This window comes from Mesoplodon bidens (assembly GCF_964165515.1).
Source record: "Mesoplodon bidens genome assembly, chromosome: 8".
Classification (NCBI taxonomy): Eukaryota; Metazoa; Chordata; class Mammalia; order Artiodactyla; family Ziphiidae; genus Mesoplodon; species Mesoplodon bidens.
The window spans coordinates 34,145,454-34,217,542 of record NC_138165.1 but is presented as its reverse complement, the minus strand read 5'-3'; positions in this window follow the sequence as shown (position 1 = coordinate 34,217,542).

Sequence of the window (72,089 nt, the reverse complement as noted above, 5' to 3'; positions counted from 1 at the left end):
TTAAGTAATGCAAAAAAAAAACAAAAAACAAAAAAAACACTTGGAGGCAGTAATGCTGCATTACACTGTTTTGCAGGCCCTAGTAGCACATACCACAGTGGTTTGTACATCCTAGGTACTAAGGTATATAAGAACTTTTTGCTGTTGAGATAAAACTATCCTCCAGAATTTCCTCCTTTTGTTGAATCAACAGGTAATAGTGAACTACTTTGTATGTGTCAGATGTGGGAGATACAATTATGACATGACAGGAGAGGATCCTGCCATCATGGGACTTAGATGCTTTGTGACAAAGCAGCACTAAAAATAATGTTGAGGTTTGGGCTATGAGAAAGAAATGGGATCTTTATTTCCTCAGAGAATCTTAGCTATAGGAAGTGCCCGGGGGGAAAGAAACTAAATAAAATAAGGATGAAACTCATTGTCTAAAGAACAATTTATAATGAGAAAATGAGGCAATATTAAATATTGAGAGAAATAGCTTGGCAATATGGAAAGCATAAGTATATTCTACCTAATCTCATTCAGATTCCTTAATTAATCTTGGATCTTCTGCATTATCAAAAACATTACATAATTACATAGTGTCCAGGAATAGATTATATACTTTATGGACAATCAATCAAGAGTTATGATGAGAATGTTATCAGCAGTGAATAAGTATTAACGATAAGGAAGAATAAACTAATGAGATGAAAAATATTCTATTCCCCACTTTCTCCATTTTATAAGCTAACTTCATATATGATTTAAATTGAAATAAATTCCACATATTTAGAAAAGTGCTAAAGATGTCTTTTTCCTTCTAACAATATTCTATTATTTTCCTACAAATAGGTAGATCCAAAAAATCTAAATATCTCCACAATACAAAATACAGTATTGACACATTCAAATTTTCAAACTTATAAACAGTAGAAAAGTGCCAGTCTTGTTCTCACCAAGCCATATTCCCAGCTCCAGAAAGCAGTGACAATTCAATCACCGGGCTACTTCAATGACATTGAAAGGAAGCAATGAAATCATTCTACTTCATAATTTAATGATATAATTCATACCAGAGAATTTGAAATGGATTTTACACATTTAAAGATACATTTTTATTTTTATTAAATGTATTTTATATATTACCAGAGGGAAAAGCTAAACAGCTCTGATAGCATTGTAACTGACTAAAAGCCTGGACTCAGGCAAAAAAAAAAAAAAATCAAATTTCAAACTCTATTTTGTATGTTAATAGGATCAGTTAGCAAGTTTAAATTCCCTCTGCTCATTGTGCTTTCAAGTTACAAATGAGATCTGAAACCATAAAGTAAAAGCAGGAAGAAAATTATTTTCAGATTCTCCGATGCTGGAGAAAATATATACAATGGGTTATATGAAGAAATGAACTTTATCTGAAAAAGTAATCTGAATAGATTTCATACATATTTTTGAATAGTCTACAAGAAAGCAAATTATGTGAGATAAAGTTGTTAAAATAAAAGTTAAATGAGACAAAATGTCACTTCCTTTAAAATGTAATGCTACAGAAATAAATTAGTACAATGGAACCAGTTATAAATATGCAGAAAGGATCCCTTTTATATTTATCTATTTCTCTGGCTTAGTAAGAAGCACACAGTACTGCTTGCTGTACCATAAGATACCCCAGTATCATCATATATAAGACCTTCAGATTTAACCTGACCTCCTCAGAATGGATAGGCACACTACAGTAACTTAGGAGACCTTTTTGATATCACTTTGATAATTCTTTGCAAACCTCCATTAGAAAGAGAGAAAACCACTTCAAGAGTGTGCACTTACAGCTTACTGTTTACCTATACACTCATAAGATCAAAACCCCTGGTCTTACTGTTTTTGTTAACAAGGAGCAGTAAAAGTCTTCCCACATACTGAGTTTTGGTTTCCATTTTACAATCTGAGATGACAGACGCACAAAAATGATGAGAAAACTGTGGGGAGGCTTCCAGAAGATTGATTCTCTCATCAGCTGATTCTTTTCTAGTTAGTCTTTTATTGACTACAAAGGTATAGCCAATGCAGAAAAGGAAAACCAGACTGCCCTGTTTAATCCTGAGGGCATTGGCAAAAGGTGATCACTTTTTGAGAAAACAGAGGCCTACAAGGAAATCAGCACACTGTATGAGCCGTTAAGCTGATTTAAGCACACAAGGGATGCCTGGGGTTGAGCGCAAGATCTCTGAGGTGTGAGATGAGAATGAAACCATTCCACAGACTAATATTACTGAGCTTTAGTAGCAGGTGGTACAGTTGATCAGTCAGGAACCTGTCATTTGGAGAATAGGCCAATATATCTGAGAGACAAGAAAAATCCTTCATTTTTTTCCCCTCCTTCACGCCAAGAGTAAAAATATTGCGGTTTTGAACTTTTGGCAATTATCAACTACAAGTTATCATGATTTAGGCACCCTTAAGAAGTGAGTAAAATCAAAGCGTAGCTAGATTTTCTAATGTTTGCCTAAGATTGCAAACTATAAAAAAACTCACAGTAGCTGAACCAAATATTTAGTTCTCATTGAAATCCATCTGAAATGAAACCTTTATATACTATCAGCATAACCTGCAATCCGGACAGCCAGAAAAATCCACATGGAATTTTCATAGCTAGAGAGAGAAGTAAAGATTAACATTTCCCTTTTTGTTTTGCTGATTTTGTGGTTTGCATGGTCAGTTTTCTTCCTGGCAGTTATTATTTCAACAATTGCAGAGAAAAATATGCAATTTGACAATTCCCACTTCCTGATTGGAGTCTTAGAGAGAGGGTGAAATGTTAAAGTGTGTTATTAACTTATATTTGTAATGCCACATATGATCCTGTCATTCTCCATTTGCTAATTCCTACAGACAATTCAGCACCAATCTAAAACTGAAGCGGCAAATTAAAGAATAATAAATGGAATACTTCATGTTTTAAAAGAGTATTTTTACTACAACTAATTCTGCACCATGAACATTTAAATTTACAATATAAGTTAATAAGGATGTTATTAACATATTTTATTAAAACTAAGATAACATCAATTTCAAATGCACCTAGTTTCAAACATGTGATGTCCTGAATTGAGAAAATATAATATTTGACTTCGCTTTTATTTACAGTGGGTTAACCATAGAATTCCTAGATAGAGCAGTTATCTCTTCCAGCAATCTTTTATGACAGCACATATCATTAATGATTATACCAACAATTATGTTTTAAATGTTCACCAGATGTCTTGTAATTTCCTTAATTCTAGGAGATGATGTAGTAGTGTGTGTGTGGGGGGGTTGTTTTTGTAGTTTACAGTCAAAAATCAGAGTTGAAGGAAATTTGCTTCATCAGGTCATCTATTTACCTCTTTACTAGAACCTTTTCAATCACACAGCCCAGAAATAATATACCAAAAATATCAGAAAGACATATATACCAGAAATAACTTTGCAGGGGATAAATTCTTCCTAGAACTTTAACCTATTAAGTTTTATAGATTTTTCTAAAAGATTTGCAATATACTGCCTTCTCATTACTTCACCAGCTCTTCAGTCCGAACCTTAACATAATGCGTTAATGCTTACATGCATGAGCTCAAATCATGAAATTATCTTCTCTGACCGCAATCCTCTGTCTTTATGCCTTTCTCACCCCCTTATATCTACTGATTTCATACCGTCCCTCGTCCACTGAAACCTGCCTATTGCAAAAACCAATCACCTCCCTTCTGCCCTCATATATCTCCTGTCTCTGGATAGCCATAACCAAGATCTGTCTATCTTCATGCTAGAGATGATGTCTCCAGACTTTCTGATTGTAAATGTCCAAGCAGCACACACATATACACCGGAATGATAGTATTCAGAAGGGCAAACTCAAGGAGGAAGCATCATGGCCAGTGCTTAGGCTCTCTTGTCTTATCACATACTGTACAGAGCACAAGAAATCTGTCAAAACCAGACCTCAGACTCTTGGTGAGTATCATAGACCCTTGGTCTGTGGAACCTTTAAACTGCAAGATCCGGGAAGCACTGCCCCTCCACTGGCACGAGCAGGAGTCAGGATACCACAATAATATGATGTGCCAGATACCAACTCCAACCTTAAGCTTGCAGTACCAGCCCCTCCCCTAACATAATCATGGGGTAAGTGAATAGCCACACTGTCAAAGTTGTGTCATATGACAAGCACGGTATATCAGCCTTCACAACAGTCCCTTCACTGGTGGGGTAATGAAGCTGGGGTCCAAGTCTTGTAAAGGAATCGTAACCATGTACCAAGTGCAGTGTGGCAGCCTTCAAGACTGATGAAGCACCTAGTCCCTTCCCAGGCACAATGTGGGTCTGGGATCCAAGCCTTGTCATTGACCAGGATCAGTTGTCTGAAGCATTGGGTCATAGCTGGTTTCCATGTAGTAAACCAGTGCCTTCTCTGGGTAGCCAGGCTGCTGGGGTTAAGTCTTAAAAATGTTAACCTTTACCTCTCAGGGATTAAACGATCAAAATGAAATAGGGCTTCTAATAGTTTATTTTCAAATCCTGATTCTTCCTTTTTCTGGAGTTCACATTTTCTACAATCTTGGTAAATTGTAACCTTTGCCATCTCAGCTCCTGCTTCCTCTTTGCCAGGCATTTCTGGGAAAGTAAATAGACTGTGTTCACTTATTCCAATATCAGTTGGGTGCTTAACTGTCCTTTTAAAGAGTTTTATCCTTTTGTTCAATTCCTTTAATATCAATTTCCTTCAATATCAAGTACAAACTTTCCCTCTCTCTGTAGGCTCTCATTTTCAGGAGAAACTTTGCAGTTTTCATTATAGAATCTTAGAAAATGAACACCTTTAATGTTTCTATTCCAACCCAAAAATCTTTTCCATGTTCATCTATTCTTTTTCCTGTTTTACTCTTTCTGTATTAGAACACACAGTCCTTTTTCCCTCTAGCTCTGTATGCTATTCGTTGTCCATTAGTAATCTATTAGTTATCCTATTAGAACTTTCATGACTTCAATTTCTTATTTATACATTTCCCCTCCACATGTTTCAATGAATCAAAATATAATTTAATATATCTATTTTTCCTCCAGTCATCTTTGCTCCATGGAATTTCTTTCATTGAAATTTTTCTAAAAGTCTTTCTCTTTGCCTTGATATTTTATCCATTTACTCATCTTTTAATTCCTATAAGGGTTCCACCACCAAAAATGCTTCATCTGAGATCTACAATATTAGCAGTTACTAATGAGGGAGGAACCTGTTAAGTGCTTTATAAATATGAGAGATCATTGTTACCAAATATCCTCAAATTTTCAATCCTCTTCTTGTCTCTGATTTCTCCTGGTTTATTAGCTAAACCTCAGATCAGAGCAATTCTTCCATCTTTAAAAATCTTTTTTTTTTTTTTTTTTTTAAGTTTATTTATTTATTTTTTTAATTAGTTTCTGCTTTATAACAAAGTGAATCAGTCATACATATACATCTGTTCCCACATCCCTTCCCTCATGCATCTCCCTCCCTCCCACCCTCCCCATCCCACCCCTCCAGGCGGTCACAAAGCACCGAGCTGATCTCCCTGTGCTCTGCGGCTGCTTCCCACTATCTATCTACCTTACGTTTGGTAGTGTATACACGTCCATGCCTCTCTTTCGCCTTGTCACAGCCCACCCTTCCCCCTCCCCATATCCTCAAGTCCATTCTCAAGTAGGTCTGCGTCTTCATTCCCGTTTTGCCCCTAGGTTCTTCATGACATTTTTTTTTTTATTTATTTTTTTTATTTTTTTTTTATTTTTTTTATTTTTTTTTTTTGCTAACACATATATACGGAATTTAAAAAAAATAAAAAAAATAAAAAAAATAAAAAAAAATAAAAATCTTTTTATTTCCTATTTTATCATATTTAGTCTGACCAATGCTGAATAAAGTTATTGAAAGAATTAACAAGGATATAAGCAAATTAAAGTGACAAAACCAATGCATTCAATTGCAATAATATGAAAATTACATGTATACATGTATGTATTTAGTTTTCTTCTCCTCTCACACATTATGTGCTTATTAAGAGTCACATGAATCTGTCAAAAATGTATATATATTTATATATATTTAAAGTGAGGCCTTTAAAACTAAGTTTTGCTAACTGCATATTTGTGTTGCTTTAATTAATTCTTTATGGTGTTTTAGGTGTTTTGTTAAATAAAGTCTTTTAATGATTTCTCTCTAACACTGGCAGTTTTTGATTTTAGCTATGCATATATTGTATATGACATGTATATTTAATGTAAATATCTCACACATAGATGAAAAAGTATGATTGTACAATTTACTACTTACATTCAGGAGTAGGGGTTAAGAGACATTTTATTTTTAAAAGAAATTGCTTGGATTAAAGATAGATATGTCTTCTCACTACCAAAACAAATGTAATAGTAAAAAAGGAAACTCCTAGGAAATGTAGACATACAATGGAAATAATGGATAAAATAATAGCCTGTTTATCTACAGTGCCAAAATATATATTTAAATATTTCCCTTTCCAAATAGGAAAAAAAAAGTGGCAGGGAAGAAATTTTATTTCTCATTCTCTAAAGATAGAAAGGAAAATTCTGTGTAAGAATACATAAATGGTAAATGACATTTAACAGATATCGTATGTGAAAGTGCCTTCAATGCACTATTTCCAATTTGCTTAGACAACCTGAAAGTAAAACATCAAGATAAGTGCACATAACTTGCCCCAGAATGGCCAAGCTTTAAAGAGAAACAGCATTTTCTGATTTAACTTATTACTATTGATTCATAAGGGAGAAGTTGCATTCAAATATGTATTTTCAAAATAACAAATCATACACTAAAAACATCAAAATACATTGAAACAGTGTTTAAATAAAGAAAGAAAAATGAGAATAAAACTATCATAATTCACTTGCAAGCATATCCATTTCACCTCACCCTGGCAGTCTAAAATATATATAATTTGTTTCTTTTAATATACACTTGTTAGAAATCCAATTAAAGTCAATTGTCAGAAGAAAAAGAATTTACCAAATATTTATTTTTACACTATATTCAAGGTTCTTTTGTCTCTCATTCCAAGTTGTAACCTTCTCAGTTAAACAGCTCAATCACCTAGCATACCATACAAGCATAATTACTGGCTTATCTCATTCAGTTTTGCTTTTCATGCCCCGCCTCAGTGCAGCTGGCAATGAACCATAGTTAGACGCTGGGAAAACTACCAGCTGGAAGGACTCTGTCGTATATCTCATAGGGGAGTTTTTAATAGAGCTCTTATTTTAAAGTTACACAAGCATTGCTACGCAAGGGGTTCAAAGAAGCCTGGGTTCTCACTCATTTTTGCATATTTCTTCTCCCAAAATATATACTATTATATATATATATATATATATACATATATTTATATATATATAATAGTATATATTATAAATATATACTATTTATAAATATATACTATTATATATATATATATATAGTATATATATATATATACATATATATATATACTATATACATACTAGTATATAGTATATACTAATATATACTATAAACCAGACTGGAATTTAGTCTCCTGTAGTGTGAAACCAAGTGAAATTTGGGACATTCATTGAATAATTCACTGTATGAAGCTACAAACCTAGACTATTAACTATCTCTGTAATGGTCTGGTCCTTCTATTTCAAAATAGACTACTTTTACCTACTTATATATTGAGCTGACTGGATACATATTTTACAGAATGTTTACATTATTTTTATAAGAAAAGATATGAGCTCATTAAAAAGGTTTCAGCAATATAAAAGCCCTGAATAAAGTTTTTTAAAAAACACACTAAATCCAAAGCCACACAATGAAGATGTTTAAATGTAATAAAGATGGAAAAAACTGTATCAGACCAATATGAACAAAAATATGTAAGTAGCAACCATAACATCTGATGAAATCAAGCTTAAAGCAAAACAATATAAAAGAAAGAGAAAAGATCCTGTATTCTGACAAAAGGAAAAACAACAACAAAAATACAACATTATAAACATACTCACGTATATAGAGTTAACTATATAGCCTCATAATATACCGAGGAACTTAAAAGAAATATAGAAAGAAACTACTGTAGCTGGTGATATTAACATACTGCATGCAAATACAAAGAAAGCAACCAGACAACACTATATGCAGAGACATGGAAGGTTTGAAAAAACAATTAATAAGCTTGAGTTAACAGATTATATATAGAACTTTACACCCACAGGCAAAGAATGCATATTGCTTTTGAAGACACACAGAACATTCACAAAAATAAATCATACATTCAGTCATGAGGGCAGTGGCAATAAATCCCCAAAGATGATATGATGCACTTGTTCTCTGTCCTAAATGTAACAAAATTCTAAATTAATAACAGAAAGATAATTTAAATTTCCTGTATACTTGGAAATTAATTAACATACCATTGATTTTGGGTTTGAAAGAAAACAATAAGGGATTTTAAGAAATATTGTAAACTTCATGACAATGAAATCAGAGCATATCAAAATGTGTGGAATAGAGTTGAAGTTGTACTTAGAGTGAAATTTATGGTTTAAATGTGTATATCCGGAAACAAAGAAGATTAAATACAAACAAACTGAATGTTTAATGAGAGAGGTTGTAGAATATTAATACCTAAAGAAACAAAGAAAATAATTAACAAAGGTAAGGGAAGAAGTCAATGAAATTGAGAATAAAAATAGAGATAATAACCAAAATAGCTATTCTTTAAAAAGATTAATAAAAATTTAGAAAAATTGATCAAAAAAAAGAACATATTAGTAATTATTCTAACCTGTAACATTTCAGTAATTCAAACTCTTGGAATGTCTCTAAAGGCAACCATTTAAAATGAAATCTTCTTTTAGGCTTTGTTTTTTTATACTAGTGAGTAATTAGAAACAACCTAACAGCTCATACAGCTTAATATCAAAAAAACAAACAACCCAATCAAAAAATGGGAAAAAGACTTAAATAGACATTTCTCCAAAAAAGACAGGCAGATGGCCAAAAGGCACATGAAAAGATGCTCCACATTGCTAATTATCAGAGAAATGCAAATCAAAACTACAATGAGGTATGACCTCACACTGGTTAGAATGGCCATTATCAAAAAGTCTACAAATAATAAGTGCTGGAGAGGGTTTGGAGAAAAAGGATGCTCCTACACTGTAAACTGGTGTGGCCACTATGGAAAACAGTATGGAGGTTCCTTAAAAAACTAAAAATAGAGCTACCACAAGATCATGCAATCCCACTGCTGGGCATATATCTGGAGAAAACCATAATTTGAAAAGATACATGCACCCCAATGTTTATTGAAGCACTATTTACAATAGCCAAGACATGGAAGCAACATAAAGGTCCATCAGCAGATGAACAGATAAAGAAGATGTGGTACATATATACAATGGAATATTACTCAGCCATAAAAAGAATGAAATAATACCATTTGAGGCAACATGGATAGACTTAGAGATTATCATAATCTAAGTGAAGTAAGCCAGACAGAGAAAGACAAATATCATAAGATATCCCTTATATGTGGAATCTTAAAAAAATAAAAAAGATACAAATGAATTTATTTATAATATAGAAATAGACCCACAGACATGGTAAACAAACTTATGTTTACCAGAGGGTAAAAGGGTAGAGGGATAAATTAAGAGTTTGGGATTAACATATACACACTACTATATATAAAATAAATAACCAACAAGGACCTACTGAATAGCACAGGGAACTATACTTAATATTTTATAATAACATTTAAGGGAAAAGAATCTGAAAAAGAATGGATATATATATATATATATATATAACTGACTCACTGTGCTGTATACCTGAAACTAACACAACACTGTAAATTAACTATACTTCAATTAAAAAAAAAAAAGAAGAGTAAAAAAATGTGATTTTTTTCAAGTGAAGATTTAGAAAATCTTTAGCAAACTTGAAAGAGTAGGAAATTTTCTTAAAGAGTAGATAAACGTGTGTTAGTTGCCTCTGACGCATAACATATTATCTCAAAACTTGGTAGCTTAAAACAAAAACATTTATCATCTCATATTTTCTGTGAATCAAGATAGTAGATACAGATGAGCTGGGAAGTTGTGCCTCAGAATCTCTCATAAAGCTGCTGTCAAGATGTTGGCCAGGGCTGAAGTCATCTCAACGTTCCACTGAAGGAGGATCTGCTTTCAAACGCACTCATATGGTGTTGACAGGCCTCAGAAGAACTCCTTCCGAGCTCATTCACCTGACTTGACTGACCACAGAAGATCCACTTCCCACCTCACTTATGTGGGCCTCTCCATAGAGCTGCCTCATGACATGGCACCTAACTTTCCCTCAGGGCAAGCAAAAGAGGGTACCCCAGACAAAAGCAACAGTATCTTTTATAATCTAATATTGGAAGTGTCATCCTATCACTTCTGCTACATTTTGTTCATTAAAAGTGAATGAATAAGCTCATTCCACACTCAAGGCAAGAGGGTTACACCAGAGTATAAATACCAGAAGGCAGGGATCACTGAGGGCCATCTTAGAGGCTATCTACCAAAATGAGATATACCAGTGGATGAACTTTCAAAGGGAAACTACACCAGTGGAGGAACTTTCACAGGGAAAGGAACCAGTGGAGGAACCTTCCCACTGGAGGAACACCAGTGGAGGAACTTTCACAGGGAAACTAGAAAATGAATGCAGTCAATTTGAGATTGGGAATAAGACAGATTCCTACTGTCTTTATGCACACTATTTTTAATGATTAATATACTGTGGTAGTATAGGCCAACATGATACGAAAATAAAAAGGAATGAGGTGTAAGAATTGGGAGGGAAGACACAAACTATCAAGACATGAACATCTACCTTAAAACAATCAATAACTATAAAAAGCTAGGCAAGTTTACCAACTAAAAATTCAACTGACAACATTAAAAGCATATCTCGAAATCAGCAATAACAATAAAATAAGACAAAAATAAGATACTCTTTATAATAGCACATAAATAATAAAATTTTTAAGAATCAGTGAAAGCAAGAATATTCCCTCTTTAGAGGAAACAACAAAATTATAATAAATAACTATATTAGTCAGTTCCAAGTATTGTAACAAAATACCATTGACTGGTAGCTTAAAAAACAGACATTCATTCCTCACAGTTCTGGAGACTAGGCTGTCCAAGATCAAGGTGCTGGAATATTTGGTTCCTGGTGAAGGCCCTCTTCCTGGCTTACAAATGACTGCCTTCTTGCATATCCTCACGTGGCAGAGAGAAAGATCTGGTCTCTCCTCCTCTTCTTGTAAAGACACTACTCCTGTCATGGGAGTCCCGATCTCATCACTTTATTTAAACCTAATTACCTCCTAAAGGCCTTGCCTCCAAATATCATTACATTAGGGGTTAGGGATTCAGTATATGAGTGGGGGTGGGGGTGGGGTGAACACAAACATTCAGTCCATAGCAAGGACATAACTATTTATCTGAACAAATGAAGAGACATCCAAAGTCTGGGAGAGATGATTCCATATTATTAAAGATCAATTAAAATTCCAGTTGGATATTTTTTGAGTAACTTAAAAAACTTACTCTAAAATTTCATGGATGTGTAAAGGTCTGTAGAAACTAAGTCAACTTTATAAATAAGTGATAGGAAATTACCTGTCCTCCCAGATATTAATTCATATAATAAATTCAAAGCCATAAGAAAGTATGGTATTGACACATTATTGACAAATAAAACAGTAAAAAAGAAAGCTCAGAGACAAACTCTGGTATATGTGGGAACATTTTAGACTCACAATTAGTGAAAGAATGGGCTTTTTGAACCTTATACCAATTGCATTCCTGGGATAAACAGTACTTGGTGATGATGTATTAGTCTTTCAATGTATGGTTGGATTCAATTTTCTAGAATTTTGTTCAGAATTTTTCTATGTGTGTTCATGAGTGATGTAGGTTTTAATGTAATATCTTTGTGTAGTTTTGTAATATCTTTGTGTAGCTTAATGCTGGCTTCATAGAATGAGTAGGGAAGTGTTCTCTCATTTTTCCATTTACTGGAAGACTTTCTGGATAATTGACATATTTTTTTCCATAAATATTACCAGATTTCACCAGGGAGGCCATATGAGCTTGCAGTTTTCTTCAGGAGAAGATATTAAACTACAAATTCAATGTATTTCATGGATGTTGGACCAGTTATGTTATTTATTTGTTCTTGTATAAGCTTTAAAAGTTTATCCCTTTCTAGAACTTTCTCTGTCTTACCTAAATAGTCAAATTTATTGGCAGAAAATTATTCATAAATTCCCTAATTATCTTTAATATCTATAGTGATGTCATTTCTCTCATTCCTGATGTTAGTATTTCATCTGTGTCCTTTCTTTTCTCTTATTCATTCTGTTAATTCAGAGGTTTATCAATTTTCTTGATCTTCTCAAAATACCAGATCTTGTTTTTACTGATTTTTCTTTATTGTTCTGTTTTCTATTTTATTGATTTTCACTCTGATACTTATTTTTTCTTCCTTATCCTTATTTAGTATTTAATTTTTCTTAATTTTCTAATTACTTACAGTTGAAGCTGAGATCTTTCCTGTTTTTTAATATAGTCATTTGCTGCTATAAATTTCCTCCTAAGTACAACTTTAGCACCATCCCATAAATTTTGCTATGTTCTCATTATCATTGACCTCAAAATTCTTTCTAATTTTTCTTTTAATTTCTTCTTTGACCCATGGGTTATTTAGAAGTGTGTTCTTTAGTTTCCAAATATTTGGCTACTTTCCAGATACCTTTTATTGATTTCTAAATTAATTCCACTGTAGTCAGAGAATATATATCCCATGACTTAAATTCTTACATATTGATTGAGACTTGCTTTATGGTTTAGAATATAGTCTATATTTATAAATGTTAATGTACTCTTGAAATAAATGTGTTATTTTGCTGTTGTTGCACAGTATGTTCTATAAATATCAATTATTTCAAATTGGTTGGTTGTTTTGTTCAAATCTTTTATACCCTTATTGATTTTCTCTCTACTCCTTCCATCAGTTATTGAGAGAGAGAGATGGTGAAATTTCCAACTATAATTGTAAATTTATCTGTTTCTCCAAGAACTCCTCTCATTTTTTGCATTATATATTTTGGGGTTCTACTATTTGATGCATATACATTTAAGATTATGTCCTCTTAATAAATTGATCCTTTTGTCAATATGAAATAATCTTTATCTCTAGGGATATTTTTGGCTCTGAAATCTAGTTTGTCTGATATTAATATAGGCTTTCTGGTTTCTTTTGATCAGTATTAGCATAGGATATTGTTTTTCATCCTTTTATTTTTAATGTATTTTTGTACTAAAATTTAAAGTCTATTTTGTGTAGGCAGCAGTTACTGCATTTTTGTCCAGTCAATCTCTGCCTTTCAAATGGTATATTTAGACCATTTGCATTTAATTTAATTTATTAATATGGTTAGGTTTAAATCAAACATCTTGCTATGTTTTCCACTTGTCATAGCCTTTGCTTCTTTCTTGTTCCTTTCGCTGCCTTCTCAAGACTGGATATAATCACGTGAAAGGGGAGAATGATGAAAAAGTAGACAAACAGGTGAGAGTTCTTAAGTGTCAAATTGGAGAGTTTCAGTAGAATATGAGTGTGAAGTTCAGGACAGAGATAATGATTTGAGAGTCATCTGAATATTCTTGGTATTTAAAGACTTGAGACTTTAAATGTGATCACTTGGATTGGGAGTATGTAGGATAAATATAAGGAGATCAAAGAAAAGCCTAGGGTACCCCAAATTATAGAAGAGAGAAAGAGTTAAGGAGGAATGGGCAAATGAAACTTATAAGAAATCACATGAGAAGCTGGAGGAAAACTGTATTAGTGTGTTGTCTTGAGGAAAACTGTATTAGTGTGTTGTCTTGACAGCTAGGTGAAGAAAACCTTTAAAGTATAGAGAGGGATCAATTGTTTAAAATATTGCTTTAGGTCAATAGAATGAAGACTGAATAGTGACTAAGAATTAGCAATGTAATGACTAAGAATTAGACTTTGATGACTTCAGTAAGAGAAGATTTTGTACAATAAAGAGGGCAAAGCCAGATTTGAGTAGGTTCAAAAGACAATACGAAGGAAAATATTGGAGACAGTGATTACAGATAATTTTTTTTCAGATAGTTCCCTTATAAAGGGGCTTATTTAAGTCAACTAAATAACAGCTTATTTGTTGTATAATGAGAATGATATAGTAGAGAAGAAAAATTACCAGGAAATAGAGGAGAATGTTTCATTGCTCAACTCATTTTATGATGCCAGCATAATCCAAAACCCAAACCTGAGAAAATATTATGGAAATATATATATAGAATACACCTATCATGAATATAGACTAAAAGTTCTTTAAAATATCAGCAAATTGAATATAACATATAAAAAGTGATAATACATCATGACAAAGTAAGTATCTTTTATTCCTAGAATGGAAAGTTGGTTTAGCATCCAAATTTCAGTCAGTGTAATCTACAGTATTAACTGAATAAAGACAAACATTACATGATTTCACAAAATTTAATGTCCATTCATGATAAACACTCTCAGAAAAATAGAAGTATTAAGGAATTTCCTCAAACTGATAAAGGTTCTTCGAAAAATACAGTAAATTGTGAAAAACTAAATTGGTTCCATAGGAGATTGGGAACAAAGTAAGGAATGCTCACTTTAACCACTTCTGTTTATTCTTTCACAGAATAAATTCCTAGCCAATGCAATACAACCAGGAAAAGAAATATAAGGCATGAATATCTAAAACGAACAAGTAAAACTGTTCATATTAGTAGGTGAGATAATATTCTGTCAAAAAATACCAGTAGAAGTACAAAATAACTACTAAAGTCAATATATTTTTATTAGCAAGAATTTATGATGCAAAATTAATGCTTAAAAATTAATTTTATTCTTATATTGTAAAAGAAAACTATTAGAAATAAAATTTTTATATCCCATTAAACACCATTTACAGTAGCACCAAAAATCATGAAATACCTTGTAAAAATAGTTCAAGACATCTACACTGAATACAACAACAACAAAAATGCTGAGGGAGAAGACAGCGGAGTAGGAGGACGTGGAGCTCACATCTCCTCACAACTAGGGCACCTACCAGGTGCTGGTGGGGTACCTCAGACACCTAAGAGGATGAGAGGAACCCTTGTATGACCAGGTATGATGTTGGGGGAGGAGAGGGGAAGGGGAAGCGGAGGCAGGACCGGACGAGCGCCCCTGAGGGGTGGGTGGGGGAGGCGAGGGGTTCCCACGCCTGGAGGGGCCCACTCATGGTGAGGGTATCAGCAGGGACAATGAGAGATCTTCAGGGGATTGGAAGGGAATGAAGCCAGCATTTCCCCTGCCCACTCAGGCCCTGGGAAGCCTGAGGTGGTCCCAGGCCAGAACCTCTGCCCTCCGGGGCCCCCGCTGGCTGTGCTAAGCCTAAGCCTCACGTACCCACCACCCCCAAGGCGTTTTCTGCCCTTATTTTTTTTTTGCTATTGTTGTTCTGTTTCGCCTTGTTGTTTCATTTATATTTTTATTTTTTCTAATATATTTTAATTTTTCTAATTTTAGTGTATTTTTTGTTCTTTTTTATTGTTCTGCTCCTTTTTGTTTGTTGCTTTTTTTTTTTTTTTTTTTTTGCTGTGCTGTGCAGCTTGCGGGATCTTGGTTCCCAGGCTGGGGGTCAGGCCTGAGCTCCTGTGGTGGGAGCACTGAGTCCAAACCACTGGACTAACAGAGAACCTCAGACCCCAGGGAATATTCATCTGTGTGAGGTCTCCCAGAGGTCCTCTTCACGGCACCAAGACCTGGCTGTACCCAATTGCCTGAAAACTCCAGTGTTGCATGACTCAGGCCAAACAACCAGACAGGAATGCAGTGCCACTCATCAAAAAAATATGAGACAACAAAAAAATATGTTACAGATGAAGAAGCAAGGTAAAAACTTACAAGACCAAATAAACGAAGAGAAAATAGGCAACCTACCTGAAAAATAATTCAGAGTAATGATAGTAAAGATGATGCAAAATCCTGGAAATAGATTGGAGGCACAGATCGAGAAAATACAAGAAATGTTTAACAAGGACCTAGAAGAACTAAAGAATAAAGAGTGATGAACAACAAAATAACTGAAAGGAAAAATACACTAGAAGGAATCAATAGCAGAATAACTGAAGCAGAAGAACGAATAAGTGAGCTGGAAGATAGTATGGTGAAAATAATTCTCCCAAACTCGTTCTACGAGGCTACCATCAAGCTGATACCAAAATCAGACAAAGATATCACAAAAAAGGAAATTACAGACCAATAACACTGATGAACATAGGCACAAAAAAATCCTCAACAGAATACTATCAAACAGAATCCAACAACACATTGAAAGGATCATACACCACGATCAAGCAGGATTTATCCCAGGGATGCGAGGGTTCTTTAACATACGCAAATCAATCAACATGATGCACCATATTAACACATTAAAGAATAAAAACCATATGATCATCTCAATAGATGCAGAAAAAGCTTTTGACAACATTCAACACCCATTTATGATAAAAACTCTCCAGAAAGTGGGCATAGAGGGAACCTACCTCTACACAATAAAGGCCATATATGACAAACCCACAGCAAACATCATTCTCAATAGTGAAAAACTGAAAGGATTTCCTTTAAGATCAGGAACAAGACAAGGATGTCCACTCTCACCACTATTATTCAATATAGCTTTGGAAGTCCTAGTCATGGCAATCAGAGAAGAAAAAGAAATAAAAGGAATATAAATTGGAAAAGAAGAAGTAAAACTGTCACTATTTGCAGATGACATGACACTGTACATAGAGAATCCTAAAGATGCCACCAGAAAACTACTAGAGCTATCAATGAATTCAGTAAGGATACAAAATTAATGCACAGAAATCTCTTGCATTCCTATACACTATCAATGAAAGATCAGAAAGAGAAATTAAGGAAACAATCCCATTTACCATTGCAACAAAATGAATAAAATAACTAGGAGTAAACCTACCTAAGGAGGCAAAAGACCTGTACTCAGAAAACTATAAAACACCGATGAAAGAAATCAAAGATGACACAAATAGATGGAGAGATATACCATGTTCTTGCATTGGAAGAATCAATATTGTGAAAATGACTACACTATCCAAAGCAATCTACAGATTCAAGGCAATCCCTATCAAATTACCAATGGCATTTTTCACAGAACTAGAACAAAAATTTTACAATTTGTATGGAAACAAAAAGGATCCCAAATAGGCAAAGCAATCCTGAGAAAGAAAAATGGAGCTGGAGGAATCAAGCTCCCTGATTTCAGACTATACTACAAAGCTACAGTAATCAAGACAGTATGGTACTGGCACAAAAACAGAAATATAGATCAATGGAGCAGGATAGAATGTCAAGAGATAAACCCACACACCTATGATCACCTAATCTATGACAAGGGAGGCAAGAATATACACTGGAGAAAAGACAGTCTCTTCAATAAGTGGTGCTGAGAAAACTGAGCACCTACATGTAAAAAAATGAAATTAGAACACTACCTATAAACTCAAAATGGATTAAAGACCCAAATATAACGCTGGATGCTATAAAACATTTAGAGATAAACACAGGGAAAACACTCTTTGACATAAATTACAGCAAATCTTTTTTGACCCACTTCCTAGAGAAATGGAAATAAAAACAAAAATAAACAAATGGGACCTAATTAAACTTAAAAGCTTTTGCACAGCAAAGGAAACCATAAATAAGATGAAAAGACAAGCCTCAGAATGGGAGATAATATTTGCAAATGAAGCAAGGGATAAAGGATTAATCTCCAAAATATACAAACAGCTCATGCAGCTCAATATCAAAAAACAACCTAGTGATAAAATGGACGGAAGACCTAAATAGACATTTTTCCACAGAAGACATACAGATTGCCAAGAGGCACATGAAAAGATCCTCAACATTGCTAATTACTAGAGAAATGCAAATCAAAACTACAATGAGGTATCACTTCACACAGGTTAGAATGGCCATCATCAGAAAATCTACAAAAAACAAATGCTGGAGAGGGTGTCGAGAAAAGGGAACCCTCTTGCACTGTTGGTGGGAATGTAAGTTGATACAGCCACTATGGAGAACAGTATGGAGGTTCCTTTAAAAACTAGAAATAGAACTACCATATGACACAGCAATCCCACTACTGGGCATATACCCTGAGAAAACCATAATTCAAAATGACACATGTACCCCAATGTTCATTGCAGCACTATTTACAATAGCCAGGACATGGAAACAACCTAAATGTTCATCAACAGATGAATGGATAAAAAAGATGTGGTACTTATAAACATGAAATGTTACTCAGCCATAAAAAAGGAACGAAATTGGGTCATTTGCAGAGATGTGGATGGACCTGGAGTCTGTCATACAGAGTGAAGTAAGTCAGAAAGAGAAAAACAAATATCGTCTATTAATGAATATACATGGAATCTAGAAAAATGGTACAGATGAACCAGTTTGCAGGGCAGGAATAGAGATTCAGATATAGAGAACAGATGTGTGGACACAGTGTGGGAAGGGAAGGGTGGGATGAAGTGGGAGATTAGGTTTGACATAAATACACTACTTGTGTAAAATAGATAGCTAGTGGCTACCTGTGGTATAGCAGAGGGAGCTCAGCTCAGTGCCTGTAACGACCTAGATGGGGGGGATGGGGGGATGGGGGTGGGAGGGAGTTCCAAGAGGGAGGGGATATATGTATATGTATAGCTGATTCACTTTGTTGTACAGCAGAAACTAACACAACATTGTAAAGCAATTATACTCCAATTTTAAAAAGTACTGAGGGAAATTAAAGACTTACATAAATCAGAAGATACACCATGTTCCTGAATTTGAAGACTCAGTGTTAAGATGGCAGTTTGTCTATAGATTCAAAGCAATTCCAAAAAAATTCCAAGTCTTTTTTTTCCAGAATTTGACAAATTGATTCTAAAATTTGTTTGGAAATGCAAGAGCCCTAATTAACCAATTACTTTTTTTTATAAAAAGAACAAAGTATGAGAACGAACTTACTTGATTTCAAGTCTTACTATAAAGCTAAAGTAATGAAGACAATTTAATTTTTCAAAGGCCAAAAATCAAACAAAAAACCTAGATATTTAGCTCAATGGAACAGAGTAGTCCAGATATAGACTTCTATGATATGGTCAATTGATTTTTCACAAAGGTGACAAGGCAATTCAATGGGGAAAAGAAAGTGTTTGCAAGGTTATAGCAATAACTGGATATCTCTATGGATAAAAGTGAACATTGACCTCACATCAAACACAAAATTAACTCAAAATGGATCATGGACCTAAATATAAGACCTAAAAAAATAAAATCTAGAAGAAAGGCAGAGTCAAAGTTTTCTTAATCAGAACATAGAAAGCTTAAGTCAAAAAAGAGAAAATCATAACTGGACCTCATCAATATAATAGATTTTGCTCTTTGAAAAATGTAATTTAAAAAATGAAAAGTTAAACCACAGACTGGAAGAAAACGTTGGAAACACTTACATTAGAAAAAAATCTTATATCTAGAAAATATGAAAAATTCTTACAATCCAATAATAAGAAAAACACAATTCAATAAAAATTAATGCAAAAGAATATATATGAGTGTTCAGTAAGTACATGAAAAGATATTCAACACTGTTATTCACCAGAGAAATGCAAATTAAAACTGAAATAAAATACCATTACATAACCATGAAAATGGATCAAAATAAACAATCTTACCACATCCAGTGTTAGTGAGGACGTGGAGCAACTGGAACTCTCATACAGTGCTGAAAAGAATGTAAAATGGTATAATCACTTTGGAAAATAGCTTGACAGTTTCTTAACAAAGTTAAACGTTCACCTGCCATGTGACTTAGTCATATTATTTCTCAGTATTGACCACAGAGAATTGAAATATATGTCTGTTCAAAGATTTGTTTGTGAGTGTTCACTGAAATTTTATTAACTACAAGGAATTGAAAATATATGTCTGCACAGAGACTTGCATATGAATATTCATTCAAAGGGAGTTGCAATAGCCCCAAACCGGAATCAATTTATATGCTCATCATCAGATAAGTGAATAAACAATTTGGGATATATTTGCTCAGTGGAATACTTCCTAGTCATTAAAATTAACTGATGTTATATATAACAACATAAATGAACCTCAAAATCATTGTGTTGAAGGAAAGAAGCCAGGCCAAAAAAAAAATAGTATGTGTATTAATATGAAGTTCTAGAAAATTCAAAGTGAGCTATAAGAGATAACAGTTTACTGGTTATTTGAAGATGGGGGTCATGGGAGGAATGGATTATAAACGGACACAAGGAGACTTTTGTGGTTGATGGAAACGTTTATTATTTTGATACTGGTGATGATCTCATGGTTACATAAATGTATTGAAACTGATCAAATTAAGCACTTTATATATTTTCAGTTTATTTTTCTTCATTTTAATTCAAAGTTAAAAAGCATAGCTCTCATTTAAATTTCTATTAAGTTTCCAGATATAATTGAAAGTTATTAAAGCCTCAGCAGAGAAGGGGTGGGAACAATCAGTGGGGAACTTACAGTTTAAAGACAAATACCTTTTGTAAAATATCTTAGCATATACAGGAAAACTTAGAATCTTATTCAGCAAGGTAACTTATAAGCAGCAGATACCATTAAAGCAATCAATAATTAGAGTACCACTACCACCAAACAGTCTCTTTTGGATATTCTACCACTCTGGTATTAGAAAAGAATTCCTAGTACTTACAATGCTCAGGGAAAAAAGCAGTAGGGATTATGAGCCATGGGAGTAGAAGAGAAATCTTTAAATTAAAAAAAAAGGGATTTTATGCTATATATAACCAAATATATGATAAACATTCCAAAGGTATTACTCTCTCTGAAGTGCACATGATCGGTCCACTCTCCCTCCTCCCTGCTCCTCTCTCCCCAAGAGCCAGCTTGTTTCATCTGGCTACAGTCAAGAGACTTCTTTCTGGCTCTCACTTTCCTTTTCCTTCTTCAAATGTCAAAGCCGTCACAAGGATATTTTTTAAGCATAAATTCTTCATTTCATTACCCTATCTTCAAAATGGACATAATACCCTAACCTAATGGTGTTTTAAACGATTGGAGGGAGATAGATAGATAGATAGATAGATAGATATAGAGAAATAATGACAGATCGGTAAATAATAGATGATTAATAGATGATAGATAGATAGATGAATATAGATAGATGAAAGATATTCATTAAACGATAGCAATTACTCAACTTAAACTATGTGAACAATGCTTTCATTGCATGGGATTTCAACCACTGTTTCTCAGGCAGGCCATCAGCACACTCATATACAAGTGAGATCAAACTATAGATTTTTGTCTTTCTACTTAGCTGAGACTGTTTGATACCCAAAACGATCTTCCTTTTGAATTCTCTTTTAAATTACTTCGCCAAGGTAGAGTGAGATTTGGAATCAAGTGTTACACACAAAAGCAAACACTTGTAAGAAACAGCATAGCACCCATTCCACTAGAATTGTAGCTGATCTCCCACTGACACTAAAACCTAACATCTCAGGCTCAGCGGCCATGGCTCACGGGCCCAGTCGCTCTGCGGCATGTGGAATCCTCCCGGACCAGGGCACGAACCCATGTCCCCTGCATCGGCAGGCAGACTCTCAACCACTGCCCAACCAGGGACGCCCTCTTAAGCCACTTTTGCAAATACTTTTGAGGTGGAAGTTTGCCACAGAACAGAATTCTGGCAATTAATATGGGCAACAGAAAGGAATAGAGAATGGCTTATGAAGGCACTCTGCTTTGGCACAATTTCACTTAAGCTAGTTGTGATCACTTGCACAGGGTTGTACGTGGGTTCAACCTTTAATTTTAGCTTTCAGCTGTGTTCCACAATTGGGTCATGGCTGGTGCTACTAATTCTATGGGTGATATATATTTAAGGACACTAACACATTATTTGTGCTTGCCATCTTCCATCCCCCCAGATTTATTTGTACAGTATATAATTGATTTTTACCACCAACCACCAAACCCCACAGGATATAACACCCACAATGTTCTTTTTGCTATTTCCCACAGGTGCTGTTGTCACTTTCCTGCTGGCGTTTTCTTAGATGGGTGTTCAGAAATTATCTTTCTTTCAACACACACACACACACACACGCACACACACACACACATGCATGCTAAATCTCTGCAAAAAAATAAGAAAATTCAAATGTAATCAAACCAAGACAACTGCTTCAGTTTGCAGTTTAGTAAAGAAATAAAATTCTTCACATGGCACTTAAAAAAAGGCTTTTTGAAAAAGTTCCTCATCAAAGATTTCCTAAAATGTGACTAAACTATAAAGCTACTATTGCTATTAATTGCTACTATTCCTATTGTTCTTCCCTTCTGAGGCCCGAATACCATGGTTCTAAACAGTTTCATTTGTTTCATGATAAATCTGACACTTCAAATTGTCACTTGTTGGAGGAGACCATCTGCTTCAATGTTGGCGTTTCTCATTGCAGGCTAATAAATTTGTCATATTAGTAACTATTTCAGCCAATAAATTCATGGATAGAAAATCTGACTATGGGATGTGTCATTAACAAACTGTTACTTCAGACTGAAACCAAAGCACCTGCTATCCAATTTTTAAGATCTGTAAGTTCCCCTAAAAAAATTCATGATTCTATTTTGTACTGGAGTCTACATATACACAGTGTTTATTTGCCAAAGACCTTGTCTGCCTAAGGATACTTTGGCTATCTGAAAATGTCATTATCTTATGCTAATGATGTATCACCAGAGTAAGCAATAATTAATTATTCAAGAACATATGACTGCTTGGTAAGACACCCTGTATAATGGGGTCGATACAACTTAGCAGCTAATGGAAGGCACAGTAATTTTGTGGCACAAACTGTTTATTTTATAATTGAATTTCACTGAGTTTTTTGTTTTGTTTTTGCATGTGTTATTTGGGCAGAAAACATTTCACCACAATTTTGTCCTATATAAAAGTTAGAATTTTAGTGATAGAACACTTCATCATGTAGATTTAAGTTAGTTACTGACTTCAGCAAAAAAATTCTTTCACATAGATTAAAATATTAAATAGTTCTATAAGACTTATTACAAAATAATGGTCCTTATAACCCTTTTCTCTGTTTTCATTTCCCAGGGGCAACAACTTTCAATTCTTTGAGTTAGTTCATTATGTCTAGTTCTTCATTTTTTTTTTTTTTTAGTTGTAGCAACTATTAATTGATTTCCCAGCATGGAAGATGACCATTTAGTCATCTGTCAAACATGACAAACACAAACAAATTATCTCCCAAATTATTTCTATATCTGAAATATATCTGGGTCCACCCATCCTCTCAATACTTTTATACCATACTTTTAGTTAGATCAATATTAAATGCTTAGATTATTAAGATTATGTGAAGATTATTCCTAGATGGACTAAGTACTAGATGGAGATTACTTTTGGGGGGGCACAACTTTTACTTTACATTGAAGGTAATATTTATTTTCTTTTTACCTTTTTGTGTTCTCTTTCCCACTAATTCAGCCCCAAGCTTTCCCCAAGTTGTCTACAATCTCTCTCAATACCTTCAAATACCTCATGGGTCCTATCAATTACCTCATCTTGGAGACAGGTCCCCTGGACTTTCTGGACCTGGTTTTTACATCTGGAGCACAGTGCTCACCCTGACATCTTCTTTCACCATCATCCTAGGGCATTATCTTTTTCTTGAGTTGGAGCCATTGTTTCCTGGATCCTATTATTTCTTCTTTCTTGGTTTACCCACTCCTTCACTTACTGAGAAAGGATATGTAAATGAGAATTTTTTTGAGAATTCCCATATACGAAAATATCCTTGTCTACACATAATTACTTCTGTATAAAATTCTACGTTAGATGTCCTTTTTTTTTTGTCAAAATGTAAATGCCTTGCTCTACTGGCTTTGAGTTTCTGGTGTCAAAATAGAGAAATCTACAAACATTTGTACTACAGATTCTTTGTACATGGCTTCTTTTATTGTTTGATTTTTTTTTCAACAAGCTTTTGCAATTGTCCCATTTACTCCATTGTTTTGATAGTTAATAATGATATGTTTAATGTGGGCCAATTTTTTCTCCCTGAATGTTTTTGTTAAACACAGAAACTCATGTCCTTCAATTTCATAAAATCTTGAATCATTTATTTGATGATTTTCATCACTTAATTTTTTATGATCTCTCTAATACACCTGACATTTGGTTTGTGGACTTCCTGATCTAAAATTAAAAGTCCATTTTCCTATATGTGTGTTTCAGTCTCTGTCTTTTGTGTCCAATGATTTCTGGCTATCTGTACTTAGAGATGAAACACCTAAAAGCTGATTCAAAGCTCTGCACTGGTGAATGGTCTTTGTCAACGGGGAGCCTCACTGTAGATCAGCTGGCAGGGCTGTTTCGTTAGGGAAACTTGAATGTGGGAAAATTTAGACTTTTTTCTTTGACTGCTCAGGTTCCCCAGAATGGAATCAGCCTATCTCCTGCATGGACATACAAGCCTGGCTGTCAGCATTTTGGAATCCAAGCTAGGGGAGAAAACTGAGCATTTTAATAATAAGAGAAACAATAGAAAAGAAATACCTATTTGAAATGATTGCAATGTCATAAAGAAGACAGTTCAAAATAAGTATTATAAATCAATAGATTTTTACAGAACAGCAAGAAACATTTAGATTTTTAAAAATCTGTTCATACTTTTTATCTTAGTAAACCTACTTTCACTTAAACCTACTGTTACTTTTAATTAAAGGAAACAGAAATTTGGCAGATTTTTGTACAAGTTACTTAATATTATTTATGATGCAAAAAACTAGAAAGCACCTAAATGCCCCAAAATGGGATTGACTCTATTGCATATTATATATTATGTTCAATACATTATTAGGATATACTATGTAACATACATATTAGATCTTAAGTTTTATCACACATATATGGCACCTTTTGTTATTTTAAACAATAGGCATCAATCAACTTCATTTCTTAGTGCTCTTACTGAACTCTTTGTAACTTAAAGAAAGGAAGAAAGAGGAAGGAAGGAAGGAAGGAAGGGAGGGAGGGAGGGGAGGAGAGAGGGAGAGGAGGAAGAGAAAGAAGGGAAGAAGGAGCGAATAACCTTTTCTAGTTCTTACAATCTTGGCCATAGAACAGAATGCAGGAATTTCAACTTGTGCCTTATTTACTCTCAAAGCTTTCAGCATATTTATTGGCTTAGTGGAAATCTCTTCATGCTGTAAGCAGCCAAGAATGTGGAAGACATTGATGACCAGCTAATCAATTTACACAGAATAGAAAATATTCTAAAGCCCCTTCCTGCCAAAGCTAAGACTGTCTTTTAACAGAATGTTGTAAATGCTGAAGTTCCGAAAATCAGAATCTCAAAACCATAAAAATAATGTAAATTTAGCTCTAAGGCCATCTCGATGCCCTTTTCAAGGCTCTGGTCTTTGAATAAGCAGTCTGAGTCAGAAGTGCTGAACGTTTTTCTGTCTTGTAAAAGGCAGTAGTAACCTGGCACAACCAGAACAGTGCAGTCAGAAACCCTAAGAAGTTTCTTTTGTTACATAGAACAAAGAAGTGAGCTACACAGTTTAAAACCCATCAGGGTTTCAGGAATAAGTGAAACTTTTTTTGTTTGTTTCAGAACTGTTAAAAAAAATTGTTATACTCCAAAGGTTTTACAATCAAAAAAGGCTATGTTCATGGTGTTTCAAGCAAAGGAAATAACTTATTTGAAGAAAACTACCTTAAAAATAAAAAATAATAGCAATCTGACTTATGACCCTTACTGAGCAGTCAGTATCACAAAGTATATACATTATATACACAAGTATAATCAAGGTATGCATGGAGAGCTTTTACAACTTTAAAGGCTAATTTCTTTGGAGGGTCATATGACAAGAAGAAATACATGTTTAAAACAGTGCTCAATCCTTTCCAAGCTCTGCTGAATAACTCCAAGGGAAAAAATAATAATTGGAGGAGTGCATTATATATATTCTCCATACAATTTCAGTGATAATGATCTTTTTTTTTTTCTTGCGGTACGCGGGCCTCTCACTGTTGTGGCTTCTCCCGTTGCGGAGCACAGGCTCCGGACGCGCAGGCTCAGTGGCCATGGCTCACGGGCCCAGCCGCTCCGCGGCATGTGGGATCTTCCCGGACCAGAGCACGAACCCGTGTACCCTGCATCGGCAGGAGGACTCTCAACCACTGCGCCACCAGGGAAGCCCGATAATGATCATTTTTAATTATTATTAACTCTCAACTTCATTCTGTGTATCTTCATTTGTTCAAAAGTTTTTATAAATTATACGAGTTTAGAGGACTTCAATTTTACTCCACTGCCTTCCTTCTGGCAAGTTGATACAATAATTAAATTTACATTTAACTTACAGATTACTAATGTCAGATATGACTAGCTTTTCAAATATTTGATAGATATTTGTGTTTGATGTTGTGTGAATTGGCTTTATATATATACCCTTTGCTCATTTTTTAATTGGGTTTCTTATATCTTTCATACTGACTTACAGGTAATCATTGTATATTCTAGATATTAACCACTGTCAGTTATAGACTTTAAAAATATTTTTTCCTGTTAAATAATCTCCTAGCATTTTTATGGTATCTTTTATTGATCAACAAAATCTGTAAAATATGGGTACAGTTTAATACATCTATTATGCCCCCATATGCCAGCTTATGAGTTCTGCTCTTTGGGGCTTAAGAAGGCCTTCCTCACCCTAAGGTCAAAAATACATAACCCCTCATTTATGAAACTGATTTTTATATATTGATTTTATACTAAAAAGCTCTTAGAAGTTTTTTTTTTTTTTTTTTTTTGCGGTATGTGGGCCTCTCACTGTTGTGGCCTCTCCCGTTGCGGAGCACAGGCTCCGGACGCACAGGCTCAACAGCCATGGCTCACGGGCCCAACCGCTCCGCGGTATGTGGGATCTTCCCAGACCGGGGCACGAACCTGTGTCCCCTGCATCGGCAGGCGGACTCTCAACCACTGCGCCACCAGGGAAGCCCTAGAAGTTTTAATAATTTGTACTGACAAATAATTTTGTGTTGTCCATGTACAAAATTGCATAATCTCAAAAAAAGAAAAATTTTGGTTCTGTCTTTACAATTTTAATATATTTTGTTTTTCTTATCTTAATGTACAAGTTAGGTCTTCTATTTCAATGTTGCATAGAAGTGGTGTTAGTGATCACCTTTATCCTTTTGAAGATCTCAAGAAATATTCAGAGCTTCACCATCAAGTTTGAGTTACTGTATGCTTATACAGAGTGATTTTTCTCAGGTTAAAATGCTTTTCTATTCCTAGATTTCTTCTATTATAAATGATGCTATATTTTATTTTTTTAGTTCTATCTTCTATCATAAATGAATGCTATGTTTTATTTTTTAATTACTGCTTCTTTTATGATTATGATAATATATATTTTCTCTTATAACCTGTTAAGATGTGGATTGCATTCACTGATTTCCTTATGCTAAACACATTTCCCTCCTGGAGTTTGCACAACTAGGTATTAATATATTTTTCTTTCAACAGATTGTTGAATTTGGTTTGCTAATGAATGTTGTAAGATTTTTGAATTCATGATCATCACAGATGTTGGCCTATAGTTTCCATTTTGTTATGTGTTTGCCTCAATTTTGATGTTAAAATTAAGTTATCCAAAGGAAAATAGAAAAGTATTCTGAATATGTTCATGCAACAAATTTGAAAATTTAGATAAAAATATATACATATCTTTCAAAATGCAACTTATCAAAGCTGACACAAGAAGAAATATAGAATATGATTGGCTTGTAGCTGTTAAAAATTGAATTTCTTATCAAAAACCTCTTCACAAAGAAAACTCCAAGCCCAAATGGTTTCACTGATGAGTTTTATCACAAATTTAAAGAAGACATATCACCAGTTTTATGCATTCTTTCAGTAAACAGAAGAGGGAACATTTCTCAACTCTGAGCTAATGTAAGTCAAAACAAAAACTTGATGAAAACATTATCCAAAAATTACTGAACAATATCTCTCAATGAATGTATATGCAAAAAATACTTGCAAATATTGGCAATCAAAGCCAGAAATATGTAAAAAGTATAACACATCATGCTGAAATAGCATTTATTCCAAGAATGCAAGGCTAATTTAACATTCAAATAGTTTACCAATTTAATTCACCATTTAATGGAATAAAAGAAAATATCATTTCAATATATGCAGGAAATAATTTGACAAAATTCAATACTTCACTATAAAAATTTATAAGATTTACATGCTCTCAGAACACTATGAATGAAAGGAAACTATTTCGACTTGACAAAGTTTGTCTACCAAAATTAAACAAGCAAAAAAATAAAACAAAGAAAATAAACCCCTACAACTGTCATTATACTTAATTATGGAATATTAAATACTTTATCACTAAAAACTGAAAAAAAAGGCAAGGATGCCCACTCTCACCTCATCTGTTCAACATTGTTCTGGATATCCTATGCATAGTAATGAGAGAAAAAAATTTTTTTAAGCACAATGTCTCCATTCACAGAAAGCATGACTGATTACATAGAAAATCCTAAGGAATCTGTAAAACAACTATGGCTACTATTAAGTAAATTTAGCAAAGTGACAGGATAAAACACCTAGTAGTTAAAATAGTTTTTAGTTTTGATAAAATCCAATTTACAGTTTTTTTGTTGATGATGCTTTTGTTGTCTAAGAACACTTCACCTAAATCCAGGTCAAGAAGATTTTCTTCTTCCTTTTCTTTTTTTTTTTTTCTAAATTATTTAAAGTTTTGCATTTTAAATTTAGACCTATGATTAATTTTGATTTAACTTTTGTACAGGTTTGAGGTTTAGACTGAGATTCATATTCTTGCATATGGATTAGCAATTTATTGGAAAGACTATCTTTTCTCTACTGAATTTCTTATGTGCTTTTGTAAAAAATCAAATGAACACATTTGTGTGGATATATTTCTGAACTCTCTATTCAGTTCCTCCATTGATTTAGGTGTCTATTCCTTCACCAATATCACACTGTCAATGCAGAGGTTTTTCACATTTTTTCTAAATTTATTCCTCAATATTTTAAACTGACGCAATTGTAGGTGAATTTTTTTTGTTTCATTTCCCAGTTGCTATCTAGTAGTATTTAAAATACAACAGATTACTGTAGCTTGATTGTAATTTTTAAAGTCAGGTAGTGATGCTTCCAACCTAATTCTTATTTTGCTTAGCTATTTTTGCTCCTCTGCCCTTCTAAATAAAAGGGCAGAGGAATGATGCAATCTAACTCAGTTTACATGATCAAACCAGTTTCATGTTGAGATAACTTGAGGAACGCAAGGGTTTATTAGTGCCATAGTCTATTCCTACTGTATTTATACAAACAAGAGAAGACAGTGACTTAGAACAGAATAGTTTATATGAAAGTGGTTTAAAAAAAAAAGGTTGGATTGGGGTGTAGATTGTATTGATAGGTAGAATTGAAAGGATTTGAGATGGAATGGAAATAAGGTAGAAGAGAAATAAAGGAGTCATGGATGAATCCTTTTTTTTTGGCCTGAGGAATGGTAAACTATGGACTTCAATATCTATACTGTAAGCTAAGAAAATCATAATATTTTCAAAAATTAATGGATAAAATTTTCATAAAGAAACAATTTATAATAGCAAGAGAAAAGAAATTGACTACTTAAATACCCAACAATATCAGAATGGTTAAATATTATATGGCAAAAAATAGGAAAATGATACTTAAATACAATATTATATAAATTTATAAAATTATATATTTGCAAATTTTACTGACATGAAATATGTTCATAAAAGAAAGTGTTTTCATAAAATAAAATTAATACTAAAAAACTATAAAGACAGTAAAAGGATCAATTGTTACCAGGGGTTTAGTAGAGAAAGAAGGATCAGTAGGCAGAGGAGAGAGGACATTTTGGGCAGTGAAACTAATCTGTAAGACACATGTCTTCATACAGTTGTCAAAACTGTACATAGAATGTACAAGATCAAGAGTGAAATCTAAGTGAACTATGGACTTTGGGTGATAATGATGTGTCAATATAGGTTCATTTTTTGGTACAGATGTGCCCCTCTGGTTCCAGATATTGATAGTGGGAGTCTGTGAATATGTAGGGGCAGGAGATTTAGCAAAATCTCTGTACTTTCTGCTCAGTTTTGCTGTGAACCTAAAACTTCTCTAAAAAATAAAGTCTATTAAAATAAAGTCTTATTTATATTATAATATATATGTATATATGCACATATGTTTATGCACACATATACACACCTGTATGTATGAGAGAAAAACATTAACAGTAATTATCTCTAGGTCTACAATTATAGAACACTTTTTAAATACAATTTTCTATATTTTATAAAGTCAGAGTATAAATGATAGGAAGTTATTTTAAAACAGAACTACCACATATATAAATTTATTTTTATAAAATAGCATGATTAAAGAACAAAAGTAAACATAAAGATTTAAATTAAATAAAATGTTATTTATTGTGAAAATGTATATTTTTGTATAGTAAATATATGTCTAATAATACATGAAGAATGGTTATGGTTATTACAAATGAATGCATAATGAAAACAACATATAAGTGCAATTTCACACCTTTTGGAAAGGATTAGTGATAAATTCATTTGTATTATTGAAATTTAATGTTTTATTTTTTTTTCAGATACTTTCCATTTTTTTAGAGGGGTTATTTGAGCTAGCAGTGGGAATGAATCCAAATCATCTAAATAATACATGGAATGGGTAATATATAATTTTCTATTTTAAAAGTCATGTTATTCATAAAATGTGGAATTAAAAAATTATATACATAAAGTTTGGCCTGGAAACCATGATTAATATGTGTAAATCATTGTTTCTAATGTTTAAAGTGAACAGACTTTTCTTAGTATTTAAAAGGTCCTATTCAGGGGATCTACAGATTCAGTGCAATCCCTATCAAAATACCACGGGCATTTTTCACAGAACTAGAACAAATAATTTTTTAAAATATGCATGGAAATATAAAACATCCAATAGCCAAGACAATATTGAGAAAGAAAGAAGAGAACTCAAGGAAACATATATATATATATATATATATATATATATATGTCACACAATGGAATACTACTCAGCTACAAAAAAAGAATGAAATTCTGCCATTTGCAATAAAATGGATGGACTTAGAAGGTATTATGCTAAGTGAAATAAGTCAGAGGAAGACAAATAGTGTATATCACTTATATGAGGACTCTAAAGCACACTAGTGAATATAAGAAAAAAGAAACAGACTCACAGATATAAAGAACAAACTAGTGGTTACCAGTGGAGAGAGGGAAGGGGGAGGGGCAAGATAGGGGTAGGGAATTAAGAGGTATGAACTACTACTATAAAATAAATAAGTAAGGCAGAGCTTCAAGATGGCAGAGGAGTAAGACATGCAGATCACCTTTCTCTCCAAAAATACATCAAAAATACATCTACATGTGGAATAGCTCCTACAGAACACCTATTGAACACAGGCAGAAGACGTCAGACTTCCCAAAAGCTGTGTGGCTGACAGAAACTTGGTGCTCATTTAGAAATAAATGAAAAAAGAAATGAAGGAAACAATAGCAAAGATGAATAAAACTAAAAGCTGGTTCTTTAAGAAGGTAAACAAAATTGATAAACCAAACAAAATTGATAAACCATTAACTAGACTCATCAAGAAAAAAGGGAGAAGATTCAAATCAATAGAATTAGAAATGAAAAAGGAGAAGTAACAACTGACACTGCAGAATTACAAAGGATCATGAGAGATTACTACAAGCAACTATATGCCAATAAAACAGACAACCTGGAAGAAATGGACAAATTCTTAGAAAAGCACAGCTTTCTGAGACTGAACCAGGAAGAAATAGAAAATATAAACAGACCAATCACAAACACTGAAATTGAAAGCGTGATTAAAAATCTTCCAACAAACAAAATCCCAGGACCAGATGGATTCACAGGCAAATTCTATCAAACATTGGAAGAGCTAACACCTATGCTTCTTAAACTCTTTGAAAATATAGCAGAGGGAGGAATACTCCCAAACTCATTCTATGAGGCCACCATCACCCTGATACCAAAACCAAAGAGGTCCCAGAAAAGCAAAACTACAGACAAATATCACTGATGAAAAGAGATGCAAAAATCCTCAACAAAATACTCTCATACAGAATCCAACAGCACATTAAAAGAAGCATACACCATGATCAAGTGGGGTTTATCCCAGGAATGCAAGGATTCTTCAATATATGCAAATCAATCAATGTGATACACCATATCAACAAACAGAAGGAGAAAAGCCATATGATCATCTCAATAGATGCAGAAAAGTTTTCAACAAAATTCAGCACCCATTTATGATAAAAAAATCTCCTGAAAGTAGGCTTAGAGGGAACATACCTCAACATAATGAAGGCCATATATGAAAAACCCACAGCCAACATCATTTTCAATGGTGAAAAAATGAAAACTTTTCCACTAGGATCAGGAAAAGACAAAGTTGCCCACTCTCACCACTATTATTCAACATACTCTTGGCAGTTTTAGGCACAGCAATCAGAGAAGAAAGAGAAATAAAAGGAATCCAAATAGGAAAAGAAGAAGTAAAACTGTCATTGTTTGCAGATGGCATGATACTATACATAGAGATCCCAAAGATGCTACTAGATAACTACTGGAGATAATCAATGAATTTGGTAAAGTAGCAGGATATAAAATTAGTGCACAGAAATCTCTTGCATTACTATACACTAATGATGAAAAATCTGAAAGAGAAATTAAGGAAACACTCCCATTTACCACCTAACAAAAAGAATAAAATACCTAGGAATAAACCTATCTAAGGAGGTAGAAGACCTGTACTCAGAAAACTATAAGACACTGCTGAAAGAAATCAAAGATGACACAAACAGATGGAGAGGTATACCATGTTCTTGCATTGGAAGAATCAACATTGTGGAAATGACTATACTACCCAAAGCAATCTACAGATTCAATGCAATCCTTATCAAACTACCAATGAGAATTTTGACAGAACTAGAACAAAAAATTTCACAATTTGTATGGAAACACAAAAGACCCCGAAGAGCCAAAGCAATCTTCAGAAAGAAAGACGGAGCTGGAGGAATCAGGCTCCCTGAGTTTAGACTATACTACAAAGCTACATTAAACAAGACAGTATGGTACTGGCACAAAACATAAATATAGATCAATGGAACAGGATAGAAAGGCCAGAGATAAACCCACACATATTTGGTCACCTTATCTTTGATAAAGGAGGCAAGAATATACAATGGAGAAAAGACAGCCTATTCAATAAATGGTGCTGGGAAAACTGGACAGCTATATGTAAAAGAATGAAATTCTTGAACACTCCATAACACCATATACAAAAATAAACTCAAAATGGATTAAAGATCTAAATGTAAGGCCAGACACTATAAAACTCTTAGAGAAAATCATAGGCAGAACACTCTATGACATACATCACAGCAAGATCCTTTTTGACCCACCTCCTAGAGAAATGGAATTAAAAACAAAAATAAACAAATGGGACCTAATTAAACCTAAAAGCTTTTGCACAGCAAAGGAAACCATAAACAAAATGAAAAGACAACCCTCAGAATGGGAGAAAATGTTTGCAAATGAAGCAACTGACAAAGGATTAATCTCCAAAATATACAGGCAGCTCATGCAGCTCAATATCAAAAAAACAAACAACCCAATCCAATAATGGGCAGAAGATCTAAATAGACATTTCTCCAAAGAAGATGTACAGATTGCCAACAAACACATGAAAGGATGCTCAACATCACTAATCATTAGAGAAATGCAAATCAAAACTACAAGGAGGTATCTATCACCTCACACCAGTCAGAATGGCCATCATCAAGAAATCTACTAACAATAAATGCTGGAGTGGGTGTGGAGAAAAGGGAACCCTCTTGCACTCTTGGTGGGAATGTAAATTGATACAGCCACTATGGAGAAAAGTATGGAGGTTCCTTAAAAAACGGAATATAGAAATACTATACGACACAGCAATCCCACTACTGGGCATATACCCTGAGAAAACCATAATTCAAAAAGAGTCATGTACCACAATGTTCATTGCAGCTCTATTTACAATCGCCAGGACATGGAAGCAACCTAAGTGTCCATCGACAGATGAATGGATAAAGAAGATGTGGCACATATATACAATGGAATATTACTCAGCCATAAAAAGAAAGGAAGTTGAGTTATTTGTAGTGAGGTGGATGGACTTAGAGACTGTCATACTGAGTGAAGTAAGTCAGAAAGAGAAAAACAAATACCATATGCTAATACATACATATGGAATCTAAAAAATAAAAGGTTCTGAAGAACCTCGGGGTAGGACAGGAATAAAGACAGAGACGTAGAGAATGGACTTGAGGACACAGGGAGGGGGAAGGGTAAGCTGGGACGAAGTGAGAGAGTGGCCTGGACATATATACACTACCAAAAGTAAAAGAGATAGCTAGTGGGATGCAGCCACATAGCACAGGGACACCAGCTTGGTGCTTTGTGTCCACCTAGAGGGGTGGGATAGGGTGGGTGGGAGGGAGACACAAGAGGGAGGAGATATGGGGATATATGTTTATGTATAGCTGATTCACTTTGTTATACAGCAGAAACTAACAGACCCATTGTAAAGCAATTATACTGCAATAAAGATGTTAAAAAAATGTGATATTAGAAAATAAATAAATAAATAAGGTACAAGAATATATATTGCATTGCAGGGAATAGCCTATATTTTCTTATAACTAAAAACAGACTATAATCTTTAAAGCTTGTGAAATACCATGTTGTACAGTTGAAATGTATACAATATTGTACACCAGTTATACCTCAATCAAAAAAAAAAAAGTCCTGTTAAGAAATTTGGAACATGTAGGTCTACTAGATTATTCTACAGCCTTATTGTAAATATTTGTATTTAATTTAAATTATTTTCCTTTGGCAGGATTTATGGTCAAATATTGAAAGATGAAAATCCTCTGTATTGCACAATTTTGTTATTCTCCCTGGTTTCATCAAGAATCATGTTTTACAGCCACACTATCCACAATAGCCAAAATATGGAAACAACCTAAATGTCCATTGCCAGATGAATGGATGAAAAATATGTGGCACATATATACAATGGAATACTACTCAGCCATAAAAAAGAATGAAATAATGCCATTTGCAGCAACATAGATGCAACTAGAGATTATCATACTAAGTGAAGTAAGTCAGAAAGAGAAAGACAAATATCATATGATATCACTTATATGTGGAATCTAAAATATGGCACAAATGAACCTATCTATAAATCTGAAACAGAATCACAGACATAGAGATCAGACTTGTGGTTGTCAATGGGGAGGGCAGGAGGAAGAGGGATGGACTGGGAGTTTGGGGTTGGTAGATGCAAACTATTACATTTAGAATTGATAAACCACAAGGTCCTACTGTAAAGCACAGGGAACTATATCCAATCTCTTGGGATAAACCACAAGGTCCTCCTGTATAGCACAGGGAACTATATCCAATCTCCTGGGATAAACCATAATGGAAAATGATATAAAAAAAGAATATATATATGTGTATTACTGAGTCACTTTGCTGTACAGCAGACTGGCACAACATTGTAAATCAACTCTACTTCAATTGAAAAAAATTGTGTATTTTACTTGCCCACATGACAATACATTATAAAATTAAAAAGTAAAACATCAATGATCTGGTTTGGCAGAATGTTTTCACTCCATTCACACATGGTCCATGAATATAGCATTCCAGATTAGTTAGTGGAACACAGCCAAATGTATTAATCCCTGAATGCTTAGTTCACCAGGTTGCTTTGTAAATAAATGAAATAATGCATGTGCAACTCCTGAGCACAGTAGTACATAAATGTTAGTTACATAATGATGTTGACAATGGAAATGATGACACTACTCTAGAGCAGGGGTCCTCAATCCCCAGGCCACAGACCACTACCAGTCTGAAGGCTGTTAGGAACCAGGCCTCACAGCAGGAGGTGAGAAGCGGCGATTGAGCAAAGCTTCATCTGCCACTCCCCATCGTTCCCCTTCGCTCGCATTACCGCCTGAACCATCCCCCGCCCCCATCCGTGGAAAAACTGTCTTCCACTAAACCGGTCCCTGGTGCCAAAAAGGTTGGGGACCGTTGCTCTAGAGCAATGTTACATTTAATTGGGGAAAAAAATCGATTGAGCACGAACTGAGTTGAAGATCCCTAGATGCAGATTATAACAAAAAAACAAAACCATAGCACCTCTTAATATCAGAATCTTGCCATTCAAAAGCAGAGACACATACATGAAAAAATTAAATGTAGAGTTGTATACATACAAACATTATACATCAGCACAAATGAGAATATAAACAAAAAGTATTTATGGGACTGCATTTAATCAGCAAAACCTAAAATGTGGTGATATGCCATGCAAACTGGCATTCATGAGGAAGAAGACCCCAAGTAGTCCAGCTAGGGGGAAAAGCCATTTGTTCTTTCTCTTCTATCATTTAACTAAGCCTGTATTTTAATCTCAGAAAGTAATAATTGCTTGTGACAGGTCAAGTAGAAATTGATAAATATTTAAGAGCAACTTTCATAGATAATGAGACAAATGCTTTAGAGAAATTGGTACTTTATTTCTTTAAAGCTTCTTAGGATAGTATTAGTGCTTTTCCACAAATGGATTTATCTAGGCAGTTTTAAATATGTATTTGTGTATGTGTGCACTAGCACAATAGTATTACAAAGTTCACGCATTCTATTAAAAATGTAGGGGTACAGTTAAAAAAGAGGCCAGAGTTAACAAGACCTTCTATTTGCCCTAGACATTTCCATCCCTTCTTGACCAAGGTAACAATGAATTGTGACAGAAAAACTCATGAACACTTTAAAAAATATTTAAAAGTCAAATATTTGATACCTTTTTATTAGTCACATGAAAAATATTTAGCCAGTCTTAGGTGGATCTCAGACAGTCGTGGAAGTTACTAAAATAACAAGTAAATTTCCTTGTGCTATTTTATATGGAGCTCTCTCATCATTTTGGCAAGAGTCATTCACTATGTAAGTAATGACATCTCTCTTATAAAATGTGCTAGGAATTTTCCAGCTCGCAAATTGAAGTTTTAAAAATTTAAGAAAGGAGACAAGAAGAAAAGTAGGGGGAGGGATGAAGGGAGGGATCGAGGGAGGGAGGGAAGGAAGGAAGGAAGGATGGAAGGGAAGGAAAGGAAGTGGAAAGACGCTTATGCAGAGCTGGATCTGTGCCCTCAATGATCCGCTTACTGACTACGCCATATGTTAGCCATTTTACTTAAGATGTTTGGGGCACAGAATTCATTAGAGATAAAGTCGACAGGATAATTACAGGAAATTGAAATCAATTGAATACTGAGTTGTAAGTCCCACTGATCCTTTAAAATGTCCAGCTGCTATGGGATATTTCATAAATCACTCAATTTACAAGAAGAAAATTCTCTCCATTGATATAAGTATACAAAAAATACATTAAATCCAAATAGTCTTTAAATATCAGAAGACTGAAGTTCTTGGCTAAACTTGAAATTAAATATGAAGTTTTTAAAAATTGGCATTTACATTTGTAGAAGCAAACAGAAATGGAGTCATTTATGTCAAGGACAAAATGGAGATGGCCAATGCAGCACATAAAGGAAACAACCTAACCTTACAAGAATTTACAGGTCTTCTCAGAAATCAGCAGAGGGCACCAGCCAATCCCTAAATGCCAAGTCTGTTCACACCATCTCTGGACTTCCTTGTTCCCCTGACTCAGCTACGCTGATCCAATAAGAAAGACCACAAGGCAAGCAATCAGCTGAAAAAAAAGCCAAATGATTTCCACATTTATTCCATAAAACCCCTTAGTCTATGAGAAGCTCAGAACTCATTGCTCCCATAGCCTTGAGTTTCCCAGCTTGCAGGTTTGCAATGAACTCATCTTTCTGCTTTGTTTTTTTCTGTATGTAGCGTTTGGTTTTTGACACATAATATGTGACTAGTTGCCTTGATGTATGTGGTCGCTTAGCTAGTTTTTGCCTTACCTTATGTGGTAGTAATTATAGTTTATGATCAGAAGTAGAACATTTATTGACATTAATACTCATGTCTACTATGAATAGTGTTGTCATGGTAGTTATTTCCTTCTTTGTTTCCATAAGAAAGGGACAATAACACTTATCTTCCTCACAGGGGTGCTGTAATATTAAATATTAATGCTGGTGATTTCCACAGAGTGAGTTTTATTAGAAACCTAACCAAAAGATCTTTCACATTAAAAAGTAAATCATAAATTTTTCATCTTTCAAATTTTGAAACTAAACTCTCTTCTTAAAAATTCTGATTGTCAATATTCTCTCACAATTTTAGAGCTTTCTTCAAGCTTTTAAAAGATCAGTGTATGTCAAAAGGCAATAGCATCTCTTACCATAAAAAAAGGGGTGAAAATAGTATTCTCTGGTTGAAAGGAGCCTTACGCATACTTGTGTGGGATTCTTCAATCTTCAGGGCAGGTCATTCATATAAATTCAGTAAGGACAGTAATGTGTGAATCTGATACTACCCTGACCCCTGTCCACCTTACAAGGCAGCTCTAACATCTCAAACAGTAAAAGTTAGACCAATAGCTACCTCTTCTGCTGCCAAACAGATAGATAGCCTATATCTGAACTCAATTTACAAAACAGGGACACCACTATACGTTAGCCACTTTAATAGATTCAAGTTTATTTTCAGAATATACATCTACCTTTGGTAGAGAGTAAAGCAATTACTCTGACGGGGGAAAAAGTGCTGACAGGCCAATAAGACAAAGAAAAGAAAGCGTCAATTAACCTACAGTGATAGACTCAAAAAAAAAAAAAGAATGGCGAATCAATTTATTCATCTTCAAATACTGTTTCTGTGGTACTATTTCTCCTCTTCCAAAAGTTTCTAGATGTGGTAGACATATTCATGCACAGCATGTTGTAGAAAGCTGTCAGTAGTTCTGATACAGTCACCCCAAGGTCTAATCCTATTATATTAGATGAAAAAAGTACAAGGATGCTCACCAGACCAGCCCTTCTTAAGAGACATCAAGAGATACATAAAGTACTTTAGGTGCTTGGCCCCTAAGTGTTGCTAGAACAGTAACAGGCTGCAAACAATCTATGAATCTAGAGATGGCAGTAAACAGGATTGCTTTCAGTTTATGAGCTGTTAAGCCTGTTTCATAAAGTAGTTCATGGTGACTGACAGTTAAAACACTGGGTCATTCACTAGTTCCTGTGTTATGTGGCAAGTGGCACAAGGCCATGAAAAATGATGGTACTAGGAGAAAAATCTTACAACCAATGCTCTTCTTCTGCAGCCACCTAGAGGGGAAATGAACAAAAAGTATAGAAATGGTTCAAAACTGTAAACATCTCCTAAAGCAAAGTCTCAGACTGCTGCAACCAAAGTAAATAACCACATATAAAAAACAATTTCCAGTGACAACCCAACATTGTCAATCTTACAGTATTATTTAGGGCAGTGTGGGTGGAGAAGTTGGTCAAGAGGTTGGAACCAATTTTATCTTGAATGACCCACACTCAGTTTTAACAGTCTAACCAATTATCTCAGTTAGTGTTTATAAAGATTCATTTTGTGAATTGGTAAGTTTACACCAAATATAATATGCTTCACGACAACAATAGATTCCTATGTGATCTATGATATAAACATATATATTCTGAACTCCTGGGTACAGACTGTTGATTAAGCATGGAGAACATAGTCTAATTCCTCCTCCCACTCAAAACTAATTGAAATATTTGATAACATATACATAAATTAAGAAAGAGAAATACATTTCCAGAATCTGAACGGTAATTCACAGAAGTAACAAGTAATCCGAGTGGCTAAGGAGTGTTAGGACTTGGTAGAAACCACAGTGTTTCAGGTTCCACTGCAATTCCAGAGTAGCCAAAGCCACAGGCCACTTGCATGTCAGGGAAGCAGGACTGCGGAACACACCCCTGCCTGCAAACTGGGGCAGGAAATCACTACCAGAACAAGCCACTAACCTTGACTATGAGGAAAAAGAATCCCATAAACCAGAAACTGAAGTCTGCGTTTTCAGGGTGCTGAGGCTGAATTCATGGTATCCACACAGCACAAACCTGCTTAAAAGCAAAATAAGCCTATAGAGCCCAAGAAGAAGCAACAAGCAAAACACTACACTACCCAGCAAGGCCTTTGTATCTCAGGATGAAAAACTTCCCCTTTAGAGCAATTCCAAAAGAAAATAAATTCACAGAAAGCAATTACAGAATGTATGAGAAATGTCATTTCCAAAAAGGAGGATTTATACCTGAAGAGATGACTTCAGAGATGCATCTGAACTTTACATAATTATAGTAATCCTCAAACAGATAAAGTAAGGAACAGCACTTATGTACCAAGAACAGGGAATTATGCCAAAAAAGCAAGGATATAGAAGAAAAACAAGTAAGAGTTTTAGTAAATAAAATCATAGCTACATAGTTTGATAGATGTAGGCAATTAGTAGACGAGACACAATTTTGAATGAAGAATTAGCAAATTAGCAGAAAAAACTGAGGAAATTTTTCAGAATACAGCTCACACAGATAAGGAGATATTAAAATATGAGACAGAAATAAGAAACATGGAAATGGCACAGAAGTTCCAGAATCCATGTAATGGCATGGTAGAGAGGCAACATTAAAAAAAATATTGGTAGAGAAATAACTAGCCAGGAAAAGCCATGAGCTCTCTAATTGAAAAGGTGCATCAAGTGGTAAGATCAAGTAAGAAGAAAATCATATGCAGACACATTACAACAAAACTGCAGAACTCAACTATAAAGAGAAAATTTTAAAAGCCACTGAAGGAAAAAAATATATAGCATGTTCAAAGTAATGGTAATTAAATGATAAAAGCTTTCTTTGTCAGGAGCCCCTAAGCCTCACCCCCACAGGTTCATGACTCACTGGAAAGGCTCACAGGACTTACTATATAGCTGTATTCATGGCTATGATTTATTACATCAAAAGATGAAAAGCGGGCTTCCCTGGTGGCGCAGTGGTTGAGAGTCCGCCTGCTGATGCAGGGGACACGGGTTCGTGCCCCGGTCCGGGAAGATCCCACATGCTGCAGAGCAGCTGGGCCTGTGAGCCATGGCTGCTGAGCCTGCGCGTCCGGAGCCTGTGCTCCGCAATGGGAGAGGCCACAACAGTGAGAGGCCCGTGTACCGCAAAAAAAAAAAAAAAAAAAGATGAAAAGCACATGAGCAATGGGATAGGCTCATGAAACAAAGTCCAGAGGAAACCAGGAGCAAGCTTTCAAGAGACCTGTCCCACTGGAATCACACAGGATGCACTTAATTCCTCTTTAATGTAAGTTGTGACAATGTGCATGAAATATCATCTGCCAAGGAAGCTCATTAGAGAATCAGTGCCCAGGGTTTTTGTTCGGCTTTGGTCATGTAGGCACCCTCTACCTAGCATCTGCAAAAAATTCCAGATTCCCAGAAGGAAAGCAGGTAGTCAGCATAAACTACATTGTTTGTACAAACAGTTTAGGTACAGTGAGACATCCTTATCAGGAAATGGTGGAAACTCTCCCAAATCCAAGTTCCCAGGGACCAGCCGGGCTAATCTCACAAGCAAGGCCTTTCTAAGGATAGCAGTCTCAGGCCTGCTGTGCTCTTTTCTGCACACCTTCTTATTACCAGGGGCAGATACTAGAAGACAATAGAGAGTAATTCTGTTCCACTGACTGTCTTCAAAGTTTAAGCAGTTATGTAAACAACTACGTATAGATGTTGTAAAATGACAAAATGAGAGCAAATTACTGCTACTTTTCTCAGAAATCTTTCCTTCTGGTCTTCTGTCTTTTTACACTCTGGATTGACCTCATTCATGTCCATGACTTTAGTTAGCAACTATCTACTGAAGAATCCTCAAATTGCTATCTCTAAATCAGATGTCTTTAAAGAGTTCCTAGACCAGGATCTTCAATGTACAGTGAAAATGTCTACATGAGTGTCCCAAAGGGCTCCTCATACCCAATGAGCCCCTAAATTTTTATTCCTTTGATTTAAAAACAAAAACTTTTTTCCTTTACTTCATATCTACCAATGTCACCAATCACATAATCTAGAAATCTCATACGAAATCCAAGAAAAAGCTATCAAAAAAAGTTCCTAGAACTAATGAGTATATTTAGCAGGGTGGTGTTAGGTCTCAGCAAGGTCTCAGTATACAAGAATACAAAAGTTGATCCTATTTCTGGAGCTCGGTATAATACTAACAAAGGCAAGTTTCCATTGAATGATTAGGGAAAGAAATAGTTGAAGAGAGCCCTGCTAAAACCACTGTCAACCCAGTGTGAATGTGTACATACCTAAGGAGTGACATTAGAGGCTTCATAATGTGAGAAAAATAGACAGCACTAAAATAGTCTGGCCCAGTGCAAAAGAATGCCTCTGGATCCCTACCTCATATTATAGACAAAAATAAAATGGCTTGTAGACATAAATGTAAAACTACAAAATATTTAGTAGTAAGCATAGGCCTAAATTATCATGATCTTGGAGTGGGCAATGGTTTCTGAAATATGATACCAAAAGGACAAGCAACCAAAGTGAAAAAAAGTAAATTGGAATTCATCAAAATTTAAAACATTTTTGCTCCAAAGACATCATCAAGAAAGTGAAAATACAACCTACAGAATAGGAGAAAATATTTGCAAATCATGTATTTGATAAGGGACTTATATATGTAATAAATCAAGAATCTTTACAAGTCAATAATAAAAAGACAAATAGCCCAATGTTAAAAATGCACAAAGGATCTGAAGAGACATTTATCCAAAGAAGATATGTAAATGGCCAATGAGGACTTGAAAAGATGCTCAACATCATTTGCCCGCTGGGAAATGTAAATCAACATAATGGAATGTTATTTGACAGTAAAAAGAATGAATTACTGATATGAGCTACAACACAGATAAACCTTGAAAGCATTACACTGAGTCAAAGAAGCCAGTCACAAAAGACTATGTATTACATGATTTCATTCATATGAAATGTCCAGAATAGGCAAATGTATAAAGACAAAAAGTAGGTTAGAGTTTGTCTAGCTCTGGGAAGTTTAGGAGAAATGGGGTGAGGGGTGACTGCTAAAGGGTATGGGGTTTCTTTTTGGCATTATGACAATGTTCTAAAATTGGTAGATAGTTTCAAAATTATGGAGATATACCAAAAAACACTAAATTGTGCATCTTAAATAAGTGGATTTTTTTCTTTATGAATGACATTTCAATAAAGCTAGTACTTCACCAAAAAAGATTTGAACAAGTATTTGCCAAAGATACATGGATAGGAAATAAACAGAAGAAAAAAATGTTCAGTATCATTGCCATTTGAAAAATGCAAACTAAAACCATGAGATACCTATTAGAAAGGCAAACAAACAATATCAAATCTTGGCAAGGATGCAGAAAAATAGGAAATTTCATGTAGGAATGCCATATGGTACAGACACTTTAGAAGATAGTTTGGCCATTTTTTATAAAGTTAAACATACACTAACATATGGCCCAGCTCCATACTGTCCACACTCTTGGATATTTACCCAAGTGAATGGAAAACTTAGGTTCAAACAAAATTCCTAAATGAATGTTTATAGCAACTTTATAAATAATCACCAACAACTTGAAGCTATGGTCTGAAAGTTTGTGCCCCAGGTCCACCCGCCCAAAATATCCATATTTTGAAATCCTGAACCCCATTGCAATGGTATTAAGAGGTGGGACCTTTGAAGATAATTAGGTCATGAGAGTAAAATTCTCATGAATAGCACTGGTACCCTTACAGAAGAGGCCCCAGAAAGAAAACTCACCCCTTCCACCATGTGAGCATACAAGGAGATGTCTGTGACCTGGAAGAAAGCCCTCATCCAACCATGCTAACTCCCTCATCACAGACTTCCAGCCTCCAGAACTATAAAAAATAATTCTTTATTGTTATAAGCCACCCAGTCTGTTGTATTTTGTTATAGCAGCCTGAAAAGACTAAGTCACTGAATATAACATAACAGTCCTTCAGTAGGTGACTGGCTAAACAAACTGTATTATATATATATATATAATACTACTCAGCAATTTAAGAAAAAGGAGCAAGCTACTGATTCTTGCAACAACATAGATGAATCTTCAATACATTATTCTAAATAAGGCCAAGCTCCAAAGTTTACATATTGTATACTTCCATTTACATATTATTTTTAAAAGATACAGTGTTAGAGCTGTAAAAAGATCAGTGTTTGCCAGTGGTGAGGGTGGGGAAAGTGTTGAATACAATGGGGCCTCACATTGGAGTTTTTAGTGTGATGGGCTTTTCTGTGTGGTATTGCATAGGAAAACACATGACTATGCATTTGTCAAAACCTATAGTACTGTAATCTTTACCATATGCAAATTTCAATAAAATCAACTAGAATTTTGGGTGGATCTCAGGATAGAATACAAACTGTACCAAGTGAAACTAACTGTATTACAATTTATGAATTAACCTCAGTGAAGAAGATAGAAAAAAAGGGACATTAAGTAACTTTTGGAAAGTTGGCATTTGACTAAAAACTATAAGTAGGAAGACAAAAAGAACTTTACAAACACTGCACTCTAATTAGTAAATCTGATCCTCACAGAGGTATGGGTTAACAATTTTGAAACTAATTTACATATGTACTAAGGTTGAGCAAATAGGTAAATAAATTGTAGATAATGTGAGCAAAGTTTCTCACTGTCAGAGAAAGACATGATAAATAAGTCAGAAGGTAATGTTAGATTGAAATCTGTGGTTCTAGATTAGTCAGTGATATCAGTACAAACTCATGTACATTTTAAAATACATAGATATAGCTAGACACACAAATACATATAGATATGTGTATACCCATAATTCAGTATATTTTCCCTAGCTCTCTATACTGAGAGGACCTAGAAGCAGTGACATCCCAGTAGCAATGAGAACTCAGATCTTGGTTTCTAAATCCTATTCTCCAATAAAGGGTAATCAGGGTTCCTTGGAGAAATCTGATTGTGGCAATAAAAATATAAGATTAGGCCGGAGCTTCTTTAGCAAGTGTCAGAAAGAAGGGAAGTTCCTTTAAAAAAAAAAACTATATTTAGCATCATCATGCTTAAAATTTGTGTTTCTAATCCAAACTGTTCCCTACATGCCCCTCCCACTCTTGTGTTGAGTTTCAGTATTAGGCCTCCAAGGAAAAGAGAGACTGCATTATCCCTTCTCAGAAGAGCCATCATTAGAAATGCATCCTCTTGTTTTCTTCCCTTTAAAGATGCAAGCTTTAAATCAGTCTCAGCTTTCAAAACTAAACAAAATCTCATTTCCCAAAGCAATATTACCATCCACATATAAATGAATCTTAAACCAAATCTATATAATATTCTGGGATATTATTTTCCCCAGAAATTAAATGATATGTGATGTATACCAGTTGCTCTTTAGTTAATATACATGAAATTCATGTAATCCCAAAGCTAAAAGAGAACTTTGACAGTGAAGCAGCAGTTTTGTTTGGTTTTCCTGGTGGTTTTATCTGAGATGCAGTCAATTAAGTATGTATATTCTGTGTTTATCTCATTGAATCTGTCTCAGTTGATAAAGTCAAAACAGTGATGCAAGTCCTAAGTCAGCTAAGCTAAGAGCTAGCTAGGCAGCCTTGTAGAAGCCATTAACTCTGCTGGGATTCAGAGGTGTCCCCTGTAAAATTAGAGAATCAGAATATATTTCTACTATCCCTCAGACCAAGAAGGTTGTGTGTTTTTATCATTTTTATTGTGTGAGTTAGGACTGGTAATTTTATCAGGTTTCTGAATAAGAGTAAATCTGCCTTCTACTTTGGACCTGTAGTTATTACACTGGTTATGCCTTGTTGATTTTCAGCCCAGGGTTTTTACTTCAAACTTCTCTTAAGGGAATTAACTGTTTAATTACTGAAGAGCATATGCAATTCAATAGCTCAAAGTTTACCAAAAGGTATCTGAAGCAGCTTCATTAGTACATCCACTAAACCTCTATCATCATCACAAGAATTGGTCTCTTCTAATTGCTTATCCAAAATGTTGTAATCTATTTGTTTCCCTCTATAGTTGTAAGTTCCATTTATAACTTCTTTGAAAGAGTGCTGAAAGTATTCAATGAGATGAAAGTTGTGAAATGTACAGTATCTGAACACAGTAATTGTTTATCAGATAATTAGAAAGAGTTCTTTTTAATGAATTTTCTAAATTCTATGAGACTGTTTTGATTCATGGTCTTCTATGTATCTTACTCATATAGAAACCTAGTGAAACCAATGAAATGGCAGAGATATTACATCTAACACTTCTTTATAGTCACACCCTATGATCACTCACTAGTCTTCCTGAAGATATTTTGGCTTTCTATATTATAAGGTACCTAATTAAAAAAATCAAAATTTGTCTTATCACTGGACAAAATATGTGAACCAGCTATTTTTCAGCATTGGAAAAGAGGTAATTTAGGACTGTGATCCCTGAAAAAAAAGAGAAATAAATGAGGGTTTCTCTACAATTATCCCAACGTTCTTCGTAGGACATGGTGCCAGTATGGGAAACCCAAGCAGAACACAGCAATCTCAAGAAACTGAAAAGACAGATTGGTGTTTGGGGAATCAGAAGAAGCTGTAATATTCAAGGCAAGAGTACTGAAGAGGAGGAAGCTATTTAGAGGAAAAGCTCCAGAAATATGTATAGGGCTCCTCATAAATCTTTGGTTAAATTTGTACATGCATAAGGTGAGAGTTCACGAGGTTTCACAAAGAAGATCTTCTAGAAATAGTTGGAGCTATAAGCTGAATAACTCATTCCAAGACTGGAAGCCTTTAAAATTTCAATGAACCAAAGTGAAAAGACCTTTTTAAACACTCAGGGCATTTACTGGCAACCTCAGGAGAGTTAAACCACAGTAATAGGACTAAAATTTCCCTAGAATAAAGGCTATTCCAGACCTCTTCTAAAGATACATAGAAACAAGACTCAAAAGAATCAAGCTAATGTGAAGTAACTATAACTACCTGCCAAAACAAAAGTAAATACACATTAAAGTATCTCAACAAGGTTACTCACAATGTCCAACAGCCAATTAAAAATTACTAGATACGCAAAGAAGCTGTAAAGTATTCACCCAAAACTGGGGGGGTCAGGGGCGGTAGTTAAAGAAGCAGACTTATAATGATGTTCAACATTTTTAAAGAAAATCATGAACATCATGAGAGAATACAGAAAATATAAAAAAGCACAGGGATTTCTAGAGCTGAAAAATAAAATATATGAATGAAGGATTCACTGTGTGGAATTAACAGCAGATTAGATACAGCAAAAGAACAGACCCAGGAACTGGAAGTCATAACAATAGAAACTAAATAGGTTGAAGCACAAAAAGAAAACACCTTTCTGATGTCACTACTCAGTACCAGGGGCTGTCATATAGTTCAGGAGGGGACAGCTACCTGGAGAAGGTGACCACCTTACTGAATATCCTTCGGAAGTTTAACGGAAATCTCACAGGCTGTGCAGTGGGCACAGGCAACGCCAATGACACAAATGCCTTCCTTAATCGGGTTGTTCCTGGAACAAAGGCTAAGGAACTTTCGAGCCAAGTCCAGACTCTGATACAAAAGATGAAAGATGACCATAGAAACATTTCCATGAGGACTGGAAGGTCATCACAGTGCTGATTGGAGGCAGTGACTTATGTGACTACTGCACAGATTTGAATCTGTATTCTACAGCGAACTTTTTAACCATCTCCAAAATGCCCTGGACATCCTTCATAGAAAGGGGACACAGATTCGAGCCCTGGTCCGGGAAGATCCCACATGCTGCAGAGCAACTAAGCCCATGAGACCCAACCACTGAGCTTGTGCTCTATAGCCCACTAGCCACAACTACTGAAGCCCACGCACCTAGAGCCCATGCTCCGCAACAAGAGAAGCCACCCCAATGAGAAGCCCACGCACCACAATGAAGGGTAACCCCCACTCACCTCAACGAGAGAAAGTCTGCAAGCAGCAACGAGGACCCAATGCAGCCAAAAATAAATAAATAAATACATTTATTTAAATAAAAGATTAAAAAAATAACAAATAAAAAAGGAAAGCTAAAAAAAAAGACCAAAAAATGTGAATAAAGTAAAAGTTGTGAGAAAAAAATAAAACATACTATCATATGTATAATTAGAGTTCCAGAAAGAGGGTGGTAGAAAAATACTTGAAGTCATGAAATTTCAAATTTGATGAGAACAATAAACCTACAGATACAAGAGGCTTAATCAATTCAAAAAAAGTGAGCCCAAAGAAAACTACAAGAATTAAAAATACACATCCTAGGGTACATTAAGTGCCTTATAATATAGAAAGCCAGAATATCTTCAGGAAGACCAGTGAGTGATCATAGGGTGTGACTATACATGACAACCAGGTATAAAGAGAAAATCATAAAAGCATCCAGAAAAAAAGGCATGTTATACAAAGGACAATAAATAAAATAATTATAATTGGGGAATTTCCAGAATCAATGCAAGCCAGATGATACTAAAATGATATTTTAGCATCTGGAAAGAAAAAAATGTTAACAAAGTACATTGTTCCATTTATATGAAACACTCAAAAAAACTATTCTAATGTAATCAATAGGAAACAGATAGACGGCCAATTGAAACCTAGTGGGAGATGATTTAGACTGGACAGGAACAGAGGGGAGATTTTTGGAGTGATGGAAATATTGCATATCTTGATTGTGTCAGTGCATAAATTTGTCAAAACAAAACAAACTACAGTTGAAGTAGTGCATTTTATTAGATAAGTAGATAGCAATAAGTTGATTGAAAAACAAAAACTATATTTAAATAATATGAAAATGCTTGGAGAAATCCCTCACTGTATGTAAAAAATGTGCTCATAAAAAGTTCTATATAAAACAAACTAAGGGACTTCCCTGGTGGCGCAGTGGTTAATACTCTGCATTCCCAATGCAAGGGACCCAGGTTCCATCCCTGTTCAGGGAACTAGATCCCACATGCATGCTCAACTAAGAGTTCACATGCCACAACTAAGGAGCCCATGTGCCACAACTATGGAGCCCACGTCTTACACCTAAGGAACTGGTGAGCTGCAACTAAGGAGCCTGCCTGCTACAATTAAGACCTGGTGCAACCAAATAAATAAATAAATAAATAAAATATTTTAAAAAACGAAAATGTTTGAAATAAATCTTCGAAAAAGATAAACCAAACTAAAAAAATATTCTAAATGTTCCAGAAAGGTTACTGATTAAATAATCACTTCAGAAACAAAGGTATGCTTTAAAATTTGCATAATGCTCTGTATAAAATTAATGCACAAAAGGATTACAGAAAGGCAGAATAATGAGCTCAGCACATCCTTCTTACCTGGTGAAAAAACAATACAAACAAACAATCATTTAAAGTCTGAAAATTCGTCCTGAGGGCATATAGTAATGTAGAAACATTCATTTAGGGAAATCTATTAAGTTTCAGTAAGAACATCTAGAATCTGTGTGGCATTTGAGCCATGACCCATTTCCTTACTCCCGCCCCAAATGTATGGAAGCTCTTCATACTGCAGGAAGTTTTGGAAAGAAGATAGAAGCTTGCTCTCCCCCAGGCTCCCAGTCTAGAACTACAGTTTTACCCCAGGAGGGGCTGTCTGTCTGTGTTTCTTATACCTTTCAGTCCTGTATTACAGAAGCTCTATTCCAGGCAGATACGGCTGAGAGGACCAGGGCTCCCTTTCTCCATCCAGCCCTCACTTGTAGGGGAGAAGCTCTACCTCAAGTACAGTAGTCTAAAAATACTAGGACCCAGATCCCTCCACTCAGTAATGATTTAAAGAGTTAAAAATAAAATGATATTCAAAATGTACAAAATTTATTTTTGTCAAAAACTATGAAGTATTAATATTACTATTATTTATGTTTTCAAAAATCATTATTTTTCTTCTTAAATATATAAAATATTTAAAGTATAAACAAAAGCCCAAAAGATTATTTCATAATTTCATTTCTAAATTATAAATAAAGCTGAAATTTTAAATAATATTTTGAAAATTTATTAAAAATTAATTAAATATATTTTAAATAAAACTGGAATTCTAGCATTCAATGTCCATTTTGTGGTCAATGTGAAGTCATTTAGGATTATAGGTGCTCTGTGTGAGGACTGAATCCAAACGCCAAATGACAGAGCTGCTCAAATGTTCTTTAATAAAGTTTTTGTGTGTTTCCATGCTATGTCAATCCCTCTAAAGATTAGGCCCTCTCGCCTGTGTCTAAGGGCAATACTAAATGATTAAGTGTATGGCTCAGTGTATTAGTCTTCAATTGGCACTATAATAAATTACCATAAACTTGATAGCTTAAAACAGCACAAATTTATTATCTTACAGTTCTGTAGGCTACAAGTCTGACACCACTGAGACTTTATCACTGAGCTAAAATCAAGGCATTTCCAGAGCTGCATGCCTTCCGGAGGCTCTAGGGGGAAATTTTTTTCCTTGCTTTTTCCAGTTTTAGAGGCTGCCCACATTCCTTGGCTCTTGGTCCTCTTCCTGCATCTTCACAGCCAGCAGCATAGCATCTCTCTGACCTTGCTTCTGTCATTACATCTCTTTCTCTGACCTTCTTTATTGCTTCCTTCTTGCATTTTTAAGTACTCTGTAATTACACTGTACCCTCATGAACAAGGATAATACCCCTATTTAAAGGTCAGCTGATCAATACCTTAATTCCATCTGCGACTTAATTTCCCCCCACTATTTAACCTAATATATTCACAGAATCCAGTGTTTATCTAGGGTGTGGACATTTTGGCAGAGCCATTTTTCTGCCTACCACAGAGCGGGTAGGCTAAATTATGCTGTGATAAAAAACGAACAAATACACAGAAACAGCAAAACTTTAGTGATTTGTAATAACAAAGATATATTTCCTAATTGTGCTGCATGTCCCTTTTAAGTCATCAGGTAATCTCTGCTCATTGTATTTAATGAGAGATCCAGGCTGACAGAGCTGCTGCCATCTTGAACATAGCTAACTGATGTGCCCAACAGAATAAAGAACTCCAGGGGATCACCCACTAGCAACTCAATGCTCAGCTCAAAAAACAACATGCATCACATTTGCTCAGAATTCACTGTTGAGAACATGTCCCTTGACTCCACCCAACCTCAGAGCATTCAGCCAAGATAATCCTACTTTGTGCTTTTAAAGGGAAAATCAGTATTTGATAAGCAAGCCTAATAACCATAATCCACTTGTTACAGCACATAGAAATGTTGGATAGATAAAATGAAATGTAATTGATAGCTGAGCTTACAAAACTGAAAGTGAAATTTTCAGATGCTGTAAGCAAAATCCAGAATCATAAGAATGTGAACTATTAATGCTACTGCTTCGAAGATGGAAGAAAGGAACAGGGAATGGTGAATTAGACCCAATAAACACTAAGGGGTTGAGGTTTAATATCCTCATATGGAGATAAGACAGGACCACAGCCAGGAGGGCAAAAGGAATTGGGATTTCTGCATAAATCCAGGATCTCTAAAAGGACATATCACTTGTAAAAGAATAACTACTGGGAAAATTCTATTCAACTGAATAAGAAAAATCGTGTTTCTACCCATGCTCTAGAGGGGAAGGTAGAAGTGTCCCTGAAGAAATCCAGCCCAGCAGCATGTTAAATTCTCCTACTCTAACTATGGATTTGTCTTTTCTCCTTTTATCTCTATGTATTTTTTTAATATATTTTGAGGCTTTATTGTTAGGTACATTCATATAAAAATTCTATCAGTGTTGTATTGATCCTTTCATTATTATGAAATGTTTCTTTTTATCTCTAGTAATACTTCCTGTCTTAAAGATTGTTTTGTTTGATATTAATATAGCTACATCAACAACTTAGGTTAGTGTTTATTTAGTACCTCTTTTTCCACACTTTATTTTCTACCTTTCTTTAACCTTACATTTTATTTTTTTGTCTTTTAAACAACATGTATTTGGTTGTATTTTTAATGCACATTTTCAATCAGAATATCTATCAAATACTTGTGCGTGAAAAAGAATACCATTGCCACATTAAAAACCAAGTCACAGACAAAGAGACATTATTGCAATATATATAATAGGCTATATATAAGTCCTACAAATCAGAAAGAAACAGACAAACACCCCGATGGAAAAATGAGCAAAGTACATGAACAGGTAGTATACTGAAGATGTAACTCAAATGGCCAAAGGGCAAAAGTTGAGTAGTTTCAGTTATAATCAGGGAAATTGTCAGATTGGCATTTATTTTTTTACATTTCAATGGAGTAAATAAGGAATGGGTTTCAGATCTCAAACCAAAGAAATAGTAATGGGGTACACATCTGGGAACTTCCAAAAGTATCCACTTCACACATTCAGACATACATCCAAAGAAAAATAGTTGTTTCTATGCCTAGAAGCTCACATAAAATCCACTTCCGGAATAGTCAGATTATTAATGAAGTAAGGTTTTTATTTGATTGGGTTACCTGGAATTGAACCCCAACCATTTTCTATCTCAAATAGGAAGACAGAGAATTGCACTTACTATCTAATACATGTTTTCAGTAGAGTATTTCCAGAAGTTGCTGAGATAGCAGAAACCACAGGAGTTTCTGCAGAGTAATCAGGCATAGGCCAGAAGAGTGCGTTCTTTGGGAGTCATCAGGAGACATGGCTTGAACAGCCAGTGCACACTTTCATATACTCAGGAGCATGAACTGTTGTAAAACTTTGTCAGGCAAGTGATCTCGAGTCTCACAGCACTTGGCCAAATGCAGGATTCTGAATCAGCAACAATGTGAGAAAAGTAAACTTGTTTTTCTGATTTAGGCTCCAGTGTCAAAGTCTGGACAGTCCTCTAGGATAAGGCCAGCAATTTCAGTGGCATATGTCTAAGCTAATTCTGATCTTTCAAATACCTGTTAAAGTTATGGGGCACTGTCTGTAGAAATCTAACCTCTCAAGGACGCATGCATAGAAAAGCAGATGGCTTGCAACAGACTGTTTAATCCCAAATCAAATAACAGAATCAGCACTTCAGGATGACTGCTTATATAGACACTTTTGTCAGATAATGTGGCTGAGAGCTACACTTCCCACATAATAAGCTCCATAGAGTTTGTGTTACACTGATTATCAGTGGCAAATTCATTAAGCTTATACAGCAAACAGTGAGCTGTAGAGTGCATAATAAACACTGTCCCAGACTGACATGAATTTACATTAAAAGATAACATGACAATAAGCTTTTGGTATCTAAAAACCTTTTTGTTGTTTATTGTTTTCATTTCTTCATATGGACTGCAGGAAGATGTATGGGAATTTGACAGTGAAGCTGAAGATGGGAAATATAGTTTCTTGATTTAACATAACTGAGGATGATTTCCAGGAAGACATCGGTGAAAATGCCTCCAAATTAGCAATTTATGGTATAAATCATCTGCATAAATCCTCCCGCCAGGTGAAATAAACCATGAACAGTGCTGTTCTTTATAGACAGCTCTCTTTTGGTTTCTGGCATAGTGGTTGCAGTTTGCTGGAATTTCTACATTTTTAAAATTAGGGCAACCCCAGACTTTGCTTTCCTTTTTAAAAGAAAGCTCTGAAATGTAAATAGATGGAGGTGATAGCATAAAATGACTTTCCCCAAAATGTGCTCTTCATATTATACTTTAAAAAAATTACTGTAGGAGCAACTCTCTGGTCAAGTACATTTAAGAAACATTGTCTTTAAAATGCTAAAAAAGATGCATGTTTCAACAGGACTTCTTATAACTTCAAGTTAAGCTGGTGTGAATTTGACTCTTTAAAAGAATATATTGTGTGAAGCGTTTCCCAAGATTATTGGAGCATAAAATTGTATGTGTGTATGTGAGAGTGTGTGTGTATGTATGTGTGTAATATCTCAAGAGACTAAAAGTTCCATGGGATGCACTGTTTGAAATGTTGATGATCATTTGTACCTTCAACAACCAGTGCCTTCTGCTTTTCAACATGTTCATTTTAAAGTTAAGCCATTTTCTTTCCTCTGGTTCAGATGTGCCAATAGATACATGGACTTCATAGCAATCTAGTAGTTGAGATGGAAGAAGAAAGATATGGAGGCAAGAATGTGGAAGATTGCAATAGTTGGAGCAGAAATAAAAGAAAATAAAAGAAAGTAGATTGGGGTCTTGGTGGTGGAAACCAAAAAAGAAGAAACTGGCTTTTCAAACATTATAAAAGAAATGGCAGGACATAGAAAGGTCCTAGATGCAAGGCAGAAAGAGAGATAATCAAAGATGGACTCAAGGTTGTAACCCTGGGTGATAGGAGAGTTGTCGTGCTGCTAGCAATAATGGAAAGTAGAAGGGGAAAAATGATAAGCCTGTACTATTATTATGACATTTTTAACTGAAGGGGCACAATGAAGGAGGTTTTTATATGTGAAGGGAAAAAATTCAAAATCAAATATGAATTTAGAAAATGTAAAAAATTAAAGATTTCTCAAGCAAGTGTCAAAAAATACCTCTAAAACAGGATTTCATTTTTAGTTGGTACATATAGAGCTAATTGATTTGGTTTTCATGGCATAATGTGTTTTTGTTTTCTCCCTCAACACTATTCATTATCCTTTTAGTTCTAATAATAACATAAAGACACACATTATATATTCTATATATTAAAGGCATACATCTTCACAATGGCATATGCATAAATGCAAATATATACCTTTTATATACAAAAATTAATTTGACCCATAAATGCAGATACCCTAGCTGGGAAAGCAAAGGTAGTCTTGAAAAAACGATCTGAAAATTGAACACTGGCAGAGTTCTGATTCAATTTCCTAGTCTAATGCAGATGAGAATGACAAAAAGTCTTTATTTGCTTGAAGAGCCTCTGAGGTTTTCAGTACCATTGAAATGCTGTCCTCAACTCAAGTACTTTTCAAATATCAGAGAAGTGGCAAATTTAACAAAGCCCTGCACTAATGTTTTGTATTCCTATTCTAAGTAAAATGCTTCAGAAAGTAAACATGAGTTTACTTTCTTACTGTGGTACTTTACATAATACTGCAACCGAAGACAATGAAAAAGGCTCTTGTTTCATAATATATTGATAAGTAAATTATTTTAAAAGAAGCAAATAGTATTGTTGAATGCTGAAAGGCTAAACTAGTCATAAAATAGAGACTGATTAAGTACCTTTGTTTATTTTGTGATATTACAAAAAATATTGGCATACATATGTCTTGTAATCTAGAGCAATGAATCCCCAAATAAGAAAAAGAAATGAAGGCAGAGCAACAAGCTCTCTTCGAAATAATTTCAGAGAACCTAGAAGACCTAAATCAAGAAATTGCATTTTATGATAAAATTGTATCTTTATCATGTCTTTAATAATCAAAACCTGTATGTGTAATTTATAATTTGGCTGGATACTGGGGAAATTTCACCTTGCTGTAGAACAGCAGTTAAGAGCACGGTCCATGATTAAGCGCATATTGGTTTAAGTTGTTGCTGTCTGGAACATTAGCAGTGTGAATTTAGGCACATTCTTTTGGTTGCTCTGTGCCCTGATACTCTCAGTTCAAAAACAATGGGAGGGATAAAAAAGGCATTTAATAAATGCAAATGTTTAACCCAACGCCTGCAACATAGTCAGTATTCTATAAATATTAGACTTTTAAATTATCAAAATTGTAATAAATATTATCATAGAATATCTTCCTATAAATAGCATTGTTTGGTACTCAATTATCAAAATAATTTTAAAAGTCTGGTTCAACATATAAATCCTTAAAAATAAGGTAAAACTACATATAATAAAAGTTTCAGGCTGACATCTCCTCTAAGACTTGGTGATAAGTATAGAGCATGGAGATAAAATGTCAGTGAATATATATATATATATATATATACATATACACACACACACACACATACACACATATGTATATATCTCACATCTTCTTTATCTATTCACACATTGACAGACACTTAGGTTGTTTCCATATCTTGGCTATTGTGAATAATGGTACACTGAACATGGGGGTGCATATATCTCTTCTTCAATATCCTATTTTTGTTTCCTTTGGATATATACCCAGAAGTGGAATTGCTGGATCATATGGTAGTTCTATTTTTAATTTTTTGAAGAACCTCCATAATGTTTTCCATAATGGCTGCACCAATTTAAATTCCCACCAATAGTATACAAGGGTTCTCCTTCTTCACATCCTCACCAACATTTATCTCTTGATTTTTTTGATGATAGCCATTCTAACAGGTATGAGGCAGTGGACTTTGAGGGCATTATGCTAAAGTAAAATAAATCAGACAGAGAAAGACAAATACTGTATGTTATTTCACTTATATGTGAAATCTACAGACCGTCAAACTCATAGAAACAGAGTAGAATGATAGTTACAAGGGGCTGGGGATGAAACAAAGAGATGTTGGTCAAAGAGTATAAACTTCCAGTTAGAAGATGAACAAGTTCTGGAGATCTAATGCAAAGCATTATGACAACAGATAACAATACTGTACTATATACTTGCAAGTTGCTAAGAGATTAAATCTTAAATGTTCTCACCACAGAAAAGGAAATGATAATTATTGTGACATGATGGCTATGTGTGCTAACACTGTGGTGATAATCATTTGTAAACCGTTAACAAATGTACAAATCATAACACATTTGTACACCTTTAACATACACAATGTTATATATTAATTGTATCTCAGCAAAGCTGTTGGAAAAAACGAGGCAAGGGTTTCAACTCTAGCCAAACAGTTAAAGACTGATGAGAATGCTATTTTGTCTTCCTTTAGGATAAGAGCAAAAAATATTTATTAATTGCCATTGTACCAAATACCTTATATTCATTAGCTCATTCAATATCCCAATAACTCAAAAGGCTATATTTTATACAGACTTGCAAAACAGTTCTGTTCTTATGGCTTAAGGTCATAGACACTGGACCCAGATTACTAAAATGTGAGTACTGGCTCTGACATTTGCCCACTTGGTGATCTAGAGCAAGTTATTTGACCTCTTTGTAAAGTAAGGAAAATAATAGGACTGGCCTCATAAATTTTCTCGCTCTGTGTGTGTGTGTGTGTACATGCACAAGCGTGTGTTTATGCATAAAATGAGTCGATACATAATAAAGTGTTCAGAAGGGTGTGCAGAACTCAGCACCCAGTACACTATCAACGTATTATAATGACCATCACTTGTAGGACACTTACTCAAGGTCACTCATCCAGTAGGTTTTGGAGTCCAACCCAGATCAAAATTTTCAACTGTACTATATCTGACCAATGTTGGGGATTCTCCTAGCTTTGCTATGCCATATACCTACAGCCCCTATGTGCCTTAATTACTTCATGTATGAATCGAGGGAATTTTATTATCATGTGAGTTCATGGCACTCCCGATGTAATACTGCCTCCTGATACCTCACACTTCACCAAAATATTAACACAGTTTTAATCTGTAGAGACAGTTTGCTGATCTTCCATTGAGCCTCAGAATACTTGTAGCTCAGTCCACTGGGCAGCCACTAACCATTAATTTGCAAATATTTACTAGTGCAAGTCTTCGTATTCTTTTTATATATATATAAATTTGTAATTTTAGAACAGTTTAAGAGTTACAAATTTCAGACAGTACACAGAGTTCCCATACAATGCAAATCCATATTTCCCCTATTATTAACACAGTACATTGGTATGACAACATTGATTACAATTAGTGAGCAAATATTGATATATTATTATTAACTAAAGTCTATAATTTATTCAGAAATCCTTATATTTTGCCTAACGCCCTTTTCTGTTCCAGGAACTCATCTTGAATACTATGTTACATTTAGAAGTCATGTCTTCTTAGGTTCCTGCTAGCTGTGAGAGTTTCTCAGACTCCTTGTTTATGATGACCTTGACATTTTGAAAAGTATTGGTCAGGTATTTTGCAGAACATCCCTAAATTAGGATTTGTCTGATCTTCTCCTCATGATTACACTGGAGTTTTGTGTATGAGGGAGAAAGACCACAGAGGTAAAGTGCCATTTTCATAACATCATATCAAGAGTACACACTATCAGCATGATTTATTGCTGTTGATATTAATCTTGATTACCTGGCTGAGGCAGTGTTTGTCAGGTTTCTCCACTGTAAAATTATTCTTCTTTTCCCCTTTCATATTCTATGAAGTCACTATGTACAACCTAACTTTAAAAAGTAGGAAGTTATGCTCTACTTCCTTGAGGACAGAGTAACTACATAAATTATTTGGAATTCTTCTGCATAGGAGATTTGGCTATTCCCCATTTATTTATTTACTCAATCATTTATTTATATCAATATGGACTTATGGATATTTATTTTATATTGTGGATATTTATGTTACACTGTGGATATTTATTTTATACTGTGAGTTATAATCCATTACTACTTTATTTTTTTTTTGCTGAGAGTGGATCAGATTTACCTCTTGGGTGCTCTTTCGGCTGGTTCCTGTATCCCTTGGACATACACCCATCATTGTGGTTACTTTGGTGTTTTTGTGGTTTTAGAGCATTTCTTTACTTTTTTTTTCACTATAATCTCCTCAAGTCTCATTCTTCATATATTCTGGACCAGTCCTAGAACCAGCCATTTCTTTTAAATCCCAGTGTCCTCATATTGGAGATTTGTATTAGAAACCAAGATCTGGGTGGTAGGTGCACTCATTGATACTGAGGTGTCATTGTTCCTGGTCCTTCTCAGTTAACAGAGCAAGAGAATAAACGTGTCTACTATGTCTTGTATATAAAAATATCTAGAAACATTTCTACGTGTAACTATCTGTAGCTATATTAAACATGAGTGCATACTGTTGTCTCTAACTCTAATCCATTACCACATGGATCATTCTAGCCTTCTCTCATTGATTATCTGTAATCTCCCATTAAAACGATGAGAAAAAGAAAAGAAAAAAAAACAATGAGAAAACTAGCTGCCACCATCTGCTATTCATTTACTTAATTATTTAATTCCAGTTTATATTTATAGTGGTTTCATGATTGTTGAATTTACCCCCATAAGCAATAACCTTATCAACTAGAGTACTGTGGTTATGTACAGTTGCTTTTGCCTTTAGTCTTTGACTCCATCTATTTCCAAAGTTACTTAAGTTAGTACCTTTTCCCCCACATATACTTCAGTGGGCTTGGTTTCATACATTTGTAAAACAGTTGAATTGCTTTGTCACTTTCTGCATTCCATCCTGGGATCTCCGGACCTCCTAAATAATGTTTTAAATTTGCATACACTAAGGTTCACTCGTGTGCTGTAAATTTCGATAGGATTTGACAAATGTGTAGTATCATATATCTGCCATTATCATTTCATACAAAGCAGTTTCACCATCTTAAATAATTCTCAATGCTTCACAAGTTCAAGCCCTGTGCCCCCTGAACCAGGCAACTACTGATCTTTTAGCGATCTCCATAGTTTTATCTTTTGCAGAATGTCATATAATTGGAATTATATAATATGTAACTTTTTAAGACTGTTTTCTATCACTTAGAAATATGCAGTTAAAAGTAATCCGTGGCTTTTTGTGGCCTGATAACCTATTTCTTTTTATCACTGAATAATATTTCATTGCATGGATGTATGTAATAAGAGTATGTTTATCCACTCACTGAAGGGCCTCTCAGTGCTTCCAATTTTTTGGTCTTTATGAAAAAAGCTACTATAAACATTGGTATTCAGGTTTTCATGTGGACATAAATTTTCAAATCAGTTGGTGGACTCCTAGGAGCACAATTTCTGAATTATATGGTAAAACTATGTTTAGCTCTGTAAAATACTGCCAAAATGTGTTCCCAAGTGGCTGTACTATTTTGCATTCTCATCAACAATGAATGAGAATTATTGTTGTTTAGCTCACCTGTAAAGGATTTTAAACTTTTAGACTATGGCTCTTCTAATAGGTGTTTAATAGTATGTTATTATTTTAATTTTCAAATTCCTAATGACAAATGATGTAAGCATCTTTCATATAATTATTTTCCATCTATATATCTTATTCTCCTTCCACGTTTTTTTGGCAATTTTTCATGAAGAATTTCTCCACTTCTGCATTTGTTCTGAGTACTTGTCTATATAGCTAAAGAAAGGAAAATTATTCAGGTATATTTCAGTTTATTTTACTTTATTTTTTTAATAGACCTTATTTTTTAGAGCAATTTTAGGTTCATAGTAAAATTGAGCAGAAGATACAGGGATTACCCATACACTCCCTGCCCAACACATGCATAGCCTGCTCCATTATCAGCATCCCCCACCAGAGCAGAATATTTGTTACAATTGATGAGCCTACACTGACACATCATATCTTCCTTAGTGAGTTTTTTTTTTTTGGCTGTGCTGCATGGCTTGCAGGATCTTAGTTTCCTGATCAGGGATTGAACCCTGGGTCTATGGCACTGAGTCTTAACCACAGGACTGTCAGGGAATTCCCTTTAGTGAGATTTCTGTTTAGATCTTTGGCCATTTTTTTAAATTGGGTTGTTTGTTTTCTTACTGCTGAGTTTTAAAAGTTCTTGTATGTTTTGGATAATAGTCCTTTCTCATATGTGTGGTTGCAAATACTTTTTACCAGACTGAGGTTTTTCTTTTCATTCTCTTAACGATATATTTTGCAGAGCAGAATTTTTAAATTTTAAGAAAAGTACACTCATCAAGTTGTTTTTTCATGGATCATGCTTTTGGTGTTTATTTAAAAAATCAAGGTCATATACATTTTCTATTAATGTTTTTGAAGTTGTTTTATAGTTTTGTATTTTGCATTTAATTTTCTTATACATATTGAGATGATTTATGTAAAATGTCTAAAGTCACATCTAGGTTAATTTTATTTGTATATAGGCATCAACTCTTCCAGAACTATTTGTTGAAGAAGACTATCCTTTTTCCATTGAATTGCTTTGCTTCTTTTCAAAAATCAGTTGAGTATAACTGTATACGTCTTCTGGGCTCACTATTCTGTTCCACTGATCTATGTGTTTATTCTCCTGCTAATACCATGCTGTTTTGTTTACTGTAACTTTACAGTAAGTCCTGAATTTTGGTAGTGTGAATCCTCCAATTTTGTTTTACTTCATACTGTTTAGTATTATGTTGGCTATTCTAGATATTTCCACATAAATTTTAGAATCAGCTTGTCAATATCTAAAATATAGCTTGCTGGAATTTTGATTGGAATCAGTGGATCTATAGATCACATTGGGAAGAATTATATCTTAACAATATTGAGTCTTGATACATAAGCACAGACTTTTTAAAATTTTTGTAGTTCTTTGGTGATTTTTCTCTTTAGAGCTTTATGGTTTGATATATTGATTCTGTACATATTTTGTTAAACTTATTTCTAAGAATTAAGTTGGGGGTGCTATTGATAATAATATTTAAAAAATTTTAAATCATAATAGTTCATTTCTGGAATATTTGAAAGTAATTGACTTTTATATAGTAACCGTGGACCACATGACCCTGATATACTGGCATATTCACTCCAAGACATTTTGTTTGTGCAAATTATTTTTTAATTTTCTACTTAGACAATCATATCATCTGTAAAAAAGGACAGTTTTATTTCTTCCTTAGAAATCTGTATACATTTGCCTCCTTTTCTTGTCTTATTGCACTAGTAGTAGATGTTAAGTAGTAGTAGATGTTATATAGTGAGAGAAAACATCCTTGCCTTGTTTCTGATCTTAGGGAGAAAGCATATTGTTTGTCACCATTAAGTATGATGTTTGCAGTGGGCTTTTCACAGATAATTTTTATGGAATTGAGGAAGTTCCTTTCACTTCCCAGTATGCTGAGAATTTTTTTTTTATCATGAATGGGTGAAGAATTTTGTCAAATGCTTTCTCTTCATCAATTGATGAGATCATATGATTTTTCTTCCTTAGCTTACTGATGTTGTAGATTACACAGACTGATTTTCCAATGTTGAACTAGACTTGTATATCTGGAATAAATTTCACTTGGTCATGGTATACAATTGTCATTATATAATGTTGATTTAATTTACTCATATTTTGATGAAAATTTTGGTATCTGTATTTATAAGACATATTGTTCTATACTTTTGTTTTCTTGTAATATCTTCTCCAGTTTTGATATTAGAATAATGCTAGCCTAAGAGAATAAAAGTTAGAATGTGTTCCCTCTGCTTCTATTTTTGTAGAAGAGATTTTAAAAATTGATATAATTTCTTCCTTAACTTCTTGCTAGAAATTCCACTGAAAATGATCTGGTTCTGTTGCTTTCTATTTTGGAAAAATATAATTAAGTACTGATTTAATTTTTAAATTCATTACTTATCTGTTTTTATATGTTGTCTATGTTTTCCATTAGAGACCTTAACATGGTAATCATAGTTATTTTAAAATTTTTATTATGATGTATTTAATTATTTCTGTAGTTATAGGTGCCAGAGGTTTTAAATTCCTCTATTATCTTTCCTTTTTGTCTCCTCTCTTGATTTTGAGCTTTCCCCTCTTCAGAGAAAGTCTGTGTTTTACAGCTTTTTAACTATAATACACTTTTATCACACTAGAGATTTGTTAGCATGGTGGTAAGGTATGGAGAAATGGGGAGTATTCTATAACTTTATGAAGAAATCTGTCTTTTAGTGAAACTGTGCCTTGAGCTGTGACCCTCACAAATGTTTCCCCAGTACTTCTTTTCCCTGACTGTATCATTCCCTATTCATTTCCTTTGAGTCTTAGCATCTATTGAATATGTTTGCTTATTTTATTCCAAGAAAAGGTGGTAGGAATGGAGTAAAGTGTGGGAAACACTTTTTCCTCATCTGTGATAATACTCTGGTAAAGTCTTTTTCCTTGGAGATTAGGCCTTTTTTATGGAGAACGCTCATGATGTATTGCACAATGATTACTCTTCCACTATCCAGTTCTTTCAGCTATAATCCACTGCTATTATACTAGAGTCCTGTTGGTGATGTGATAAGATATGCGGGAAGTAAAGTGTCCTATAATCTTATGATTAAATCTCTGTATTTTAATGGGCCTCTTACTGTGATCTTCACATTCTCCAGAGGAATATCCTTTTTTCCCCCCAAACAGATGAGACAGGAAGGCTAGAGGGAACTGGAGAAATGTCCTTCCCTACCTGGAATAAGCTTCTTGTAAAGTCATTTTCCCTTGAGAGTAGGCATTTGTTATGAGGAAAAACTTCAGGTTGTGTTTCATAATGATTACAACTCCCTTGCTCCTACCTCAGGCATGAGGAGATATTTTTCAAATATTTATCTTCAGAATCTGGTGGGGGTTTTGGAGGCAAAAACCCATGAAAGTGTGGGTCCCCCATAAGACTGCAGCCCCGAGGAAGTTTCCCACTCTCATGCTAGTCTGTACTCATCCTCAAGCAATTTGTCATTTATTCATGCCACTGAAGTGTTCTTAACAGTTGTAACCCAAACATCTTCTCCTTCAAGCAAACTGATCTTAGCTGTGACTCTCTGATTCACCTGTCTCTCCAGACTCTGAGGTGGTGATTTTCCCTGCAAACAGTTCTCCAATGAATCAAAGAAAATCATTGATTTTCAGTTTATTCAGCTTTTCCTTTTGTAGGACAGGAGTGAGGACTTCCAAGCTCTTTATACATGTTGGAGCTGAAGCCAGAAGTCAATAGTTTCCATTTTTTAAACATAAACAAGATATAATCTCTAAATTCATGGTTACTTTAACAGAAGAACATAGAGAAACTTTAAAATGCACACATAAATGTGTTAATTTAAAATGGTGACAAGGGGACTTCCCTGGTGGTCCAGTGGTTAAGACCGTGCTTCCACTGCAGCGGGCACAGGTTCAATCCCTGGTCAGGGAACTAAGATCCCGTAGCTGCATGGTGCAGCCAAAATAAAAATGGTGACAGGTGCTATCGATGGAAAGAATAGAGCACAATAAGGAAGAATAACAGGAGATACTTTAGATTGGTGTGTCAGGGAAGGCTTCTCTGAGGGAGGAACAATAAAACTGAGACCCAAAGAATTAGTAAGATTTCGGGTATGAAGGAAGAGTGTGTAAGAAGGCTCAGAGATGGAAAAGAGCTGGACTCAATTATTTCCCTAATTTGTGACTGGAGCAAGGGCAGAAGTAGCTCTTAATGAGCTTAGAGCAGCTGGAAGCAGTGTGAGCAGGTATATTAGGCTATGCATGTTAAGCAGTGTTCCTCTAAGTGCCTAAGAGAGCCATCGAAGGGCTTTAAGTAGTGAAGTGAAATGATCTCTGCATGCTAGATTATTCTTACCACAGTGTGAAAAACTGATTAAAGTGAGGCCAAAAGAAGTGGAGGCATCAATTAGGAAGCCAGAGTACTACTCCTGGAAGTAGATGATGGTGGCTTGATCCAAATTCATGACAGTAGAGAATGAAAATAAGTGAACTGATTCAGGATATATTTTGGGACATAAAAACAAGACTGGTAACTACCTTTTAAAAAGATTATCAAGGGCCAGTTTCTAATTCTGTATGTAAGGAGCTTTGAAATCATCATTCCATTTGAACAATAAGTAAAAAGTTGAACAGACTGAAAAATCATCAACGTTTTTTGGACTTGTAAGAGAGGGTAAGACATGGGGAAAATGTCTGCCCCTAAGACTCAGGAGACAGACTGGAAAACACAGGGAGTCACAGCTTACTGGAGCAGACTTATGAGTGAAACCTTCACAGAAACCAGGGCGGGCATAGAAAAAACCTGAACTGTAATTGATGAATTGCCAAAGGGTCACTGTGGACAACTCTGAGACTTAAAAACTCCAAGAAGACCCAGTCATTTGAAGAGCCCTCACACTAGTGTGAGATTTACCTTTGTGAAGTAGACTTTAAGTTCCCACAGTAAATATCAGTGAAAATTCCCCTCATGTTTCTGGCATAGGAAGGGGAAAAAAACATTTTAAAATATGACATAGCATTCTGTTCTTAACAATGCTTGCCCTCAGGAGAAATTATTTAACCAGAACCTAAACTCCTGGGGCAACATCAGACCTAACTGATCTGGGAGAAGGAAAGTACCCAACTCCAACCCACTCTAACAATTTTGTTCCACCTACAAAAGGAGAAAAACTGGGAAACACTTATGAAGTTCACAGTTCAAAGGCATAGGCTCACTAAAAGACTGAGACCTAATCAAAGGAATAAAGAATGTCTTCCCTTCCCCCAACACTTTACTACCACGTCACTAAAGAACTATTTAAAACATTTCTTTTTACCAGGTACACCATGTCCAGCTATCAAGAAAAATTACAAGGCATACCAAAAGGCAAAAAGTAAAATGTGAAGAGAAGAGGAGCAAGTATCAGAACCAGACATGGCAGGGATGTTGGAATTATCAGATTGGGAATAAAACAATGATGAGTAATATGCTAAGGGCTCTAATGGATAAAGTAGATGGATGGCATGTAAGAACAGAAGGACAATGTAAGCAGAGAGATGTAAATATTAAGTGAGCAGCAAAAAGAAATGTGAGAGATCAAAAACACTGAAACAGAAATAAAGAATGCCTTTGATGAGCTTACTAGTACACTGGACAGGGATGAGGGAAGAATCAATCTCTGAGCTTGAGGATATACAAATAGAAGTGTTGAAAACTGAGAAGCAAAGGGAACAAAGACTAAAAAAATATGAATAAAGTATCCAAGGGCTGTGAGACAACTACAAAAAGTGTAATATAATGGGAACACCAGGAGAAGAATAAAGAAAGAAAAAAACAGAAGAAATATTTAAAACAATAATGACTGATAAATTCCCTAGATTAATTTCAGACATCACAGATCCAGGAAACTCAGAGAACATCGAACAACATAAATGGCAATAATAATAATGAATAAAACCTACATTTAGGCATATCATTTTCAAACTACCAAAAATCAATAATAAAGAAAAATCCTGAAAAAAGGCCAGAGGGGAAAAATACCATATTTATAGAGGAACAAAAGTAAGAATTACATCCAACTTCTCCTCAGAAACCACTGAGCAGCAAAGGAATAGAGTAAAATATTTGAAGTGTTGTGTGAAACCTCCTACCAACCTAGAATTCTGTACTTGTGAAGTATAATATACACACTTATGTATGCTTATATATAAGTAAAATAAATGACATCGGAGGTAGGAACTAAAATTACTTTGTCATTATAAAATACATAACACACATGAAGTTGTACAGTGTTATTTGAGAGTGAACTTGGATTCCTAATCAATACATGTTGCAAACTCTAGGGAAACCACTAAGAAAAGTTTTTAAAAACATACAATTTGTATGCTAAGAAAGAGGAGATAATGGAATCATATTCAATGCTCAACTGAAATAATAAAAGGCAGGAAAAAGAGTGGAAGACAAAAAGAGGAACAAAGACAAGGGCAATAAACAGAAAACAGTAATGAACATGGTAGATATGAAACTAACTATATAAAGACTTTGAACATTGATGATTTAAATACACTAATTAAAAGAGATTCTCAGCAAATAAAGAATGTTACAAGAGACAAGGAAGGACACTACCTAATGATCAAGGGATCAGTCCAAGAAGATGATATAACAATTATAAATATATATGCACCCAACATGGGAACACCTCAATACATAAGGCAACTGCTAACAGCTATAAAAGAGGAAATCGACAGTAACACAATAATAGTGGGGGACTTTAACACCTCACTTACACCAATGGACAGATCATCCAAACAGAAAATAAATAAGGAAACAGAAGCTTTAAATGACACAACAGACCAGATAGATTTAATTGCTATTTATAGGACATTCCATCTAAAAACTGCAGATTACTCTTTCTTCTCAAGTGGACATGGAACATTCTCCAGGATAGATCACATCTTGGGTCACACATCAAGCCTCAGTAAATTTAAGCAAATTGAAATCATATCAAGCATCTTTTCTGACAACAACGTTATGAGATTAGAAATCAATTACAGGGAACAAAACGTAAAAAACACAAACACATGAAGGCTAAACAAAATGTTACTAAATAACCAAGAGATCACTGAAGAAATCAAAGAGGAAATCAAAAGAAACCTAGAGACAAATGACAATGAAAACACGATGATCCAAAACCTATGGGATGCAGCAAAAGCAGTTCAAAGAGGGAAGTTTATAGCTATACAAACCTACCTCAAGAAACAAGAAAAATCTCAAAAAAACAATCTAACCTTACACCTAAAGGAACTAGAAAAAGAAGAACAAACAAAACTAAAGTTAGCAGAAAGAAAGAAATCATAAAGATCAGAGCAGAAATAAATGAAATAGAAACAAAGAAAACAATAGCAAAGATCAATGAAACTAAAAGGTGGTTCTTTGAGAAGATAAACAAAATTGATAAATCATTAGCCAGCCTCATCAAGAAAAAGAGGGAGAGGACTCAAATCAATAAAATTAGAAATGAAAAAGGAGAAGTTACAACAGACACCACAGAAATACAAAAAAGCATTCTAAGGGACTACTACAAGCAACTCTATGCCAATAAATTGCACAACCTGGAAGAAATGGACAAATTTTTAGAAAGGTATAAACTTCCAAGACTGAACCAGGAAGAAATAGAAAATATGAACAGACCAATCACAAGTAATGAAATTGAAACTGTGATTAAAAATCTTCCAACAAACAAAAGTCCAGGACCAGATGGCTTCACAGGTGAATTCTATCAAACATTTAGAGAAGAGCTAACATGCATCCTTCTCAAACTCTTCCAAAAAATTGCAGAGGAAGGAACACTTCCAAACTCATTCTATGAAACCACCATCACCCTGATACCAAAACCAGACAAAGATGTCACAAAGAAAGAAAACTACAGGACAATATCACTGATGAACACAGAGGCAAAAATTCTTGACAAAATACTAGCAAACAGAATCCAAAAACACATTAAAAGTATCATACACCATGATTAAGTGGGATTTATCCCAGGGATGCAAGGATTCTTAAATATATGCAAATCAATCAATGTGATACACCATATTAACAAACTGAAGAATAAAAACCGTAAGATCATCTCAATAGATACAGAAAAAGCTTTTGACAAAATTCAACACCCATTTACGATAAAATCTCTCCAGAAAGTGAGCATAGAGGCAGCCTACCTCAACAGAATAAAGGCCATATATGACAAACCCACAGTAAACATCATTCTCAATGGTGAAAAACTGAAAGCATGTCCTCTAAGATCAGGAACAAGACAAGGATGTCCACTCTCACCACTATTATTATTATATTTATTTATTTTTTATTTTTTATTTTTTTTGTGGTACGCGGGCCTCTCACTGTTGTGGCCTCTCCCGTTGTGGAGCACAGGCTCCGGACGTGCAGGCTCAGCAGCCATGGCTCACGGGCCCAGCCGCTCCGTGGCATGTGGGATCTTCCCAGACTGGGGCATGAACCCGTATCCCCTGCATCGGCAGGCGGACTCTCAACCACTGCACCACCAGGGAAGCCCCTCACCACTATTATTCAACATAGATTTGGAAGTCCTAGCCATGGCAACCAGAGAAGAAAAATAAATAAGAGGAATACAAATTGGAAAAGAAGATGTAAAACTGTCACTGTTTGCAGATGACATGACACTATACATAGAGAATCCTAAAAATGCCACCAGAAAACTACTAGAGCTAATCAATGAATTTGGTAAAGTAGCAGGATACAAAATTAATGCACAGAAATCTCTTGCATTCCTATACACTAATGATGAAAAATCTGAAAAGAGAAATTAAGGAAACACTCCCATTTACCATTGCAACAAAAAGAATAAAATACCTAGGAATAAACCTACCTAGGGAGACGAAAGACCTGTATGCAGAAAACTATAAGACACTAATGAAAGAAATTAAAGATGATACCAACAGATGGAGAGATATACCGTCCTTGCATTGGAAGAATCAATATTGTGAAAATGACTATACTACCCAAAGCCATCTACAGATTCAATGCAATCCTTATCAAATTACCAATGGCATTTTCTACAGAACTAGAACAAAAAAATCTTAAAATTTGTATGGAGACACAAAAGACCCCGAATAGCCAAAGCAGTCTTGAGGGGAAAAAAACGGAGCTGGAGGAATCAGACTCCCTGACTTCAGACTATACTACAAAGTTCCAGTAATCAAGACAATATGGTACTGGCACAAAAACAGAAACACAGATCAATGGAACAGGATAGAAAGCCCAGAGATAATCCCACACACCTATGGTCAACTAAGCTATGCTAAAGGAGGCAAGGATATACAATGAAGAAAAGACAGTCTCTTCAATAAGTGGTGCTGGGAAAACTGGACGGCTGCATGTAAAAGAATGAAATTAGAACACTCCCTAACACCATACACAAAAATAAACTCAAAATGGATTAGAGACCTAAATGTAAGCCCGGACACTATAAAACTCTTAGAGGAAAACATATGAAGAACACTCTTTGACATAAATCACAGCAAGATATTTTTTGATCCACCACCTCCTAGAGTAATGGAAATAAAAACAAAAATAAACAAATGGGACCTAATGAAACTTCAAAGCTTTTGCAAAGCAAAGGAAGCCATAAACAAGGTGAAAAGACAACCCTGAGAATGGGAGAAAATATTTGCAAACAAATCAATGGACAAAGGATTAATCTCCAAAATATATAAACTGCTCATGCAGCTCAATAGTAAAAAAACAATCAACCCAATCCAAAAATGGGCAGAAGACCTAAATAGACATTTCTCCAAAGAAGACATACAGATGGCCAAGAAGCACATGAAAGCTGCTCAACATCACTAGTTATTAGAGAAATGCAAATGAAAACTACAATGAGGTGCCACCTCACACCAGTTAGATTGGGAGTCATCAGAAAATCTACAAACAACAAAAGCTGGAGAGGGTTTGTAGAAAATGGAACCCTGTTGCACTGATAGTGGGAATGTAAATTAATACAGCCACTATGGAGAACAGTATGGAGGTTCCTTAAAAAACTAAAAATAGAATTACCATATGACCCAGCAATCCCACTACTGGGCATATACCCAGAGAAAACCATAGTGCAAAAAGACACATGCACCCCAGTGTTCATTGCAGCACTATTTACAATAGCCAGGTCATGGAAGCAACTTAAATGCCCATCAACAGATGAGTGGATAAAGAAGTTGTGGTACATATATACAATGGAATATTACTCAGCCATAAAAAGGAACGAAATTGGGTCATTTGTTGAGACGTGGATGGATCTAGAGACTGTCATACAGAGTGAAGTGAGTCAGAAAGAGAAAAACAAATAACCTATATTAACGCATATATGTGGAATCTAGAAAAATGGTACAGATGAACCGGTTTGCAGGGCAGAAATAGAGACACAGATATAGAGAACAAATGTATGGACACCAATGGGGGAAAGTGGCAGGGTGGTGGTGGTGGTGGTGTGATGAATTGGGTGATTGGGATTGACATGTATAAACTGATGTATATAAAATTGATGACTAATAAGAACCTGCTGTATAAAAACATAAATAAATTAAAATTCAGGAAAAAAAAGAGATTGTCAGCAATAATCAAAAAACGAGACTCAAGTATATGTTGTCTACAAGAAACACATTTTAACTATAAAAACACATACTGATGAAAAGAAAATAGGTCAAGAAAATACACCATGCTAACATGCTGACATGCAAGTCTGGCTCAGCATTCAAAAATCAATTAGTATAATACATCACATTAACAGGCTAAAGAAGAAAAATCCATGATCATATCAATAGATACCAAAAAAAGCATTTGACAACATCCAACACCCACTCATGATAAAAACTCTCAGGAAACTAGGAATAGAGAGGAAGTTCCTCAACTTGATAAAGAATATCTACCAAAAAACCTAGTGCCGACATCATACTTAATGGTGAGAAACTCAAAGCTTTCCAAAGGCAAGGATGTCTCCTCTCACCACGCTTTTCAGCAATGTACTAGAAGTTTCAGCTAATGCAGTAATACAAGGAAAGGAGATAAAAAGTATACAGATTGAGAAGGAAAAAAATTGTCTTTGTTTGCATGACATGATTATCTACATAGAAAATGTGAAAGAATCCACAAAAAATACTCCCCAAATTATAAGAAATTATATCAATCAGGGAATGACATAATTGTCTAGGTATAAAATATAACAGAATCAACAAAAAAACTCACAGAATTAATAAGCAATTATAGCAAGGTTTCAGGATACAAGGTTAATATGCAAAAGTCAATTGCTTTCTTATATACCAGAAATTAATAAGTGGAACTTGACATTAAACATACAGTACCACTTACATATGCACCCTTCAAAAGTAAAATAATTAATTATAAGTCTAACAAAATATTTTAAAATCTATATGAGGAAAACTACAAATCTGATGAACAAAATCAAAGAAGGACTAAATAAATGGAGAGATATTCCATGTTCATGGATAGGAGAGTCAATATTGTCAAGATATCAGTTCTTCTCAACTTGATCTATAGATTCAATGCAATTCCAATAAAAATTCCCATCCC